The sequence below is a fragment of the Saccopteryx leptura genome, chromosome 1 (genome assembly GCF_036850995.1).
Source record: "Saccopteryx leptura isolate mSacLep1 chromosome 1, mSacLep1_pri_phased_curated, whole genome shotgun sequence".
In the NCBI taxonomy this organism is placed as follows: Eukaryota; Metazoa; Chordata; class Mammalia; order Chiroptera; family Emballonuridae; genus Saccopteryx; species Saccopteryx leptura.
The window spans coordinates 210,372,870-210,444,958 of NC_089503.1; the positions used below are offsets into that span (position 1 = coordinate 210,372,870).

The window sequence follows — 72,089 nt, forward strand, 5'->3', positions numbered from 1 at the left end:
TAGGGTTCTGACTTGGTTTCATAAGACATTGTTTGTTCTCTGTCAAAACTGAGCTTTTCTACTTGCATTTGTGTTAAGACAACAGATTCCGGTTATGATGAGGATCAGGCCACCCACGTAGTTGGTGTGTGTTGGGAGGGCCCCGATCACTGGTGCAGGAGTCTTACGGGAAGAGGCTGTAGTCTTGCCTCTCCACCCTGTGCCCATGAGCCAGCAGCACGGGGTCCCCCAGGAGCCGGGTAGACAGCACAACCTCGGGTCCCACTCTGTCCCACCCAATCAGAATCCGCACTGTAATAAGACACCCAGGTGATCTGAGTGCTCAATAAAGTTAGAGAGGTAGTGACGCACAGCACTTGAATCTGCCAGGTGCAGAGGTCCAAAATGCAGCCACACGCTGCAATGGGGGCACGCCAAGGGGAGCATGGATTGACCAAGATGTTTGCCCCTTGGGGGCGTGCTTGTTATTGAGAGGTGACTGTGGTGGAGAAAACTTTTATTTCCAGAGGCTGCACTACACGGAGTGGAATGGAAGGATGGCAATGGTCCAGTTCTTCGCCTTGCTGTTCCCAGCCAAGCAAACCAATCCGGGCCGTGCGGGCTGTAAAAGACAAAGGCGCCTGAACCGCCCAGGCTCACTGCTACTGTCGCTCACAGGGTCTGGATCACAGCCAGACTGCATCCCTTTCTGAGCTTTTAAATACAGTGCAAGGGGAACCCGCCCCCCGCACACCTGAGAGAGGATGGGTGTGTATGGATAACCCTGGGACCCATCTAGTATCTGATGACAGGTGACACGAGGCTCTGGCAGAGCTCTGGCTGCACAATCCGCAGCAGTTGTCACCGGGAAGGCAGGGCAGCCTGCCAAAATGCAGACACGGGACCGACCAAAGGATAATTGCTGTAAGTTCCACACAGAGGGTACAGACAGAGATGTCAGCAAAGCTCGTCACAGGTTAGGCAGCAGCACACATAGGACTGCAGGTTAGAGTCCAACAATAAAGGGAAGATTGTTGAAAAGGCCGAATCGGTTCAAACCAGGTATGACAGGCCAGCAGGAAGACATGTCAGTCAAGGATGAGACTCCCACTCAGAGGTGCTTGTCACTTGTACATAACAGCTTCTCAAAACTAAATATACGGAAAAATTATAGCTAGATTTCCAGAGGTATGTTCTGACTGTAATTGAGGAAGAAGGGAGACTAATCAGTATTTGGTCAGCCCCTTCCTGGGGCTTTGCATGCATCTTGCAAAAGTTGACTGGGTTTGTGGGGGGCTGGAAGGCTGTCTAACCTAAAGATCAACAACCACCCCTAAGGAAGTTCTTGTTTGGGAATTTGGAGATCGCTGAAGTTCCTGAGATTGTATAAAAATTTTTACATATATTTTCTTTCCCCTGGGAAGAGAGACCATAGCTTTCAGCAGATTACCAAACTGATCCATAACCCCCAAAAGGTTGAGAATTACAGTCAGCTGAGCAAACTATGAAGGATGGAGGAACGAACATCTACTGAGCATTCTCTGGCAGGCTCTGTACTCGGTGACATCATTTAACCCTCCTAAAAACCCCAAGGTAAGGGGTGTTATCCCATTTTCCATTACAGAAAAGTAAGGTTAAAAGAGAAACCTTAGCCCTGACCTGTTGGCTCAGAGGTAGAGTGTTGGCCTGGCATGTGGAAGTCCCTGGTTCGATTCCCGGCCAGGGCACACAGGAGAAGTGCCCATATGCTTCTCCAGCCCTCCCCTTCTCCTTCCTCTCTGTCTCTCTCTTCCCCTCCCACAGCTAAGGCTCCATTGGAGCAAAGTTGGCCCGGGTGCTGAGGATGGCTGCATGGCCTCTGCCTCAGGTGCTAGAATGGCTGTGGCCACAATGCCCCAGATGGACAGAGTATCACCCCCTGGTGGGCATGCTGGGTGGATCCCGTTTGGGCGCATGCAGGAGTCTGTCTGCCTCCTCGCTTCTCACTTCAGAAAAAATACCAAAAGAGAGAGAGAGAGAGAGAGAGAGAGAGAGAGAGAGAAGCCTTACCAGTTAAACATACCTACAAGTTGTATCAGCAGGACTGTAACTCAGACTTACCTAAAATTCACACTTCTTCTATGATAGTATGCTTCCTGGGTGTTTATTGGAAGGCGGGGAGGGGTTAAGGTTTAGTGAAGGAAGGCACCATGGAAAACCAACATGACATTTTAGCTGGCTCTTGCAGAATGTGTTGAGTTTGGGCATCTAGAGGTAGAAAGGAAGGCTCTACAGGTGGAGGAGACAGGGTCAGAGACAGCAGAGTGAGAAGGGATACAACCCTCAGGGAAGATATCACCTTCCCTCCTACTGGCCAGGAGCTTCCTAAAGGCACAAAAGCTAGGCAACATGCACAAGACGACGTGCATCCAGGGGTTGTCCACATGCCAGGGCGAGCAAGGACAGCCACTCACATCAGAAACCTGACATAAAACCCAGGGGCTGTGAACACCCGGGATCAATTCAAATGAGTGGATTTTGTTTCTTTCTGTGTCTTGAGCCGAGGAGCAGGTCTACTGCGGGTCAGGAAGAAGCCATGAGCTTACCCAGGTCCGGTGCAGCCCAAACCGCCACAGGCAGCCTCTCTGGAAGTAAAAGATCATCCATTCAGTGTGCAAGCTTAATATATCTCCAGTCCCTCAAGATGCTCCCCTCTCAATATAAATAATATCCGCAGATTAAAACAGTCCGCGTACGCCACAGCACATTTAATCAGGCTTTCAGACACACATCGACTCGATGGCAAAATCCTGCCACCTTCTGAAATGGAAAAGCCACTCGACGAGGGGAATATCCACACGGACCCCCAGGTAATCGACTTGTGGCTTTAAATCCTGTGACTAACAGATGGCAAAGTCTTGTCCCCGTGTCCTTGCTCCCTGCTCCTCACCCTGGGGAGACACCCTGCACAGCCCTTTGGACTGGCACCAGCCACCACGCCATCTGCAGCTCCGATGTTATTTCAGCACTCAACATTTTTTACAAGGGAGCTGTTTCCCAAGCATTATGATTGCTGAAATAATAACTCCAGCCAAATCTTCTCATTGATTTGTAAATGAATTTAAGTGCATAACAGCCCAAACCTCTTCAGGCTCCCTGGGTGGGAGCTCTTGAGATTTTATTTCCCATAAATAGAAGGAATAAGAATATTAAAAGATAAAGATACGTGATATTCATCTTGTTTCAGCAGATCCTGGGGTTCTCGAGGGCAGAGAGAGGTGATCTGGCTGATTGATTTAATATTTATTGAGTCCTATCTTCATGGACCATAGAAATAAACCTATCAATGAACTGCATTACAGGAAAAGCACGTGGCTCTCTTTAGATAGGACCGGGCAGCGCCCCCTGATGCCTCCTTTCCTTTACACTGATTAATAACTTGAAAGACCTGCTCCTCTTCTGAAGAACATGCGAGTAAGAAATACTGCGTCCTACTCCATAAAACTGGAATAAAGGAGTCTCCCTCTCCAACGTGACTAGGAAAGGGAGGCGTTGCTGGCGGAAGGGGCAGGGGGACTCGTCACCCCTGAAACCAGCTCACATTCAAAGCACACAACCTCGAAAATCCTGCAGAATTATGAGATTTCATACTTTACTGTGGTTTCAACTGGAATGCCTGTGCTGCCTAAGGCAATCTTTAAATAAAAATATTAAAAGCACACCCAAAAAGCAGACACCTTCCTGATAGAATACCGACCGGGGCCGGGATGTGTGTTCCTATAAATGCATTCCTTGTGTGCCCACCAGGACAGCACCTAGATGTACAATCCTTGGACAGGGAAAATGACACAGAGGACAGGGTGACTGCGGCTTTACCCACATCGACAAACACCAGGACCACCTACAAGCACAGCCCGGAGCTCTGGGACAACTGAGAGACCCTTTGCCAGCTTGTTATCAATTCAGCGTGGCTGCTGTTTTGTAAACACATCTAATTTTGTTTTAAATTTTAATCCATAAAGTCATTACCTAGGACTCCAGGCTGCAGGAATGATGAACCAACTGCTTCTAAAGCCGATGACAGGAAGGTGCCAGGGTCTGTCCCCGGGCCCCTTCTTTGCTTCCCTATTCCTCTCTCGTCTCTTTCTTCTCAGTGGCATACTTACTTTCCTGTGCACATTCTCTTGCTCACACTGAAGATTTTCTACGGCTACCTGACTGTCCTCTCTGTCTCTTTGACCCTGTGCCACTCCCTGCTTCTGTCTCCGTCTCTCACTTACACACACACACACAATGAAGTCCTTCGCCTGTTTCTGACCCACTATTCTAATCACTGCCTCCTCTACCCTTCCAATATAATCTACTTCTCTACGTCTCCAACATAAACATGGCTCTTTAACAAAAAAGATCAGGCTGAGTGGGTCTGGGACAAAGAAACGGTCTTAAAGAGCTGATGGCAGGAACACAGTTGATTGACAGATGGACTGACCCACTGAGTGGGCTGCTGGCGTCTCATCTGTTGCCTTGCTTTGAGTATCCCTTCTCTTAGGTAATTAACTATAAGGAGAGAGGCTTTTTTACACACAACAGAGAGAACAAAAGGTGAATCTTTCAAAACATGGCACAGTATAAATTTTGGTTTATTTAATAAACTGTGTATCAGACTTGGTTCTAAGGAACTTAGGAATTTTAACCACCTGTTTATACTTTGTAACAACTCTGTGAGGGTGGTGTTGTGGGATCAAGACACAGAGAGGTCAAGCAGCTTATCCGAAGTCACACAACTGAAAGGTGACGGTCCGGATTTCCACGCAGGTAGTTTGTCTCCAGGGCCCACGCCTTTAAGCATTATACTCTGCTTCTTATTTGATTGACTGCACCTTTGTCTAATAGGAAAATTTGCATTCATTTTTTTAAAGCAACCCTTTCTACTATTAAAGCCAGGTTTTCTCTATCAGGGAAATAGATGAGTGATTTATGCTATTAGGTATTACCCTATTCAGTCAATATTTATCCTATTGTATAAACATTTATCCTATTCGTGCTCAAAATCATGTTATGCCCCCATTAACAATACACATGTTGACTAGGGAAGCTCTAGGCCAACCTCTCACCTGCCTGCACCCCCTTCCTTTTGCCAGTCCACAGACAGAACCACATACAATTCCTTTTCCAAAAAGCAGCTCCTTACAGAACCAGGCTAAGGACTTCGCCCTCCTGCTCAGTGAGGTTTATGTTTTTGTTTTTTTGTGTGTGTGACAGAGAGACAGAGGGGGGGACAGATAGGGACAGACAGAAAGGGAGATGGAAACATCAATTTTTTATTGGGACACCTTAGTTGTTCATTAATTGCTTTCTCATATGTGCTTTGACCGTGGGGCTACAGTAGACTGAATGACCTCTTGCTCAAGCCAGCGATCTTAGGCTCAAGCTGGTGAGCCTTGCTCAAACCAGATGAGCCCACGCTCAAGCCGGAGACCTCAGAGTTTCGAACCTGGGTCCTCTGCGTCCCAGTCAGACACTCTATCCACTGCGCCACCGCCTGGTCAGGCTCAGTGAGGTTTGATACAGCATTCCCAAGCAGCCCTGTACTGCTCTGCAGTCATCTACCTAACTTCCTTTGATTTTAAGTTCAAGCGGGCAATATAAGCCCTGGACAGTTGGGGAAAGCCAGGCGAGAAATCCCATTCTTTTCTGTAGTAAGAATAACAACCAGAGCACTCCTACATCGCTTTTGAAAAATAAAGCAAAAAAGGGATTAGATCCACTATTAGGGATGGCTTATATTAGGTTCTGTCCGACTAGCGTGTTGAGTAAATTTTCTTCCCAAGTACGCCCTAGTTTGAGATTTTTAAACCCAAGGGCCCCAGGATTTTTCCCTCTTTCAAAAATGGATGGTCTGGCCCTGCCCGGTTGGCTCAGTGGTAGAGCGTCAGCCTGGCGTGCAGAAGTCCTGGGTTCGATTCCCAGCCAAGGCACACAGGAGAAGCGCCCAACTGCTTCTCCACCCCTCCCCCTCTCCTTCCTCTCTGTCTCTCTCTTCCCCTCCCACAGCTGAGGCTCCATTGGAGCAAAGATGGCCCGGGCGCTGGGGATGGCTCCTTGGCCTCTGCCCCAGGCGCTAGAGTGGCTCTGGTCGCGGCAGAGCGACGCCCCGGAGGGGCAGAGCATCGCCCCCTGGTGGGCAGAGCGTCGCCCCCTGGTGGGCGTGCCGGGTGGATCCCGGTCGGGCGCATGCGGGAGTCTGTCTGACTGTCTCTCCCGGTTTCCAGCTTCAGAAAAATAAATAAATAAATAAATAAATAAATAAATAAATAAATAAAAAAAATAAAATGGATGGTCTGCCTTTCCTTGAAGGTGCAATTTAGAAAGACACAGCCTGTGAAACCAATTAACTAATTGGAAATCACTTAATAACTGTGGCAGCACTTCGAATTTCTGGCATTGGCTCACAGCAGTCAAGAGAAATCGCTTTCCAATATTATGATAAGGTAAGCTGTGGAGGTCACAGGGGGCGCCGGAGGCTGCGGCAACAACCAGCAGCTCTAACGTGCCCACCAAAACAATGGAGATACCACCACGTGGCTTCCGGTGATGGCAAAGCAAACACAACACAAAAATCCAAAGACGGATGGAGAGCTGCTGGGAATAAACATACAGCCAGAGCTCCTTGCTATGATTTTGGAGAGCTCACTATCTTTACATAGACGTCATGCTATTGAAATTGCTCTCACGGACAGAGCCAGCCCCACGCAGAAGGGAAGGAGAAGGGAAAAATAAATACTCACCCTAGAATAACCATCCAATTCATTGTTTTAGTATGAATAGAGTTAGTGTTTGCATTAGGAAAATAATCGAGTTAATTGCTCAAGAGTTAACAGAGACAGAGAAAATAAATTACCCCAAAAAGTATTTATCCATTGGCCACTTATTTGTTTCACGGTAGTGAATTCTCTCAGCATATTCCTAAATGGCAAAATTGATGAGAACCAAAATCATCACTGTAGAGAATATAAGCCATCCCTAATAGTGGATCTAATCCCTTCTCTGCTTTATTTTTCAAAAGTGATGTAGGCGGGCAAGAGCATCGTGCCTACCAGACAGAAAGAGGGGTGAGGGGCTAGTTAAGGGTAAATGTATGGTGATTGGGGAGACTGGACTTGGTTGGTGAACACACAATGCATTACACAGATGATGTACTAGAGAATTATACACGTGAAACCTAAGTAATTTCATTAACCCATATTATCCCAATAAATGTAATAAAATTAAAAAAACCCTACTCTAATGAAAGGAAAAAAAAAGAGGTGTAGCGATATGCATAGGCCCAGGAGATTTACAATTGCTTCCAGGTGGACAACTTATTTCTTATTTCTCCTGGGCCTCAGAATTATTTTGTGGAAATAGCAATTCTTTTCACTTTTCTTTGCCAAGTTAGTGTATTCAGTTGTACAATGGCCTGAGGCCCATAAGAAGGAATAGGTATTCAAATCACGGTTGAATTCTGCAAACTTGCAAACATACAGCCAGGTCACTATACATTTTTCCAGCAATGCCCAACTATCCCTTCTTCCTCCCCATTGGTACACAGGGAGTTTGAGCAGCTAAGGCTCTTCCTGGAGATATTTGCTCTTGTATTCCTGCACAAAAGAGATTCTTTGCACACGCCTGTCACTCCACTGCCTGCAGCAGGCCTTCCCTGGTCCCCAGCTTTATTAATTCAGTAACCATGAGCAATGCAGATGCCTCCACTGGGTACCACCTCCCATGCTTGCTTTGTACCCGCCATTACCCAAAGGGTGGAAGGTGTGTTCCCTCCTGGCATCAGTGTAAATACAGACAAGCACCGTTCACACAGATTGCTACGACAGGCATTAGACCATCAGCCACAGGAACACGTCGGCCCCTGCCTCAGATATTAGGTGCTCATTCAAAGGGATGTGCCTTTGTAGAACCACATCCCTGGAAACTCTGTACACACAAAACACACCCACAGCCAGGAGGGCAACATGAGAACTGTAATCAACCGATGATTCTTCCGTGAACACAATGCTTTCTCCTGAGCAGAGGAAAATGTTCAACTTACTGCCTTTCTCAGGATTTGATTCCTAATCTGCATTCTAGAAAGTGGCATCCTAGAATCAAGATTATATCAAGACAACAGGGCTGATAAAGTCATTTTCAACACCAAGAGAGTTCATCAATAAACAAACTGGAACACTGAATGTAATGATATTCTGGGGGAGCAGACACATCAAGAATTTCCTGGGTGTGAGTGGGACTACCTCACGGACTGAGAGGGAAACATTTTCATCTTCTTCATAAAAGAAAAATTCCCAAAAATCAAAGGAGAAAAAATAGTGCAAATATGTCTTTTCAGATCGATTCAGGACGTTTTCCAGGGTGCCGCACCCGAAGAAAAACATGCAATTCAATGGGGAGCGTTCTGAAGCCTACCTGTCCTACTTACAACCCACTGCGCGCTGACCCAAGGGTGACGCTACTCCTACAGAGACAGGCTGACTGCCAACTTGCACAGCCTCCTTTGCAAAGCTCGGCACTCTGGAGCTTAAATGTCCCTGCTTAACAAATGGTGAGCAATTTAGTCCATTGCACAAAGACAAGACCAAGGCCAAAGTCTAACAATAGCTCCCCTTACTCTGAGTCCTTGAATCAGTGAATGTTATTACGAACAGCAAACATACTTCTGTCAGGTTGTTACTTTTCCCCTCTGCTGTCTTCTGTGGCTTCACCTATAAGCTCACAGTTTGTAGTGAGATTGGACAATTACTGAGCCAGAATTGAATAATTAATGAACAGTCACTGTATATGTTTGGGGAAACTGTGACCCAATCATTGAACAGATAGCTGAATCACTAAACTAAATGACTTGTTCCACTCATTACCTGATCAGCATTTGTTTAGAGGTTCCTAGATGGGTGCCCTATCAAAATTCTAATCAGTTCTATTTAAATTACATTTTTTGCACTGCATTGTTATAAACGCTAATTTATGCCTAGAGTGGAACAGCTTTATTTCTTACCTCCTGAAGAAACGAATGAATAAAACTGTACTTCTGCAGAGCGGAAAAGATTCTGAAGGGTTCAGTGACTACTGGATTTTGCACTTGCCAGAACACATCCTGAAGCTCGGAGCAGAAGCTCTAGGAGACAAGGATACTGAAATCCTCCCACAACAAAGCCATCCGCTGAAGAGGCAGAAGATTGTCCCAGCAGCAACAGCAGCTGCCACTGGGGACTTCCCGCCAGTGGGGACAGGAGCAGCTTTCCAGACGAGTAAGGGAGGGAAGGGAAAATGCTTACAGCTTGAGAATGATGACCCAAAGGGTCTTAAAGGCAAAAGGTGATTGCAGAATCCCTGGGAAACTTTCCTGCATCAAGAGAAGTTTCTCCAAGCCTGGTACCACATCTGCTCTGGCCAGCAATGGTGCCCAACTCCACTAGTTTGTCGGAGGTGAGAGCGTGACCGTGTCATTGGGAACTCCCCATTCCCTGTCACAATTGGTTCAGTCTCCAACCTTAGGACCAAAGTGCCTCCCTAAGCAATGAGCGCTGCTCCACCCAAGAGGAGACAGAAGTGGTTTTGCTCTCTGGTGTGCACGTGAAGCCTGGCCACTTCCAGCACAGGGGTGACACAGTCCCCCCCCCCCCCCCCGTCATGTGAGATCTAGAAGGCCTCAGAAGAGAAAGAAGATTGGCAGTGGTTTTCTAGAAAGAGCTAGGAATCTTCTCACAAGCCCACAAAAGCCTTACCTGTCCACACTTGACACAATACAACGTTCCCACCCATCCCAGGACTGCTGTCCTTGGAAGACAGTGAGCCTGCCATTATCCTGCTCGCCATGGGAGGCATCAAATTCAGAATTCATTGCTAGAAATTGTTTTATTCCCCCAGCTTGTAGAAGTTCTTTACAAGCTGAGAAATTGCCTTGAGAGGACTGAATTTCCAAGTGCAAGTCAGCAGCTGCTGGGGAGGCTGCGCTCCCCCCATCACCAGTCCCTTGTGGAGAGGGGCGGAGGGAGGCCGGTCAGCCTGGCTCAGGGCTGCGTGGCCCCGGGCAGCGGGAGCCCAGGTTCACACAGCATTTAACCTCTTTTAAGTAGCGCGGTGTGGCGGAGGCTGAAAACACGGCTGGAACATTTTCTTGCTTATTATCACCTTGAGAACCTGTTCTTGTAGCTCAGGAAGGAGTGTCAGGAAGAAGGGGGCCCAGGGAGCAGCCCCGGGAGGGGAGGGGCAGGTCACATGGCCCAATGCGAGAACAACTGCAGCTTTCTTGTTGTCGGAGTGCAACTGGGGAAAGGTGGCAGTCGTTTGCTCGCCAAATACTTCTTTTATATAGAAACAGTAGTTCCCAGATTGCACAGCCAATCACTTCCGGGGAAAGGGAAGAAAAGAATGGCTTTCATTCTTTTCTCTGAATTCATTAGTTTCAATGCAGAATTTCTTGTATGAAGTACCTAAGTAATGGCAGCGTTCCTGCAAGATCTAAGGGCGAGGAAGAAGGAGTGGGGACAGGAGAAGCAGGCAGAGTCAGGAGCAGCTGCTTGCGCTAGGGTCCTGGCGGGGGACAAGATGGCCACCTGGGACAGAAAGGCTTCTGCCAGCCCCTCCCCACACCTTCCCATAACGGGGCTAAAGAAACACGCCTCCCTGCTCAGGACTAAAACCAATCCGAGAGAAATTGAATCATACAGTGATGTTTCTCTACCTTGTTTAAGTGATAAGAATAATTGATTCTAATACAAAATCATCCTCCTTTAAAGTTTTGGACCATGTTTGTATCAAACACCTCACTGCCATTCCCACCCGCAGACGATTCTCAGACCCACCCACCACCCTCCTGCCCAAGACCCTTACATCCCATGGTATTTCTGGCCAAATCCTTGTATCACTTACATTTGAGTTGTAGGGTTTCAAGTTTCTAATCTGCAAAAGAAAATTAAGTCACTGGAGGAATATGTACTGTCTACTGTATTTATTACCAAATGTTCAGAGATGGTGGTGGTGGGTCCCTGTTGTGATTATCTTACTATTTTCATTACAGGAATTTAACTAGATGGCCACAATTTTCCCAACTCTATCCAAAATAAATGGTATGGGAGTTGCAGAGAATAGTAGTTACTGTTGACGCCAGGCCAATTATTTGGCTATTCATTTCCAAAGGTGATGCTCTCAAGCAAAATTTTGCTCATATTAGAAACATGAGACAAGATATCAAATGAGAAGACATATTTCATCTGCAAAGTGATTCATATCTTTAATACGTCAGTTTAGTCTCCATCCATGTCAGTTACAAAAATATTGAACCAAGCCAAAGGTAAAGACCTCATTCCAGATTAAAGTCAGTAATTATTCAACATTACATAGATCTTACTGTTCAAACTTTCTAGTAATTACTTAAAAGAGGAACTAGCAGGGTACTTTTCTTAAACTTGAACATGCCACAAAGCTGGGAGAGAGAGTTAATATTTTGGTTTCTGCATGATTCAGAAGTTTTGGCCAGGCTAGAACAATGGCAGAAAGTTAATACAAGATAGCACAAAAATAAATGTAGCCCTGCTCTTAAGTTCAAAAAACTCTGTTAGGTGAATTGCACTTTCTCAGCACTCATGTGACAAATCAGTGAGGTCCTTATTCGCCATAAAATTAGTATAAACCAGTGTGGTACGACTGCCCAAAATACTAATTCAATTCGTAGACATCCAGTCTGAAACAGGAGAGGTAAGAGTTTTGTCATATAGTGGTCAGACATCACTTTTCTCAGATAGAAAAGTTATTATGATCTCAAATTCACAAACTACATGAATTTGAACCAGTCATGTGATTTGAGCCCTGGAGTTCTCCATCTGAAAGTGGGAATAATAAGATCTGACATATTCTCCGAAAATTGTTGTAAAATCAAATGAGACTATTTCCATAAAAGTATTTTTAAAATTATACAGTATCATTGCACTGGACCTCTGTTGTTACCCAACACCTATCTGCCTCTAACTGATCTATGCAATCCAACTCTCCTCTGGGAGCCCTCCCACCCCCACTCTTAGCCGTGCCATGGGGCCCAACTGGCTAAGGCCACAGAAATTGGTTCAGGAGTGGGCACCTAACCCAATCAGGGCCAGGAGACACGAGGAGACAATGCTATGGCTTTTGAAAAAAGACAGCTCTCACTCCTTCACTGCGTTAGAAAGTAAGCCTGGGGGTAACACCCTACTACCTAGGAAGGCAGAAATGAAAGAGACAAGAAACTAATAACCTCATTAGATACCAGACCCCAGATGGAGCCGGCACTCCCCTGCACTGCACCGTGTTTTACGTTTTTCAAGTCAATTGGAGCAAGGTGTCTCTGTCACATGCAACGGGATTAGTCCTGCAACTGTATATTTGTTTTAGCGTCTCAGGAAATTCCAAGGTATGCAAATAATAAATGGGAGCGTTTTCAAATGAAGATGTGTATATACAGAGAGATACACATGTCCTTCTTGACTATGCCTTGGATTCTAAGGCATTACATTAAAATTTTCTAAAGAGCACTTTTCAGCATTGTGCCTTTGGAAAAGCCATGTTTGCAGCCTACCCCATCTTGTCTCTCTCATCTTCCTGCTGAGCTAATGGCCAGATCTCCAGCTAAAACAGCAGTACCCATCTCTGATTAATGGAACCTTTCTCCCCACCTTTCTTAATGGCTTCTTCGCATTGTGATTTCAATCAGAATATCGCAAGGCATCCCTCCCAGTGTCTCTCCAGGACCACTTCTATTGCCAGTCTTTATACACTTCTCCTCCACAAGAGAAAAGCCAAAAAAAGAAAAAAAAAGTCTCCACACTCCAAGGCTGAAATCAATGTGGAATGTGAAGACTCTATAGCACTTTCTAGCTAGAGAGGGGCTGTAGCCATCAGCTAGCCCAGGGGTCAGCAATAGCCTAAATCCGGCCCACCTGTTTTTTCTTAACAAGTGTTCTTGTAAATAAAACTTGACATTAACACAGCCACATCTGTGTGTTACAGATTGTCTACCGCTGCTCTCATGCAACAATAGCCGTATCACGTGGTTCAAAAACCTAAAATATTTACATCTGGCCCTTGATAAAGAAAAAAAAGTTTGCAAATTTCTAATCCAGTGCAATTATTTAGTTTTTAAAAGGAAGCTTGGGTCCAGAAAGGCTAGCTAATAGCAGACAGGAGGCCAAACCCAAATTTGTTCCATGGGGAGGTGTTTTTATGTTCCACTCTTATCCACCTACTGAATTAGAGGTGGCTCGTAGGCGAGAATTGTGACTCATGCTTCTGTGGTTTCCCGAACCAGGCAGGCGGAATACTAGCATCACCATCGAAACTAGCTCAATAAATGCAAAGGGACTGAAGAAATAAGGAACCTCTTCAGAGACATCTCACCTACATACATCATCTCGTCTCCTGCCTCCAAATATTTGTAGCCACATACCAATCTTTCTCCCACTAAACAGCAAGCTATGATCTGTGACATCATCTCTAAAATGACGTAACAGTATCCACGTCCCTGAGCTGTGAGGGTCAGATGGAATAAAGTGTGTAAGACACATAGCACAGTGCCTGGTTCATACCAAACACAGAGTAGCTGTTTATTATCATTATAATTTATATTATTATTATTATATTATGGAGGCATCCTGAGCTATAACTAGGTATTGGGGGTACATGTAATTACTGAACTGGGGATTTCTCTAGATCCTTCCACAAGCAATGGGGAAAACACAAGAAGATAGGGTTCCAACACTCAATTTCCGCAAACAATTAAATTCACATTCAGTTGCTATCACCCAAGGGAGTCAGAACAGGAGCAGAAGAAATATCCTTCCAAATCCCAGCAGTAGCTGTAGCACTAGAGGGAGAGGAAGAAGACTCACTTGCTGGAGCTAAGGCGTTACAAATGTCAGCACATAGTAAACTAAGGAAAAATGCTATCAATTAGCATCCATCTAGTGTGTATCCAATTGTGGCCAAAGACATTTGTCCCTGATTGTCCCTACAATGGGAATGGTCCCACCTGCTACCAGGGGCTCCCCTCCAGCCACAGAGGCCTCCTAAGCCTTCCGTCTTTAGATGTCTTTAGATTTTATGGCCATAACATAAGGGCATACCACACACATTGCGTGAAAGACTTTTAACTAGGAGCAAAGTATTTTTGCCACTCATTCCATCCTTTTGCCCAACAAGGATGCCTACAGCGTTATTCCATATTTTGATAGCACCGACAATGGACATCAGAAGGGAAAAATAAACCTACAACCCTGTGCCAATGGCAACCTCACCTCATCAATAAATGCCCCTTAGAACCTAACAGGGACATATAACACAATGTGGTCTATCCTCTCTCCTGCCCAGTTTCATTTTGGATGCCAGTGACAGGGAGGAGTAGAATTCTGCCAGGGTTGCTTGGCCCATACTGGGAGTCCAACTCCTTAGGTGGCCCGCTGTGGGGTGCTAAACTCAGCTGCTTGTGCCTTGGCAACCAGAAAAAGGTGACTGGGGCTAATAACCAGTAAACAACCACATTCAGGGCCTTTCCCAGCCCAGACCCCATCCCTCTGGCCGCCTTCTGGGTGTGTTCTTTCTCTACATAAGCACTCAAACCGGGTGGTGGGCCTGTGGTTTCAAAGAATCTCTTAATAGCGCGTATACCCAGAACTGCCTCATTATCCCCACCAAGCGAGGACACTTCATGTCGAGAGTGGCTATGGTTTTCAGCCAGCACCAAATGTCTCTCCTTCTGCCTTTTTGTCTTTCCGATCAATCAGGACACGTGAAACTCCCAAATGAAGAGTAAACACGCAGCCCAGGTTCCTTTCGTCTCCTAACATATGTCATGAAGGGGCGGGGAGGGGGGGAGCGCAGAGGGAGGGGAGAAAAATAATCCCAAGTCCCAGCTTCAGTCAGCCAAGCGTTGGCTGCAGCTTGAACCTTCCACTGAAAGGAACGCTGTGAGGACCAGAGTGGGGCGGGGGCCGGCTGCGCGGGAGCTGATAGGACCGACTGCGCTGCATACCTGAGTCCGGAGTCATTCTCTCTCCTGCCCGCGCGTCTGTATTTATATATAATGAGATCATTACCAGGCAGCTATTCCAATTTGATTCAGGCTTCAATATTTCTTGAAGAAGAAAAAAAATAGCATACAAAAGGTTTTGTGATGCCAACTCAATCAGACGTGCCGTTGATGGAGAATTATTCAAGTGCAAGCCAGAACAGGGAAAATAAATAATTTCAGAGAGGCTGCTGTCAAAGCCGAGTTCTCCTGTGATGATGTTTCCAGTGAATGTGCAGAAGTGTCCAGGGGTGAGGGTGGGAAATCACAACGGGTGGAAGAGAGGGCTGTGCCTGGGATTAAAAATGGGGCCTGTTCCCACCTGGTCATTCAGGCAGGTAGGGTAGGGCCTCCTGCCCAGACTGGGCTCCCACTGCTCTCAGTGGGTAATGAGAGCTGGGCAGCAGTCATGGGTTAGAATTTAACCCTTTGGTGGGTATTATTTTGGGGGGGATTGAACTCAAGGGGTAAGGCAGGTAGGCAAGTCACTACCCTTCCCCTTTAATAACAAGTAGTTTCACATTATAGAAGGGACTTTCTCACCATCCCTGTTGCCTCTGCAAGATAACAAATATGGCAGAGTTTTTTTTCCCTTTGTCCCCATTTATACAAAATGGATAGAATTTCAGTGTCCCTGTTAATCAAGTATTCTGGCTAAGGTTCAATAAACTGTACTCTCTCTGGGTTTTGTTTTTTGTTTTTTTTTTGTTTTGTTTTGTTGTTTTTTTGCAAATTAGAAAATCAAATGAAAGAAATTGAATACTGAAACTGAACAAAAAGGAATCGCTCTTTGAAAAACCAGATGGCACCTCAGGATTATCCCAAGCCTTGGGTGACAATTATAAAAGTTGTTCATCACTGGCCAGCACATTTAGAAATTCACTCAGCTCAGATCTGTGGTTTTCCTGAGATCACAAACCCAAGGAGAGCGTCCTCTTAGCTACAGCTCTCAGTCCTGCACTCCAGGTGGGGACAGCATTTGGAGCAGCAGTGAAGACTCGTCACCACAATAAAAGCAAAACTAGAGGAGTCTGGTCTTTTCGGTGGTGATTGTAAAGCACCCCTTTCTCTTCCACTAGCATTTCCCAACCAGCTAAACCAAAATAACATTGGAGGAAAATTTACAAAACATACATGTGCCCCCTCAGTCCCCAAAGGTGACTGGAACATAGAGCTGGTAGATTTTTTATTATTTGTATTGTCCTACATTAAAGATATATTTTTTGTAATAGTTTATAGTCCTGGTAAAATTGTTAAGGTCGCTTTATAGATCCTAGTCTTGGAATTTACTCCACATTTAGAAATCAGTTCTTAAGAGAAAGGGAGGGAAAGAGGGAGGGAGGGAAGATAGTGATCGCATGTCTCCATGAAATATAGCTAGCTTTGCCATAATCTATATTGTGTAGGCAAAGAATTACTTACTTAAAAATAGTCCTAAAAATTATGGAACTTAAACAGGAAAATGGAAACGATTTTCTCTCCCTACCTAAATCCACCATAGTAATCATTTTAAGATTAACTATTGAGAAGAATCAGCCCAAGTTAGAATTATTAAATCTCTATCTCTCGTTCCCTATTGTGTGTTTGCGGGCTGGGGGGGGGGGGGGGAGAATGTGCTCACGCGCACGTGTACAGAGAGGTTTTTCATTTACTATTAACATGGACTGTCCAGAGGAGAGTGAGTCGTGGTCCTCCACCTGCCCCCCTCGTCTCTATCTACCCTATGGTCTTCCCTCACGGCCTTAAGAGAAGCATCCTCAGCTTAGCCTCCGCTGGTCTCCCTTCTGTCATCAACGATGCGCATGCGCCTCTTCTGCAGAGCTTTCTCCCAGGCTGGGTATCAGGAGGTGAGGGTGTCCCCACCTCCACTCTTCCAGGTGATGTCACGACCTGGCAAGAGTGCTAGAAGCATCATTTCTTCTCATGCTATCTTTCCATGACTCGGCCTTGCTACTGACTGCCTGCAAATATTGCTTTATTGTAATCCTTTCTTCAACAGCCAAGTCCATTACCTCGCCGTCCATTCTCTCCTTGAATACCTAAAATACAGCTTTTACGTCTTCCACACCGCTGAAATTCCTCTTCAGGATCAGCCAGTCCAACCTTTTTTTTTTTTTTTTTTTTTTTTTGCCAAATCAAATATCATAGATTACATTAACTCTTCATCCTTTGGATGTTTTGGATACAGCTGGCATGGCTGAGGAGATTCTTACATTTTCACTGACCTCACACATTGTCTCCCATCCTCTGCCTCAACGTCGTCTGGTCCTACCCTCTGCCATGGGGCACTGACCTTCATTCATAGACGGGCAAACAGCTATGCGTGTAACAGCTTCAAAGGGAAGACGCTGCTCTCCAACCCCACCCCCACCACCATACTGAGAGCAGCCCTCCACACGCCTAATATGAGACTGAAGAATCATTACTTTGGGTTAAAAAAATAATAAAAATAAAAAATAAATAAATAAATAAATAAAACTATTTCACAGACTCTTGTTTAAAGAGTAAATGCCTTATTCACTTACATGTGGACTCTAAAGAACAAAATAAATGAACCAACAAAAGAGAAAGAGACTCATAGATACAGAGAATAGACTAATGGTTGCCAGATTGGAGGGGGGGGTTGGGGGACAGGATGAAAAAGGTGAGAGGTACAAATTGGCAGCTACAAAATAGTCACAGGGATGTAAAGTACCACAGAGGGAATATAGTCAATAATTTTGTTGTAACTATGTATGGCATCAGGTGGGTACTAGAATTATCAATAGGATGACTTTATAAATTATCTAAATATCTAACCACTATTCTGTACACCTGAATCTTATAAAAATCAATGTTGAATTTCAAGTGTACCTAAAAAATTTTTTAATAAATGCCATTAAAAGCTTTTACATTAATTCAACATCTACTAATACAAAATTAATGGATAATTAAACGTTAGCTCCGAAATCAGAAAGTAGCACACTGAAGAAATGGAATATAAAGTGAGTTTATTTTGAAGGAAAGTCAACTCTATTATCTTGATAGAATAAAATAAGATCCCGCCCAAGAAAATAAATATACTTTAATACCTATAGAAACACTGTTTGCTTAATTAAAACAATATAAACATTTCCTCAATTGGCAGCTGGCAGGATAGTAGCCTCCTAAGTCTCCAGAACATTGATTAAAGATGACAGATTCAATGATCCCCCAGAGAGTCAAAGGTCTACAGGAAAGAGGATTCTGGGAAAGTTAATTGTCAATCTCTGGCTATGAAGGTTCTAAAGTAGAGTGATGATTTATTGTCAGAAATACGAGAGTGGACTTTCCTTTTCTACTAAATGCTGTGGTGCTCTTTCACTGCCCTTCCCTGGTTCTAACCAGAGAATATTGGTCATGGGTTTCTGCTCAGACCACAAGGACCTGATCCTTCTTCCCATAAATAGCTTTACCTAGACATGTGCTCTGTGGAGAACACTGAGCCCTGTATCTGTTGATGAAGTCTTGGAGTCTCACACTAACAATAAGCTCACTGCCACTGAGACTACTGTTGTCAATCATCATAAAGCAACTGAGTGTCCATTTATCAGCATTCACTCCTTAATTTTTATGGCTGCCCAAAAGACTTCTTTCTTTTCCACAGTCTGAACCTAGATCAGTGGGTAGGTAGCAAATAAACTGTCTCAATACATGTACCTAACAGTGACTTATTCAGTGAAAAAAGAAAGCTGTCCTCTTTACCTCTATCAACAGGATGGCTTCTTCCAGAAGCCATAGAGCAGAATGTCTCCATCAGGCATTGGAAAACGACGACCCACAGGCTAACTGTGGTCCATTGTCTGTTTTTGTAAATAAAGTTTTATTGGAGCACCACCAAATTCCTTCATTTACAATTATCTATAGCTGCTTTCCTGCTACAATGGCAGAGTTGAGGAGTTACAAGGAGATCTTATGGCCAGCAAAGCCTAACTTAAATCTTTGACACTTTATGGAAAAAGTCGAACCTTGGCCTTGTATCCTCCATGGCAAAATTTAAAATAATTGTACTTATGGACAATGTTGATCAAACTTTTCAACATGCAATGCACTATTAAACACATTACATGAATTAATATCATGACACTTCCACAATAGCTCTATAAAGTAATTTTTTCCCCATTTTAAAAGTGAGGGACCCAAAGCTTACAGAGCTAGGCAGGTCCCAGGACTAGGAAGTGGGGGAGACTGGATTTGAAGCCTGTCATTCAGATGCCAGTGCCCACTTTCTTGTCCAGTAAACAATATTTCCTCTAAGAGAGTAAAGATAAGAACTACCATTTGCCAAGATTTACTATACACCAGCCTTTACAGAAATTGTCTCTAAAGTTTACCACAGCTTACATTTGTACTTTCCAAAAATCAGGGAACAGTTTGGTTAAATATTTTACCCAAGAGGCACTGGCCAGTTGGCTCAGCGGTAGAGCATTGGCCTGGCGTGTGGGGGACCCGGGTTCGATTCCCAGCCAGGGCACATAGGAGAAGCGCCCATTTGCTTCTCCACCCCCCCCTCCTTCTTCTCTGTCTCTCTCTTCCCCTCCCACAGCCAAGGCTCCACTGGAGCAAACATGGCCCAGGCGCTGGGGATGGCTCCTTGGCCTCTGCCCCAGGCGCTAGAGTGGCTCTGGTCGCAGCAGAGCGACGCCCCAGAGGGGCAGAGCATCGCCCCCTGGTGGGCGTGCCAGGTGGATCCCGGTCGGCGCATGCGGGAGTCTGTCTGACTGTCTCTCCCCGTTTCCAGCTTCAGAAAAATACAAAAAAAAAAAAAAAAATTTTACCCAAGAACAGACAGCTACGGACCCTGGCCGGTTGGCTCAGCAGTAGAGCGTTGGCCCGGCATGTGGAAGTTCCGGGTTTAATTCCCGGCCAGGGCACACAGGAGAAGCACCCATCTGCTTCTCCACCCTTCTCCCTCTCCTTTCTCTCTATCTCTCTCTTCCCCTTCCACAGCCAAGGCTCCATGGGAGCAAAGTTGGCCCGGGCACTGAGGATGGCTCCATGGCCTCCACCTCAGGTGCTAGAATGGCTCTGGTTGCTCTGGTTGTAGCGGAGCAACACCCCAGATGGGCTGAGCATCACCAGCTGGTGGGCATGCTGGGTGGATCCCAGTCAGGTGTATGCAGGAGTCTGTCTGCTGCCATGCCCCTTGCTTCTCACTAAGGAAAAATACAAAAAAAAAAAAAAAAAAAAGAACAGACACTATGAGCAGAGGATCCTGTGTTCAAACTCAGATAACTTAGCTCTTTCATTACATATGTCACCTCCCGGCTTTATAAAGACAGCACTTAAGAGACAATATAATAAGCATTAGAAATAATAACTTTGCATCGCATGAAAGGAGAAATGGTTAGCATGCCCCTCGACAAGGATGGAAGAGGCCCTCCATCGGGCCCTACAGCACGCAGACGGGTGAGGCATGCCACCTAATTCGAGGCTTCGGACCTTCGTTTGTAAACCCTAAGAGTTCTTACCACAAGGAAGAAACTGTTCTTCCTTTTTTCTTCTCTTCTTTCTTTTCTTTATGTTATATCTATATGAGATGATGGATGTTAGCTGGACCTACGGCAATAATTATTTCACAACATACGTAAGTTAAACCATCATGCTATACTCCTTAAACTTACACAGTGATGTATGTCAATTATTTCTCAATAAAACTGGACCTGTGGTGGTGCAGTGGATAAAGAGTCGACCAGGATCACTGAGGTCGCCAGTTTGAAACCCTGGGCTTACCTGGTCCGGGCACATATGGGAGTTGATGCCTCCTGCTCCTCCTCCTTCTCTCCCTCTCTTTCTCCTCTCTAAAAATGACAATAAAATCTTTTTTAAAAAGCTGGAAAAAATTTTTCTCCCTAACTTTTCATTCTGTCTAGAAAAACTGTGAGTCACCACACTCAGGAACTAGCCCTCAGTCGTGACCTGTGTGGCACTGGGTACACCATTTCACCCTTGCAGACCTCAGTGTCTCTCTTGGCAAAAGGAGGGAGGAGTTTCAGTTGGAAGCTCTCTGAGATATTCCAGCACAGATACTCTCCACACCTTCCTCTCTACCCCTCAGAGGTACCGTATTTCCCCAGGTATAAGACGCATCGTTTCCCAAGAAATTTGGGGTCTAAAAACTGGGTGCGTCTTATACGGTGGTTGTGGCATTTCCAATGCCATAGATGGAACTGAGGCAATATATGAACGCAATGATTCATCATCAGACACAGATGAGGACAAGCTAATGGGTGGGAGTTTAGACAGTGATGATGAGTTGTATGAATTTTATGATGAATAAAAATCGACTTCACTAATTTTATGTCATACATTTTTTCAAATTTTGGGCCACAAAATTAAGGTGTGTCTTATACATGGGAGTGTCTTATACATGAGTGCATCTTATACATGGGGAAATACGGTCTATGTGGCCATTTTTGCTGATATACTGATGAGTATACATGTGGTCCTGGTAATAACTCTCAGAAAGAACCAGTCAAGTTTCTGATCTAAAACTCCTCCCATGGGATAATCTCTCATGAGGGACCCTTAACTGCCTTCCATTCAAGAGACTGAACCCAAGTCAACTCCTCCAGCCGTTTATCATTACAGGATGGCCCCTGAAAATCAGCGCTCCCCTGAGAACACCAAGAGGACCAGAGGCTCCTTCTTCATGCTGTTGTCTCCGATTTGGCGGTATGTTGGCTAATTTATTAAATAGCCAGTAAGATCTCATTTCTGAGGCCCAGGTGGGTTAAACGCAGTCAAAGGTACAGGAGACGGTTGTGTGATTCAGTGGAGGTGATTGGTTTTTTCATCATAACATTTTCAATCACTAGCACCCATTTGGTAAATTAAAATAGTGAGGTTTATGGCTGTTCATGGAAGGTAGGGCTTTTCCCAGCGAGCTGTTTTCTCAACGTCTTATTTCTAATCCTATTATCTTTCTCTATAAAGGATCAAACTTTAAGGACCACTGAAATCACCGTGTAGATGCCTTCATCGGGTGAAAAATGGCCGAGTTCTAAAACCCGCTTCTCAGATGGTGTCTCTTCTCATTCTGGCCCCTTCACTTTGACTGATGGGCAAAAGTGATGTAAGGAAGTACTTCTATCGAGTTTGCTTCTTTAAGTGACTTGGTTTAAAAAAAAATGGCCATCTTGCCAGTGATCCCTTTAAGCCTTTTTAATTACAAAATTCTCTTTTATGGTGTTGCTGACCTAGCCTTAGCAGACTTCATTTCAGAAATGTGCTGAAGTGGGTCCCAGCACTGACAACTAAGGCTGAGAAATGTTTCAAGTATCACGACTCTACATTTTTCTCCTGTCTGTAAGTTGAGGGATTCATCCTGCGTGAATCATGCCTGCCCCTTGTTTATGCATGAAGAAGACGTTTCAGACATTGTGACAGGGCATAGACACCAGCCCTGCCTGGAAAAATAAGACCCAGACCCCAAATCAGGGTGAGGACACAGACTGTCCCTGGTGCCAACTAATTCCCCAAATGCAAATAAAGATACGATGCATAGCAAGCTCTCCAGCTTTCCTCTTGGACCCTAGCCTTTTTAGCAAGGCAAAAATGTCACATATAATGAATCCTAAAATTAACAGCACATTTCATTTTCCAGTTGATCAGATCAGCTGAGAATGAGGTCAGTCTTCTACCCCCTCAAGATAAGAGGCTATCATTGTTTGAGTCCATTTACAACACCACTGACATTGGGCTTCAGAAAATATCTGATAACTTAGAAGCTCAGCATATGGATCAAAAAGAAACCTACGATAAATCATTCTGCCTCATCCCCTAACTTTTGATAGGGCCACGCCTAAAACATCCTGTCTCTGTATCACTTAAAAATACGTCCTTGCTAAGCTTCACTTATTCATTTACTAGATAACCAGTTACTGGGCACCTGCTATTTACAAGACACTATTCTAGGCAATGGGCATATTCTGAACACAACAGGCAAAGCTCGTATTATAATCGATCTTATATTCTAGTAGAGGAGGCAGAGAATAAACAAACAAGAAAAAAAACCACATGGTAGCAGTTAGTGCCATTTCAAAAACAAAACAGGATAATATGTCTAATCCAGAAGGTCTAGACCACTGGAGTTTGAATAGCCAAGAAAGATTCTCCGAACTGACACTGACGTTGAAAACAGAATAAAAATGCTGATGCCCTGCGCAGACCTTGCTTATGGGAAGTACATTCCAGGCACAGGACATACCATCTTCAGAGGTCCTATGATGGAAGGAAAGGTGACGTTTTCAAGGCGTGGCAAGAGCAGGGGGAGAGAAAGGAAGAGAGATACGCGATAGGTCAGAGCGGTGGTCAGAGGCCAGATCTCGTAAGGCTCTGAAGACACAGTTGGAGAACTTCGTGTTGGCCTACTAATTATGGGCAGCTATTAGAAGTTTGTAATAATGGGGGCTTTGTGACCTAGTTGCTTTGTAAAAAGACTATTCTCACTGGTGTGCAGAGAATTGTTTTCAGGAGACGAAAATGAAAGCAGAGAGGCCACTTAGGGGGCGATGGTGGTGGTCCTCCACCACGATGATGAAGGTTGTCCCTGGGGGTAATGAGTAACAATGGAGGAGAAGTTGAAGTTTGGAGAAATGTTTTGGAGCTAGAATTGCAGGATTTGCTGATGGATCAGATGTGGGAAAGGAGGAAATCGAAACCAAAAATGACTATCCTGTTTTGGGCAAGCTCATTCATATTGAACCTGTTCACTTCTTTGGCATCTGAGATGGTGACGTGCCTTTATTTACACTTGAGGGATTAGTTGGCTCTGGGGACAGTCCATGTGCTCACCCTGATTTGGGGTCTGGCGATGGGTCAGCCAGCCAGAAGCATGACTGATTTCACTGTAAACGTGAAATGCACCAGGGAAAAACGGTAGAATTTATCAACAACCATCAGAGAAAGCATCACTGTTCTGACTCTCCTACTGAGCATCTGGGTTACTTGCACGGCACATAAGAGTAGTATTCTCAACATAAGCAGAAAGGGTGCGTTTCCTCATTATGTCCCTGTAGCTGGGAGGCACAGGAAATAGAGAGTGGGCTGAGGGCTCTGTGCTTTGTTAAAGTGAAGGGACAATCAGCATCAGGGACATTAGCCATGGTAGCACACAGGATTGCTCAACGATGTATGAAAAGGAAAACCAGTCATCTGAATTGAATTTTCAGCTGGAGCCTAAGAGGCCAAATTTAATCATCCACCTAAAATTATCACAGTCAATACTTCCCTATTCTTGCAAAAAAAGAAACAGACTGATTCTTTATTTTTCAGTCAAGCAGGTGGCCTTCAGGCAGCTGACCAGCTGGCTGAAATCTAAATACCTTCGCCAAGACAAAAGCCAGCAACGTGATTGATTATCTTCACATTGCAGGAGAAGAGACCCTCCCACAGCCAATCAGCATGCAGAACCGCTATTGGGTTCTCGCTGAACAAAACTGGACTTAGAGCTAAAGAACAAAGGTGCCCAAACCCAAGGCCCCCATTGGCTGGGACTCCATCTACCAGCTTGATCCCACTCACTGCATTGATCTGTAACAGGGTTCCATTAAGTTTCTTATGTGTGAAGCCCTGCCTTTCTTTTCCAGACTCTGACTAGGTAACTGCGTCAGAGTTGGTCTAGGCTGACCCCTGGGGAAAAGGCTCTGCCTCCAAATATCTTGGATGAACAGACTTCTAAGACGTTCACAGGTTCCTCCCAACTGCCTTCTGCTTCCTCTCGGGGTGAAAACATGCCCTGTGTACATCCCACAGATAAGATCCTGTCTGATGAAGGTTTGTCGTCTTGCATCCCAAGCACCTTGAGAGCGGGAAGCAGGATGGTCCACCGAGGGCATCAAATCTGAATTCTTTGCACTGGGGACAACCAGGTGAGGGGAGGGCCGGGCCAAGCTGCTCCCGTGAGTGGCACTCTGAAATCTCAGTGGGCTTCTGGCCTCTGTGCTGAAACTCTCCTGACCTCAGTCTCTTCTGACCTCAAATCCAGGAGGAACTAAAAACGGAGATGAACAGAGACTCGTCTCCATAAGCAGATGAACAAAGGTTTCATACTCCATTTGCTCCTTGGAACCTCCCCAGCCTACAGTACCTCAAATCTCTTGTTGGTAAGATGGAGAGAGGAGCCATGAAATAAAACACTAGACAGAGACACGTAAGCAGGGGAGTTAACCTTCTCCTGACTGGAAATGCACTCAAGGGTCAGAATGACTCCTTCGGAAGCATCATAATACAACCATGTCCTTTGTTTCTAAGAAAAGTCAAAGGATGTTGTTTATTCTTCCAGAATCTTCTCTTTTTTTTCTTCCTGGTGTTTGCCAGCGTCATGGTTTACAATGTTTGCTACCAGCCTTGGTATTTGAGCTCAAGAAAAAGGCCCTTGTAGAAAGAATTTGTCACAGAGGCCCAAGAAGTCAAGCATCCAGGACCCTAAAATCTCCCACCACAAAAATCCTTCCTCCCCCAGCTCAAAAAAAAGGGAAGGTGATTTTGCTCCTGCACACTGAACGTCAAACTTTCCTTATTGACAGACAGAGACAGAATATTGATGTCAGAGATGTTAGAGAGAGACTTTCAGAGAAAAGCTGAACTTCGAAGGGTGCCCCTGACGGTGAGGATTGTAAGAGAAGCTGGGTGAGTTACAGGCACCACCTCCCTCCAGCCAGAAATATGTGCCTGGTTAGTAATGGCAAGAATACCAGCGATGGAGCCCCAGGGGTTAAACAGGGAAGCCAGGTGATGGCTTGTCCCCTCTCCCTACCAGACTAGCGAAGTCGAGGCCCCACGGTGGCCCTGCCCTCAGGCGGAAGCACAAATATCATACATCTCACGGGAAATGGAACAGAGGGGCAGAGGAGGCCTGCTGTTTCCTGAGACCCCAGAGGAATCTCCGGGCCCTGAGGCCAGCACCCCTGCCCCACCCCCGCACAATGACACACCACGGCTGATAGACTCGTGGACATTTTTAATGGGTCTCCCCCCCACCCCAGAGTGATCAAAGTTCAGTTAGGGTTCTACCCACAGGAAAGGAAAAGGAGAGAAAAAGCTTTCTGTGGTTCTTTTCCTCATTAATGGTATTCTTTATATTCAGTGGGTTTAAAAAAGAAGGTAAAGAGAAAGAGGGAGGGAGGGAGGGAAGGAGGGAGGGAGGGAGGGAGGGATGGAGGGAGGGAGGGAGGGAGACATGTCAGAGGACACTTTTAAAATAAAACAAGTGGCAGTGAGCGTGCTGATATGGCACTGGCCACAGCGCCCACCCTGAACACCGCACAGAGGGTGAGGGAATCAGCTCTAGAGGGGTCGCCCCATAGCAGCTGGGGGTGGGGGAGATTTAGCACTCAGAACTGCTTCCCTAAAATGCCATTTTTCTCCTCCTCCCGAGAGACTCTGAGGTTGAGCTATGCTAACAATTTGGAAGGATGTCCTAAATATGTTAAGTGAAAAATGCAAGATGCAAAACAGTCCATTTAGTAAGATCCCATAGCCATAATGATGTGTCATCTTTGCACATCATTAAATAAATGCCTAGAATAATATGGAAAAATATGCAATACATGTAAACAGCAGTTTTCTCTAAGGGCCGGTGTTCAGGAGAGCTTTCACTCTTTAATTATACATATGGGGATATTTCAGATTACTGATCAGCATGTCCTCCCCCTAACTAGACTCACAAAACTCTTTACTGGTACCCTGGCATGAGTCACACATACAACAGAACAAGAAAAATGTTGCCAATACTTGACTTTTAAGGAAAAATAAAAAGCAAAACAAATGGTTTCATTTTCTGCCCCAAATCTAAGGCAGGAAATTCTGCCCTACACAAACAGAGCAAAGGCCTAAGGCTGAGCAAGACTGGGAGAAAAGCACCCATGGAGTAGAGAGAAGACGTGGAGGGAGCACTGTCAGGGACAGGGGAGGGGAGGCCGGAAGCTCCAGAGGAAAGTCTGGCCAACTCCAAGGAGCTGCAGGAAGCTATGAGCAACTGACTGATCTTCTCTTTGCTCCATGATGAGAACCAGCCATGATCCAGGTGGTGTGTCACCCTGCAATTTCCACCCCCAGCCCAGCACTGCCCCCTACCTGCCTCCATACTCACCTCCAGAGCAAAGCCCCCAGTATTGAGTCCAACAACAGCAGACATTCATGAGCCGCCATCTTGCCCCAGATCAGTGAGATGTGAGCACTAGAGAGTGATCACAGGGTGGAGATTAAGCCTTGCTCCGGACCAAGACAGCACAAGTTTGAAATCACTGAGCCAGACGGCACTGGAAACAGCCCCCCCACACCGTTATATGCACATTTTATAATGTATCCAGGTTCCGCTACATACATGTGCTACTTCTATGAGGGTGAACGTGTTTTGGAAGAACTCAGTATGACTCAACATTCACTATCACATCTAAACTCAACACTGCCAAAAAATAATAATAATAAAAATAATAAATAAAATAAACTCAACACTGGCTCTTAGGACCTTCCCTCCATCAACTTTCTGGCGAGGCCAGCTCAAGCTCCTGTCACAGGTCTAAGGAAGCCTGTCCCCCATGACAGGGACACAGCACGCATGTGCTCCACCGTGCATGTGCACACACACCTTGTGGAAGCCCTTCCCCTTTCCATTTGCTCACAGGCTCTCTGCCCAGAATGCCTTCTTCCAACCTGCTCACCCCTTTGTTATTACATGCCGACTGAATTTCTCTCGGGCTTGATCTTCAGGTACTTGATCTGCCTTTGTTTGTCCTGAACAACTTGAATTGGGGATCTCTCCTTGGTCATGATAACTCTAACTACACACCATCGCACACAATTTACCCACAATGTGATACAGGGTGGATATTAACTGCTCACTCCCAAAGATTATCACTCACCAAGAATCCTAGAATCTAAATATTATCTCCCAAAAGGACATTTTCAGTCTGGAAAGAGTCTTTTAATATCACCTGGTAGTCGCTGTCATAAGACTCTGTTATCAGATTAGCAGAGAATGGCGATGCTAATGAGTGACACTGGCCCAGAATTTTATCATTGACAGAGATCTCTTTACATATGGCTTTCACTTACAGCAGGGGTCCCCAAACTACAGGCCAGCGGGCTGCATGCGGCCCCCTGAGGCCATTTATCCGACCCTGCTGCACTTCTGGAAGGGGCACCTCTTTCATTGGTGGTCGGTGAGAGGAGCATAGTTCCCATTGAAATACTGGTCAGTTTGTTGATTTAAATTTACTTGTTCTTTATTTTAAATATTGTATTTGTTCCCTTTTTGTTTTTTTATTTTAAAATAAGATATGTGCAGTGTGCATAGGGATTTGTTCATAGTTTTTTTTATAGTCCGGCCCTCCAACAGTCTGAGGGACAGTGAACTGGCCCCCTGTGTAAAAAGTTTGGGGACCCCTGACTTACAGAATCTCATTCAGTCCTCAAGAAATGGGTTATTAAAATGAGACTCTTTCTGCCTCCATTTCAACTGCGGGGCCAAAAAAAAAAAATTGGTATCCGATATCATTGACACAGACCTCTCTCAACAGATTTACAGAGGTGATCCCAGATCCATCCCCAAACTCTTGGTGCCTCTATTGTGATAAAAAATACAAAAACAAGGCAGAGAGGAGAAAGAATATATACTTGGGAGGTGTTTTGATGAGAATTCTGATAAAGAGATATCTCCAGAGAGAGCTTGCCCGCTCTGAGCCTGTGGACCAAGAAAGCAGGGTGCTGCCCCACAGCAGCATGGGGACATCTGGGGACCAGGGTGACAGTGTTCCCTGCAGCTGCATCCTTACCTTCCGACTAGAGTAACTCCCGGAAGGAAGATGGCTGACTGGGAAAATGGAGGAGACCCACACGGCGCTCAGTTTGCCTGCTGGGTCTGAAGGCCCCCAGAATGTCTGTGGGAAGAGAGTTCGGCTGGAGGAGGGGTACAGGCCAGTCTGGTCTCCCTCCCCCCTGGGTCAGCAGCCTCAGCAGCTGGGGAGGAGGTAGAAGTCTCTGGCCCTGCTAGCCACATCCTAGCTTCTGTGGCCGGTGTTGGGTGGCAGATGATACATCCCCCAACCTTGACCTGTGGTTCCACACCATCGAGGAGGGATGCAGCCTGAGAAGACAGACCCGCTGAAACCAGAGACCACGATTTATCTCATCCTGAAAGGAGAGAGAGAGACCTATCTCCTTGCCTGGAGAAGGAGGGGAGGGTCGAGGGAGGGAGGGGATCACAAGGAAGAAGTCTTTTGAAGTATCAGAGAGAAACTCAAAGCCTGAAAGACGTCTATCTGCTTCCTATATTATTCTATTTCTGGAAATAAAGTTTGACACAAAAGCATGCAAATACCGTGTCGATGGGAAAAGAAACACTTCTCTCACCTCACTGAGAGGGTCTGCTTAGTGTATCTCAGGGTCTAACTATGAGCATGTGCCTAATCGTGCACATTTATAGAAGGTCGTCCCTTTTACAAGTGGCCACGCAGGCCTGAACCAAAAAAGGGGGTGATGATTTAGCTTTACGGAAACCAGTAAAACACCATCCCACTCTGGAAGACAATAATAATGACAGGGTCAACACCTCTTACTTCTGACACTCATTAATAAAAATAACATACCAGTTGGCCCTGGCCGGTTGGCTCAGCGGTAGAGCGTCGGCCTGGCGTGCGGGGGGACCCGGGTTCGATTCCCGGCCAGGGCACATAGGAGAAGCGCCCATTTGCTTCTCCACCCCCCCCCCTTCCTCTCTGTCTCTCTCTTCCCTTCCCGCAGCCGGGGCTCCATTGGAGCGGGGATGGCCCGGGCGCTGGGGATGGCTCCTTGGCCTCTGCCCCAGGCACTAGAGTGGCTCTGGTCGCGGCAGAGCGATGCCCCGGAGGGGCAGAGCATCGCCCCCTGGTGGGCAGAGCGTTGCCCCTGGTGGGCGTGCCGGGTGGATCCCGGTCCGGCACATGCGGGAGTCTGTCTGGCTGTCTCTCCCCGTTTCCGGCTTCGGAAAAAATAAAAAAATAAAAATAACATACCAGTTAAAAACAACTGTGCCAACTTCAACATCGAGACTCTGGCTTTGATGTCTTTGAATGGCAGAGAGGATCAGTCCCCATTTTGATAATGAGGGTGATTTTTGTCCTGCTTTTCTATTGGTCATTTTGCAAGGTCTCTGGGTAATATAAGTATCTGCCTCTGGAAGGCTCCACCCAATATAAGCAGATTTCAGAATGGGACGCCTATGAAAATGTAGAAATCAACACGTTCCCTCCCTGCCGGGCCCACAGCCAAATCTTCGTGGCCCTCTTTCCCTCAAGCAAGCAGACTGAGAACCCACTATGTGCCAGACCCGATGCCAGGTGCCGGGCAGACAAGAGTGAAAGCACCCACAGGGCATCTGTCCTCCAGATCCAGTTCCAAGATGTTGGTTTGAAGAATGAGCTGGAAATCTATGACAGGTAGAGGTTTCAAAGGAATTGTATAAGGTTTAGGTGTGTGTGTGTGTGTGTGGCTTTGTTGCTTTGGTTTTACACAACCTCACATTTTACACAGGGCAATCAACACAAAAAGAGTTCACCTGTAAGATACCAAACAGGGCATCATAATGAGGACATCCCAGCCCCATTGGCATGTGGTACTGCCAAGAAAAGGACCGATACAAAGACTAATTGTGAGGCGAGTGGATGTAGCACACTGAGTTTTCATATAGATTCTGCTGCTGATTCTCTCATTTGGTGATTTTTTTTTTTAATGTTGGTGATTCCTCCTCCCCAGGTGGCATGGGAGGTTGTGGGAAGGGGGGCAGTCAGGGCAACACAGACCTGTGCTTCTGTCCCACCAATATTTTATTCTTAAACTCACTCTCAAATAGATAAATACTTTTTAAATGGAAGAACGTCTTCATCTCTGCTTTTTCCTGAACTTTCCTTCTGAAAATGAAAAGGATTTTCTGGAAGCGTGTCTCTCTAACCTGAGGATTCTGTTTCAGCGGATCAATGCGCAACATTTTGACAAGTCAAATGTTCCTTTTTTTTTTTAGAAGAAAAATAACCCTCTCTATCCAAGCTGCCAAGATTGTGGCTTATGTGTTCTCAGTCCCTCCAGCTATCAATCTGCATTTCACCGCAGACATGGCCCAGATGTCTTGGTCAGCGCACATTAAAGGCTTAGTTTGCTGCTTCTTAGAGAAGAGATTTAACATTAGCACATGCTAGATGTTAAGGAACATCCTTCTCCATCAAAAGTGAAATTTTATTTCTCAGGGAGGAAAAAAATATATAACACGTAGCACAAGGATGCATTATGAACCTGTTATTGCATGTAGGATTTATGATCAAGGTCTCTCTTCTACAAGGATTCTTCAGCTATGGGCAGAATTACAGATGTAGGCGGCCCCCAAAGATGTTTCGCAGACCTTTGGCTCCATCTACTGGTTGTGTCCTGCCGGTCTGGCAAATGCTTTCCCCTCAGAGCGCGAGGAAAATGAGAGGTTCTGGCTGGGAAAGCTCCAGACAGAGCTTATGCTCTGAAGAGGCTTAGCAGAGGACGATGGCGTTGGCCAGCACGGGAGCTTCTGTGCCTCCGAACGCCATGCTGGGTCATGACACTGTCCCAGAGAGTCACCGGATCTCATGGCATTTTGAAAGGAGCCATTTTTTCCAACCAACCTGTAAAATATTTCTGCTGCCTCTGCTTAGTCGCCTGCTGGCAGCAGTGTCTGGAATGCACAGAGTGTGGATGCGTGTGTGGATGCGCGCGCGCGTGCATGTGTGCACATGGGGGGGGGGGGCGGGGGGAGCAGCCTGGAAACGCTCAGGGCCTGTGCTGAACTCCACCATGCCAACTGGCATCATGAAGGAACATATGCAAAATTGCACTCGACATGGCCTCTAAATTTAGATAAGCTGTCAATATCCTCCACCAAAGGAGCTTTCTTGCTCCAATCCATGCTCTGGTTTAGAGGCTTAAGGACAGGAGCCAAGTGCAGCCCGTGCGGCAGCACCAGCAGTTACTGTGCTGTCCAGAAGGATGACAAACATCAGCTGACACTACTGACGGAGCACGATAGAGATCCCATTCGCCTCGCTGGGCTTAGAAACCAGGGTTTGGTCTCCTCCCCCTCTCCCACCCGCACCTGCCATCAGAGGCGTGGGGACCCGGTCCCGAGAGCCCCCTTCCCTTCTTGCTCTCTCCACACACACACACCCCCAGAAGCCATTGCTTGGCCAATGCGTTTTTAAAGGAAAGGACAACAGAGGTTGGGCAGAGGTGGAAACCCAGATTCCACACCTTCCATCACGTTCCTGCAGGGGAGAGGGTGGCGGGACAGCGGAAGCCGTCACCGGCACTGTGGGGCTCCAGGCAGCTGGAACAAGAAGCTTGAGTGGCCCATCTGCCTTGCAGATGTTCCCAAGAACAGATCAGGGGACCCAGGGTCCAAGGATGATCTCAGGGTAAAAGTGAGCACCTCCACTCATGCCAATCCCTAGCAGAGCACAAATCCAGTCATCATTGCTCTGTTTTCTCCTGCCCTATCTATTCTATTGCCCTATTTTAAAATTATTCCTGCTCATCGGTAGGGAATTGAAAAGTGAGTAGGACATAAGATTCACTTTTTGGATCCCTTTGTCTATTTAATCCCCAAGCAGAATGAGCGTCTTACCATCCAATAGATATCAGTTACCTCATTAACCCCTTTCCGGGTATAAAGAGGCCTATGAACAGTACCTACCCCATCGGGTCTTTGGGAGAACTAAGTGTGTCAATGCATGTAAAACGCTGTAAGCTCTCAATAAATGACAACGATGGTTCATAAATCCCAGCCAGTCAAAGTGAGCCCCCGGTCAGGGTTCTAAAGATAGACTTTTTGCTCTTCAAAACTTGTTTCCATAGGTGGCGTGACTAAGTCGGTTTTCAGAAATGCCGTCTTCCCAAGACCTCAAGCTCCTTGAGGAAGTGAGAGGCATTAGGAGATCATCCCGAGGATGTGCAGTCTCCAATTCCCTCCACACCTCAGGGGACCAAGAAAATCTGAATGGGAAGAGGCAGACTCAATCCCTGCCAACAGCCCTTGGGGACGCCTCCCTGAAGATCACATGCAAAAGTCTCCAGGACCCGAGAGAGAAGAGGGGGCCTTGCTGTCAGCAGCTGTGATCCACGGTCTTGGAATTTCTGAAAACCCTTAGGAAGCATTATAGATGTACGTGTCAACTTTCAGGGCAGACCTAGAATTTTAATTCAGTGAACCCTTCTGAACAGTCCACTCAGGAGAATGATTGACATGCCACGGGTGGGGGGGGGATGCTTCATTATTCATTCTAACTGGGAAGACAAGTAATCTCAGTGTGACAAGACAAAAATGAGAAGAGGCAGACAGAGAGGGAAGTGCAATGAAGAGACAAAAAGGCAGATGGATAGAGGGATGGACCAACGGACAGATTGACAGATGTGTACATACATCTATATATACTTAGAGCTGCGCACGCGCGCACACACACACACACACACACACACACACACACAGGTCTTCAGGCTACTGAGGAGGAAGGGAGAATTGGAGACACACTCAAACAACCTTTTTTTATGTTCCTCACCTGAGGAACATAATGGCATCCGAGACCCCAGCCTGTACATCATCCCTTAAAAAGCTCATTGAGAAGTTTGGTCATGATCCTGTCCTTATCCCAAAGCTCCTGGGAAACCCTGCATTAACTCACAATTGCCGCACCTGCTCATTCACTCCCGGGAAAATGTCAAGATCTTTTTCCTTTTGTGGAGCAGAGGTGGAGTGAAGGCACTTTCCTTTTTCGGAAATGTTTTCATGGTGTCCCCCCCACACACACTTTCTTCTACAATCCCAGATTTTCTTTTCGATGGTGATGGGAAGCACAGAGGCCTTCGGCTCAGCCTGCAGATTGCTCGAAAACCCTTCACGTCCCACAGAAACGAGAGAGGCATCGGCAACACTGTGCAAATGTGGAAGGAGTGCTTTCACAGCATCGGGCCGTTGTCAAAGGAGAGACATTAGTCCACCCTCTTCAGCTCAAAGATGAGGGCCGTGAGGGACTTAGAGTCTAAGCTCTGACTCCTCCATGCCTCACTTTCTCACCTGGGAAGCAGAAGAGTGACAGCACTAAATGAACAACAAGCTTGATATTCAAGCAGGGCTGTGACAGAGCAGGTGTCACCTCTTTCAGAAGCCCCGAGCCTGGGCTGCCTTCTTCAGACTGCGGAGCAGAAGCAAATCTACCCGGGGCAGCCCCGGCCCCACCCCACCCCATCCCAGGCCTCCTTCACCCCAGATTCCCGAGAGGTAAATTCAGTTAGAGGGCCCGACGAGTCTCAGGTGGCCTAGGCGATGACAACTCTGTCATTTACTCCAACGACATCAAGCCCACACCTGTGGTGGGGAATTTCCAGGGCAGATGTTTGGGAAACAGCTTTGCCAACACGGTCAGAAAGTGCATGTGAGGAGATTATCTTCTGGTCCCTTGGTGGGTATCATGTCTTTTATTGTCTCTGTAGCTTCAAGTATTTTCTTTCGAAAAGATGCAGTTTTAAAAGACTGCTCATTGGAGGGGAGCTGGGAGAAGACAGAGGGGCATAACACAGGAGGGGCCCCCGGGGCTGGAGGGCTCGGCACCCCGCTGCTGCTCCAGGGGGACCGCGGGCCCGAGACCCTCTGAATGGACAGAGCAGGAACTTGGGCTGGGGACGAAGTCCTGGAGTTGCGAGGAGGGAGACTGTGCAACGCACAGGACACCTGTCAAGCAAGATCTCTCCGGGCAGCCAGGCCATGTTGCAAGGGAAGGCCCGTGGATGTGACGTGGTAGGAAAAGACCCTGACACCAGGCCCTCATAGAACTGGCCTGCGGCGGGGCACCAGCCAACAAAACAGCGGAGAAAGCAGGTTCCGGAGGGAGCGGGGCATCGCGGCCAGGGGCGGGGCTCGACGAGGGACGCCGAAGGAGCCTCGGGTGCCACTTTAGGGGACACCAGGCTCCCCCAGTGAGAAAGGAGGACAGCCGTTATCTGGACGACAGCCTGTGAGGTGGGTGGGGGGTCTGGAAACCGACAGGCAGAGGGCCCGCCAGGCTCGAGGAGTGCCTCCAGGGGAGAATCAAGGGGAGACTAGGACTGGACCCTGGGGGCGACAGCACAGAGCTCTCAGCTGGGCTGTACCTGCAGCTAGTTTGGTTCCGATTCACCTTGGTCTTAGAGGGAGACCCGGGGGGGGGGGGCCTTCAGAAGCCGCCCTACCCTGAGACGGTACACAGGAGTAAAGGCACACGGGTCCTGAAGGCTACCTGGCCTTTTGCTCGTGTCAGAAGCCACAGAGGGCTGTCTCTGGCTAAGGGAAAAGGAGTCGGTGAGTGTTTTCCCCGGGCTTGTCAGTGACCACAGGGGCATGGAGTGTGATCCAAACCGCAAGGTAGAGTGGCCCCCACCGCGCTCTGCACTCTGTGCGTCTGCTCTCTGGGCACTCCCCTCAGGCATGACGAGAGAGGAGCACACAACCTGCACAGAACAACTCCCAACAGCCAGCTCAGGGAAGCCAGGGACCAACAAAGAAGTCCCATGCCGAGCAAGGTCAGCGATGGGGGCTTGAAGGACCCACCAGCCTTACCAGTCCAAGCAGGTGAGAGGCAACATCCAGCTTCATTGGACCTGGGCCGCTAACACTGGCCAGGTGGAATAATAAATGCGTCCAGGAGCCCCTCAGAGAGCTGGCCCACACAACGTGAGAGAGACCGCACAGAGTGGCGGGCCGTGACTCACTGCCACAGGGATGAAGTGAGGTGGCTGGGACCTTCGCCAGCTCTCTGGGGCTGCGGCTTCTCTCCTGCGCCTTACCCTGGGGGCGGCGGGGGGAGTGGCCCTGGGGCCCTGGGGCCAGATGCTCTTGCTGCTGCAGGAAAGGGGAAATCTAGAGAAAGAACCTTGTCCTCTACAACCAGACTGACTGGAAAGGGGAAACAGGCCCCCAGCCCCCAGGAATGAATAAAGAATATCTTCCATCCAGGGGAATCACAGCCTCTACAGAAGGGACTCTCCATGCTTTCATGGCTCCCTTCCACCTGCATCTTCTCCCCAGAGTCCAACGTTCCAGAATATCAGGGGGTCACAGGAGACACCAGAGAAGAAGGCATGTGGGGAAAATGGGGAAAACAGCTTTAACAGCTCTGGTTCCCCAGGGAACCTCCAGCAGACCCTGCCCACAAGCATTGCTGTCTCCCACCGCAGCTCGCACCCCTCCGACATCAGGTAGGAATTTACCACCAAGGCGGAGTTCTTGCAGTTCTGAGAGGCTCAGCCTGGCCAGGACGCTGTTAGACCCAGACACCCTGGACAGTTCCTGGAAAGTCTTCCCTGGTTGGCCTTGCCTGTCACTCTCTGTCTGGGCTGTCCCTTTGGTAAACATCCTTTGTGTGTTGTTCAGATGGCAAATCATTGCTGCATGAAAGCAGTTCACTCGTGACCTGATTTCTCACACTACACATCACAGCAACCAAAATCCCTGCCTGAAGTGAAAACAGGATACAAGATAGAGCCAAGAGTCCAAATAATCATGCTGTGTTCTGAGCCCCAATGAGCAGAGAAGTCAGACAACGAGCTCGCCTGGGCTCGGCCTCCCCCTTAAAAGAAGGAAGCTTAAAAAGCAACAGAGTGCCAATGAGAGGTCGGGTTAATACGGGTTAATAAACTTACTGAAAACGAGAGCAGCCTCTGCAGCTTGTCCCAGGCGTGCCTCCCTGTTTCCATTGGTGAGATGCTAGCAAAATCCCTACAGGTAATGAGTTCTCATGAATCCAAACCGGGCTTCAATGCACCGAGAAAGAAAGAGTCGCTCCCAGAACAAATCTGCTCGCAAATTCTCTCATAAGGTGAGGACTCTGTCTTTAATTCATGGTTGAGGAAAATCTGGATTCTTCCGGTCATAGTTGCTCAAGGAGAGGGTCAGATGTACAAGTACAAATTCAGGTGGGTTCTGCTCCACTGCCAAGGTGAATTGCCACCCCGTCCCCTCCAGGAAAGCCAGGATTCTAAGCCTCCACCTCACCACTTTTGCAAGCACCAACCTGCCCCGCCCAAGAGGGGCTCCCCGGGAAATTTCTAGAACTGGCTCCCAGAGTGGGCCACAGGAGGGCTGCTGAGTCAGGAGATTGCCAAGGCTGACCCAATCGTACAATGCACCTAGTTACAGGGGGGGGGGCATTTTTAGTGAGCAAAATAACAAAAGTTGATTTTGACATTTTTTAACAAGAGAACGAACTCAAAATACTTAATGGGATTTAGGGCATATAGGGAGAGCAGAGGAAAGGGACTCTGGAGAGAAAACTAGAGAGAGAGGAAGAAGAGAAGGAAGATCAAAATAAAAGAAATCAGAGTCGAAAAAAAAATTTAATATTAGGGAGAGAGAAGGAAGGCTATAAGGAGAAAGAAGCCCGGGCAGACAGGGTCCAAAAACTAAGAAAATCTCCTTCCTCTCTGGGCCTATGAATTAAAAGATGCCCTTGGACTACTAACACCGGGTGTTGCAGTGTTTTCCAGTTTTCAAACAACCTTCCTTTTTGATTCTCACATCATAATGAACATGCTGTTTTGCATTTGAGTGAGCACAGGCTGCTTGTCTGCTGCCCAGTAAGCTGCAGCTCCTCGCGCAGCGCCTGGCCTGAGGCCTGCCCCCTCTTCCTGTGGTCCTCCTGAAACACCAGTGGACACACGGGGCACCCTGAAGTCCTCATCTGCTGCTTTCTCTGTGTGTGGGCAAAGAAGTCACTCCAACCCGTTTGTACCACATCATACTCATCATCAGCCTTGGTCAGCTCTGGCTGCCATGACAAAATACCACACACTGGGTGGCTGACACAGCAGACATCTGTTTCTCACACTTCCAGAAGTGCAGAAATCCAAGCTCAAGGAGCTGGAAGATTCGGTGTCCAGGGAGACCTGGCTTCCCTATGTGAGCTCACAAGGTCTACCCTCCATCCTCTGGGCGTGATCATGGAGCGAGCTCTTCCTCTTCTTAGAAGGGCACTAATCTCATCATAGGGCTCTACCCTCGTGACCTCATTTAAACCCAAATACCTCCCAAAGGCCCCACCTCCAAACACCAACACGTTGGGGACTGGAGCTTCAACATATGATTAGGAGGGGGATAGGGGCTCCTGCACAATTCGTTCAGTAATGTAACCCGGGCCGCAGAACCCAGGGTCTGTCAGAAGCTTCCCCTCATAAGGCATGAGGCTTGGCATGGGTGGAGGCCACCAGCAGATGCAGACGTGGGAAGGGTAGGGGGAGAGAGGAGGCAGAGCAGAGGGGCTCCGGGAGGCCCCCTCCTACCTCTGGCTGCCCCAAACAGAACCACAACAGTGGAGAGTTTATCCTGGATCCTCCCACCTCTCTGTTGGAAGCCTCCTTTCCTTGCATAGCACTCCCTATCCTTGGCGAAATCCCAGGGCCCCCAGCCTGCCCGGCTCTGCTGGCCCCTGTGGGGTGTTTTCTCCCTCTATGGACCAAGTGTGTGTCCTTCGAGGCTCACAGGCTGAGATCCCCACTGTGACACTGCTTGGACATGGGGCCTTTGGGAAGTGACTGGGTAATGCCGACAGAGCCATCACGGTAGGACTTGTGTCATAAAAGAGACATGACCCTGGCCAGTTGGCTCAGTGGTAGAGTGTCAGCCTGGCATGTGGGAGTCCCAGGTTTGATTCCCAGTCAGGGCACACAGGAGAAGCGCCCATCTGCTTCTCCACCCTTCCCCCTCTCCTTTCTCTCTGTCTCTCTCTTCCCCTCTCGCAGCTGAGGCTTCACTGGAGCAAAGTTGGCCTGGGCGCTGAGGATGGCTCTATGGCCTCTGCCTCAGGTGCTAGAATGGCTCTGGTTGCAACAGAGCGGCGCCCCAGATGGGCGGAGCATCGCCCCCTGGTGGGCATGCCGGGTGGATCACGGTCAGGCGCATGCGGGAGTCTGACTGCCTCCCGTGTCCAACTTCAGAAAAATACAAAAAAAAAAAAAGAGAGAGAGACATGAGAGCTTGCTTCCCCGCCCCCCCCCCCCACTCCTTCCACCGCCTGCCACATGAGAAAACCAGAAAGACAGTCCTCACGAGGACGGGACCTTGCTGACACAGTGACCTGGGACTTCCCAGCCTCCAGAACCGAGAGAAATAAGTTTGCTGTTTAAGCCCCTCGGTCCATGGTGTTCTGGATGCCACAGCCCGAGCCGACTAAGACATGCCCCCACTAGGAAACGAACATCTCTGCTCATTCAGCACACGAGTCCTTATGCCACCACCGGCCCCAGCACATGCACACGCACACACGCACACAAGGTGTGCCGGCACATGTTCACCAGTGCATCCTCTCAAGTAAAAAAAGCCCTGACTTGCAGAATTTTCCGTTTCAGTGGTGTGAATACTATGGCCGCGGCTTATTTCAAATGACAAACACGACCTCACTGACCAGGGAGTTGGGAAGAGTCACATGATGGTCATGATGTAGCATTTCCGCCCCCACCGATACAAGCAGGATGGAAACAGCCTCCGGGCATTAATCATCATAAAATAATTAGGAAATGATGAGTTGTGAGTATTGATTACCTTTGTTTCTAATATAAGTTATTGAATTAGAACTTCATATAATTGAACCCTTAATAATGACGGCTGTATTTAACATTCCAGCTGACACATTTCCAGACAAGGTAAACATGGGCTCTCCCAAGCCTGCCCGGACTGCCTGTATCGAACACCCACTCCCCCTCCTCCCCCACCCCAGGCATTGCTTCAGGTTTGCTAAGGTGACTGCTAATTAGAGGCATTTGTTATGTGACCCAAAAGAAATATACAATGAACGGATTTCAGGGTAACCTTGCAGCTCTATGAAGTAGGTGTTTCTTGGCCTCCTCGGATCCTACATGTTTTCACTAGAAACCGCACCACCAGATAGATCATTGTGAAATCTGTGCCCTGTTGGGGGCTGTGCCTTTTGGTGGCGGCTGCCCCTACACTTATGTCAGCTAGAACACATACGCACAAACACAACATCGGGATAAAAAGTGAAAAATCCAGTCACTCACTTACCGTGGCTACACCATGCCAAAAGCCTGTCGTAACTAAAATGTTTTTCTCCCTGAAACTGACCAGGTCCCTGGGCGTGGTACGGAGAAGCCCATGTTCCTCAGAAGGGCCAGGCACGTGCCACTGATCAAGCTCTTTCTGCAGAAGGCCCCACAGCCCTGACATTGTTTCTGCGGGAGGCCCCACAGCGCTGACGTTCTTTCTGCAGAAGGCTCACACAGCCGTGACGTGAGGGAGCGCAGGCTGCCAGCCGGGCTCCAGTGCCCTTGACTGGAGGGGGCCGCCCTCTACTCCCTGTGCACAGTATGCGAAGCAAGGACCACGGAGCGTGCAAATCCTCTCATCAAAGAGGCATTGACTTTTAATTTTACAAATGTGGCTCTTTTCCATAAGGAACAGAGAGAATTCATTAGTAATCAGACTCCGGAGGCTTGTTCCACCTGCCTGTTTCTTTCTTCTGGCTATCATATAATTACACCCTGGATTTCTGATTACAGAAACTTTCCCTCTCAACTTCAATACATTTTCCAGGCTCTCCTTCTCCAACCTGCCTGAAAAGAAAAAGAGAGAGAGAGAGAGAGAGAGAGAGAGAGATGGGGAACAGGAAATTGGCAAAGATAAGGACGTGAGTAGGTCCCTCCCTTCCTAGATTGTGCCTCATCTGTAGATAAAAGCCATGTATGGAAACGCCGTGCTTGGAGAGCATCCCCATGCTGTTGAGCAATAATAGTACTAACGTAAAGGAAGCTGCTTTAAAATGGAGTTGGAGCTGCCATCCCAGGTGAACCGCCTGGTGTGTCTTCTTCTCACACCTGCGGGATGCTTAACTGAGTCAAAATAACCTTCGGACTGGGCCTTATGCAGCTCGGAACCCCAAAGCACAAGACCGCGGGTACAGTGACCACCAGGCTGATGACTACAGGACAAAAAATTTAAAATGTTGTTTGAAATCAGTGGCACTATGCTAGCGTTTCTGTGCCAACGAAAATGCCTTCTTTCCACGGATGTGACTGTTCCCCTTTCCTTTGTTATAAATTCCTCTTGCCTTTGTCTCTTAATTGGAACACTATTTGTGCTTCTGTCTGAATCAGTGCTTCCCAAATAGCTATTCTTCTTCTTCTTTTTTCTTTTTTATCTCAAATAAATGCTTGCGGCCTCTCGCGGTGGCCTCTTATTTTTAGGTTATCAATCCCTAGAAAACAATTCCAATGTGTGCCCTCCTTGCAAGGGGGCAGAAGCAATCTGCACACCACCCTCACACGCAGATGAAAGAGGCAGTGAAAAAGAGCTCGTTTAAATCGTGCAACACTGCACAGACCAGCTGTGCCACGTCTGCCAGCTGGGTAGATGACCTCAGCTGTCCCAACCTGTTCCAGCCAAGTAGATGACCTCACCTGTCCCAGCCCAGCCCCAGCCTTGTCATACTACCTGCTGAAAGGCACAGAGAAGGAAATGATGCGAATACGCAGCCTTTATACTCGTCCCCTCCCCTAAATACCTGCTCTGCTCTCACAGAAGCAAGGCCATTCCCAAAGCCCTCTATACGAGCATGTCCCCAGCACGTGTGGTTCAGCAAGCAGTTGCACAAGGAGGGACATGGGGGTGTGACCCAAGGAAGGGGCTGCAAATTCAAGGAGGGGATGACTCCTGTCTGCCCGTGACAGGTGCACAGCTACGCTCCTTGGAAGAACCACAACGTCTGAGCTGTGGCCGTGTCCCTCCCCTATTCCTACGCTTTTCACTTCTTCCTCCCCAAAAGAAAATTCCTCCCTTGCGTGTGTGTGGTCCGTCTCCAGTGATGGACAATAGGTTGGAAAAGGCGAGAAAAGAAACTGCTGAAATTACTATTCACTCCTGGCTGCGGACTGCTCTGTGAGCTCTGGAATACATGCTCTGCATTCAGCGACCAAGGCCCCGTCCCATGTGTTTTCCCAGTTCAATCAACTGTGCTAAGAACTGTCACAATAGCCCTTGACGCTGAGAAAATAAAATTTAGGGCGGAATGGAAAGCCTGACTCGCATCGTAATTCTTCTCTGCACCTGGCTGGGTTTTTTCCCTCTCTCACTGAATTTCCCCACCGCCCCTCGCTGGCAATGTTTGCAAACCTGTTCATCCACCTTCACGACAGAGGGAAAGAAATGGGTTATTTTTCCAGTTTGGATAATTGCTTCTGAAACATTGTCACAACCTTCCCGATGAGTATATTTCTTTCACGTCAGACACCCGTGACGTCGCGCGGCACCAGTTACGCTTTTCTTAGGGTTCTAGTCTGCCGGGATCCTTTGGAGTTCTGTCTTGTTTGGGTTTTTTTGTTTTGCTTTGTTTTGCTTTTTACAAGAGGACAAAGCAAAAACAAAGCAGATAAGTCACCATGATAACTTATGACAACAAAATCAACATCCGAGTCGAATGCCAATAGCAGGAGTCAGGCCATAGGGAGTGGACGCGTCTCGTGCCAAGAAAAGAAAGGCCCGGAAAGTTATTTAAAACTGATCGAAGCCCTGTAGGAGTCACAATCCCATCATGGTTTCCCATTGGAAAGGCAGTTTTCAGAAGCCCCAATTAACCTTAATTGAATTCTGCCTTCATAATAGCTGGAATTTTAATTGACTGGGAAGGTGATCATAAATCTCTGTTCTCAGGGCAGTGTAGCCATCGGTACATCCCCGGATGGCGATGCAGCCTTGTCGTGCACGGGCCTTAAGGTCCTGCCGGTGAGGCTGATCTATTTAGCTCATAAAACTAACATTCAAAAGGGAAAGCCCCTCACTGTCGGAGCCGGCCTGAAGGTGGCTCTCGTACCCAAGTCGAGAGACAAGAAAGCGTTCAATGAACCCAGGTTCACGTCTGCTTCCCTACAACATGAACTGACTCACCAGCGCCCCCTTCCAAAGAAAAAAAAATTATGCTCCCAATCGTTTAGACTCAGGCGTAGTATCGTCCATGTTTTCTCTTTCAGAAAAAAATCAACCATCGGTTCACTCCTGTTTTATTAAAACTGCCAAGACCTGGAAACAACGTGAGACCCTTAGAAATTGCCTGAATGTGGCTATTTCACCCAAAGGTTCAAACACGCATTGGGACACTCATTCAAAATGACCTTGGTGCCTTTTCAAGGACCCCAAAGTCATACCCAAAAGCGAGGGGAAAAGCCTGAGCAACCCTGGCCGGTTGGCTCAGTGGTAGAGCGTCGGCCTGGCGTGCAGAAGTCCCGGGTTCGATTCCCAGCCAGGGCACACAGGAGAAGCGCCCATCTGCTTCTCCACCCCTCCCCCTCTCCTTCCTCTCTGTCTCTCTCTTCCCCTCCCACAGCGAGGCTCCATTGGAGCAAAGATGGCCCGGGCACTGGGGATGGCTCCTTGGCCTCTGCCCCAGGCGCTAGAGTGGTTCTGTTGGCAACAGAGCGACACCCCAGAGGGGCAGTGCATCGCCCCCTGGTGGGCAGAGCGTCGCCCCTGGTGGGCGTGCCGGGTGGATCCCGGTCAGGCACATGCGAGAGTCTGTCTGACTGTCTCTCCCCGTTTCCAGCTTCAGAAAAATAAAAAAAAATTTTAAAAAGCCTGAGCATCTGTTTGTTGACGAGAACAATAAAATTCTCCTGGTAGATTCTGAGCTCTCTATTACCCACCGAACACACAGGCTCAGGGTGAAAGACCATAGCTCTAGTCAAACTGACGGGCCAACTCAATCCAACCATCAGATGGCTTGACTTTCGTCTCACTAAACTGAATGGATGTTTGAATTGACTAAGGTCCTCAGTTATTTCAATGTCATCTAAAAAAGTTCAGATGTGATTTGACACTGTAAGAGAACCCGGGCCCCTTACATAAGTTCCTCTTACTCCTCCTCAGGTCACCCACATAGTCTGATCCCTCTTCCACAGTCAGAAGAACAGGATATTTTTCCTATGTAATGGTTTCCCTGCTTTTTTTTTTTTTTTTTTGTATTTTTCTGAAGCTGGAAACGGGGAGAGACAGTCAGACAGACTCCCGCATGCGCCCGACCGGGATCCACCCGGCACGCCCACCAGGGGCGACGCTATGCCCACCAGGGGGCGATGCTCTGCCCCTCCGGGGCGTCGCTCTGCCGCGACCAGAGCCACTCTAGCGCCTGGGGCAGAGGCCAAGGAGCCATCCCCAGCGCCCGGGCCATGTTTGCTCCAATGGAGCCTTGACTGCGGGAGGGGAAGAGAGAGACAGAGAGGAAGGAGGGGGTGGGGGTGGAGAAGCAAATGGGCACTTCTCCTATGTGCCCTGGCCGGGAATCGAACCCGGGACTTCTGCACACCAGGCCGACGCTCTACCGCTGAGCCAACCAGCCAGGGCGGTTTCCCTGCTTTTATGTTTTTCATTCAAACCTTTACTAAAACTGCCATTAAACAGAGATCTTTTTTTTTTTAAGTGAGAGTATGGGAGGCAGAAAGGCAGACTCCCACATGTGCCCTGACCCAGATCCACTTGGCAAGCCCCTGCTGGGCAATGCTCTGCCCACCTGGGGCCATTGATCCTTTGCTCAGCAACTGAACTATTTTTAGCGCCTGAGGTGGAGCCCATGGAGCCATCCTCAGTACGCAGGACCAACTCGCTCAAGCCAATCAAGCCATGGCTGTGGGAGGAGAAGACAGAGAGAGAGAAGGGAGGTGGGAGGAGTAAAAAAGCAGATGATCACTTCTCCTGTGTGCCCTGACTGGGAATTGAAACTGGGACATCCACACACCGGGCTAACCCTCTGCCACTAAGCCAACCAGCCAATACTGAACAGAGATCATTTAAACCTTAAAAAATCATCGATGGAAAAAGAGAACGTTCTGTATCCTTGCCAGGTGGGGAAATGAGTGAAAAGGTGAATTTAAGAGTCCTGGTTAGGCATCAGGAAAATTAGTCACTCTTTTACAGACTCTCAAATCTCCTCTCAGGACAACTATTACTATCCATTTCCGTCAGGGATTATTGAGTTGCCCAGTGGTGAAATTGGTCAGAAATGAACCATGGAAACTAATGCTCTGCAAAGTCAGACAAAGGACAGGGTCATTTCTTCAAGTTCTAATTCACTTTCAAACTCATAAAGAATCTGGGAAGTAATAAACCAAACTGAAACTTCCTCCCCTCGCCCTGCACAGATTTCCCTGAAACTCAACAACTTGAAAGGAAAGCAAAGAGCTGTTGTAAACATTCTCTTTAAGAATTTTACCAATCCTCTCCTATCTTTTTTTACCTAGCTCAGTGCTCTCTCCCTCTCTCTCTCCTCCCTCTCTCTGTTCCCTACACACACACACACACACACACACACACACACACACACACATTATGAACTCTTCTCATCCAAACCACACTTTTTAGGAATGACACTGACTAAAACAAAAAAGGAGACAGAACTGTTAAGGAAATCTAGACTCCAATTAATTTTGCCCCCTGCTTGCTATGTTAACTTTTCAAGACTTCTTGGTAAATGGGAATAAGAATGTCAATGATTAATGAAAGTTAAAGAAGACACTTGCGGAACAGGACTCTCATTATAGTAATTCCCTCAATATTCCTTATTCAGAATGAAAATATCAAAAGGAACAGAGGGGGTTACATAAATAAATAAATAAATCTGGCATCTATACAGCATAAGTATGGGAGGCTGGACTACCCAGTACAGTTGTTCCTTGGTATCTAAGGCAGATTGGTTCGAGGACCCCACCCCCCTCAGGTACCATAATCTTTAGATGCTCAAGTCCCTTAAATAAAATTGCATAGTATTTGCATATAACCTAGGCACATCCTCCCACACACTTTAATCATCTCTAGATTACTTAGAATACTTACTACTATGTAAATAGTTGTTACACTGTATTGTTTAGGGAATAATGACAAGAAGTCTGTACATGTTCAACATACACACAAGCATTGTGGGCCTAACTACATTGCAGACATTGGCAACAATGTAACCTTTTCTCTTTTTTTTTCAAATACTTTTCATCCTCAGTTGGTTGAATTCTTGAATACGGAACCCAGAGATACAGAAGGCCAACTATACACCTTTATTTGTTCACCAGTTGGTCTGTTTCAGGAAATGTTTTCAATCGCCTGTAATTGGAACTTCAGAGTCAGTCTTTACTGTTTAGGCCAGGGGTCTCAAACTCGCGGCAATTTTGTGCGGCCCGCAGACTAATCCACGAAGTTCAAAAAATTTGGCCAATGTCCCCAACATGTGATCAGGGAAGTACCTGCATCATAACTGTCCCGGGTCCTTATTGTCAATATAGATTCCTGGCTCTCACCCCAGACTTACAGAGTCACGGCGCTGAAAATAAAGCCCAAGAGTATTCATTTCACAGTCAATTCAGGTTATACTTATGCTCACTAAAGACTGGGCATCACTAATGTAGGCAACAATAATTATCGCTTATGGGGAATTTTCTTACCAAGATAAGTCAAGGTCCAGTTGTTTAAAAATTGGACTCAGGAGAAGTATTTTTCCCAGATCTATCAATGGTTGAAAAAGTTAGACTTCTTATTTTGCTCTGTTTTTAAAATATGAAGAAATGAATATGAATCTTCCAGGACTGGAAAGTCAAGTGTTTGCAGAGGGAGTAATGGAATAACTCGTCAAGTCCCTTGCGTGGGTATAAAGGTAGAAAAGCCACAGCTAATGACATTGGCCAGGCATCTGCCAAGTGTAGCTTTTGCTACACAAAAAACCACTCCCAATTTCAGTGACTTGAAATAACAATCATCGATTTTCTCACGATTCTGATGGTTGGGTGGGTGATTTTTTGTTTTTGAGTTGGCTCAGGTGAGGCAGGGTAGCCTCACTCACCTGTCTGGACACTTAGCTAGTACTGGCTTGTCTCTGCTCCCAGAGTGTCCCTCGTCAGCCTAACTGGGGCTTCCTTCCACAGTGGCCACACCAGGACAGCACGCAGAGGTATGCAACGCCACTCACAGAGCAAGCATACAACTTGGCGTGACATCACTTCAGTCAGTTGTATGTGCTCAAGGACAGTTCGAAATCAAAGGATGGGCAAACAAACTCTACCTCTTTAAGGAGGGAGATGCAGAGAACCTGTGACCATTTGCGATTATACATCAGGGTTTACAGGCAGAGACACAGGGAGGGTTTGGAGCATTGGAGGGGCTGCAAATAGGCTCCAAGTGGATGCTAGTCTTGTGCCCCTCACACACTCGGCAATGACTCCCCTCCTGTTCACATCCTTTTCAATCCACCTCCCTCTCCTTTTCTGTTGTCCATTCTCCTTTTCAAAAGCAATGAAACTCTTTATGGCACGAGTTTTATCAGAATTGGAGAATGTGGTAATGGTAACACTCTTCTCCAAGTTGTCCGGCCTCAAAATGTGTCAGTCCACTTTGACTTGTCCTTCTCCCTCTCCCCTCAGAGTTGGTCACTGCTTATCGCTGTGGGTATAATCCTGCAATGCTATTCTGTCCCCAGAGCATGTACCCTGCTCTTGCTACCAGTCATCCTTCTTGGGCTCTCATTACTCCTTCATTGATTAGGTTGAGACCTTGGGTTTTGTGCCTCTCTTTCCTCATCTGTAAAATGGGGACTTACCTGGGAGCATTGTTACAAGGATTAAAGGAGGTATTTGGCCTGAAGTGTTGAGCAGAGTTCAGCACATTAGCGAATGTTCACTGAGCGTAACCTGTTACAGTCACCCAACCACAACTCATCCAGACGGTCTCTCCAGTTCCAACAACACCAGTGAGTCCCCGAAAGCTTGTGAAAACAAATCCCCAAGCTGGCGTTCCCCGTCTGAAGTCATACCTGCCCGTCTTTCTTCATCTTTCCCTCAAATTTCCCTGTTCTTTTGATGAAGACCCTCACACCCTTTTCCACCTTGGTCACACTCACCCTTCAAGACATGCGCCCACCGGCCCTCGGCAACCACCTGCCTGCCCAGGCGCTGTGCTGGTGTCCTCCAACACTCAACCAGCTCAGAGTCCCAGTCCTGGGAAGTTCACTGTCCCCTCAAAAGACCCCTCTTCTATGACACTATTCTTCATAGAAGAATTCTTCTACAACTCCACCTCCCATCACCCTTCCCTCCTTTGAACATGCTGGATAATGGATCTGCACTTCACTCATGACAGTTAGACTAAGCCTTGTATTGCAGTTCTGACTAATCTCACCCACTGGATTGCAAACTCGCAGGACCGTATCTTGTCATCTAACTTCCACAACTATCTTTCACCCGGTGTCACACACATAATGGAACCTCAATAACCTTTTCTAAATTAAGAGAGAGGACTAATGCCTGCCTTATCAGCATACTGGACCCTGTATCAGGCTGTAAGGATTATATCCTGACACATAATTTATCTGATATAATAATGCACCATATCACTGTGCTCTGTTGTCCTGGTATCAACACAATTCACTGCCTCCACCTCTCCTCATATATTTTTGAAGACTGTATAAGAACAAGCGGTTCTCCAAGTTCTCATTCACCCTTGATTTTTTTTGTGTGTGTCCTTTTTCACTGTACCTGTAGGTGAACTATCATCTCTGACTGATGGTATTTTAAATATACCCACTGGCATTTACATTTATCAGATGGCATTTTAAATTGATCTAATTTATTTAATTTAGTCAGATTTAATTAAACATCATCTCTACCTGATGTTATTGAAATTAACCTGATGATATTTTAAATTTATCACAGTCCAGAAGTTAATCAGAATCAATAAAATTGGTTTAGGGCGGTGGTTCTCAGAGTGTGGTCCCTGTACCAGGAACAGTGTCAGAATCCGTTGGGGAGTGATGAGAAGTGCAGGTTCTCAGCCTCCAACCCGAACCTCCCGGCTCAACACCTCAGGGGCAGTCCCAGCCCACTGCGTTCTACCACATTTCAGATGATTCTCATGGATGCTAATGTCTGAGAACCACTGGCGAAGCGGCAGAGAGGAATCGTTCCCGGGCAAATAAACGGATACTGCAGATGGCAGACAAAAAACAAATTTTGAACGGAAATATACTGTTCCTGGGGATAGATGGTTTGCAGAGATTTGCAAAAGACCGGCAGAGATAGCAGATGAGTGTGGTGGCTGAGACCCAGTTTCTATGATTGGCCCAGGTACAAGATGCGCATCTGTTCACTCTGGAACTAAGGGGTCAGGGATTGCGTCTTAACGCCGGGGGTTATTTTTAAAGCTAGGCTTTTGCTTCACAGGTGGAAGTGAAAAAACCTAAAAGATTGAGAATATGCTTCAAAGAATGCAGTACAGAAAAGGTCTTAGAATATGGGTTTCCTTCACAAAGAGGTGTCTGAAATACAAGGGAGGAGCAGAAGGACAGGCCGCACCACAGCTCACAGCCTGGGGAGCCAGCCAGCCTCACCTGCAGGCATTTAACATGCAAAGGGGCGGCAAGGTGGCCCAGGGCCCCGCCTGGTCTCCCAGAGGTGGCCGCTGGTGGCACACAGGCTCTCGCACACTCTCACGTGAGCAGAATGACCTCCACAACCCTGAGGGCCACGCAGCTTCAATCCCGTTTTGCTACATAGCGATTTCTTACCTTCATTAGGTCCAGTGACGGATTTCCTACCACTAGGACCATGTGCCTTAGTCTGCATCTGAGGACTCATTGCCAGGTCAAGTGATGCAAAATCTGTGACTTGTGCAAAACAGACAGTATGGGCACATAAAGGTTTGATATTCATTCTATACAGATTGATGGTGGCTAAGTTCCTTAATCAAAGGATTTTCAGTGATTTCTTGGAGAATCAAATTAGCTGCAGAGATTTAACTCTTTTTTTTTTTTTTTTTTTTTTTTTTTTTTTGAGATGTGCAGAAATACAGAGAGAAAAGCTAAAGCAGGACAAGGTGTCAGAAACTTCCATAGAGTCAATAATTTTGCACATAATACGTAAACTTTTAAAAATCAGGGTGTAAGAGCAAAGGGCTGACAGGATACAGCTGAAAGTCAAAGTGGAGCTAAAAGAAGTAGCTACAGAAAATTATGATCAGAAAGCATCGCGGAGAAAGTAAACTGCATTCTGCATCTCATGTCAGACTAACAGCACCAGTCACTACAGAAAGGGACGTTCATCAGCAAACAGCTTGACATAACTTCGGACTCCACAGTCTCAGGAATCTTTTTCAACTTCATTGAGGTGCAATTGATGGATGAAATTGTAATGTAGTTAAAGTATACAATATGATGATTTACTAAATATATATATAGCCCTGGCCAGTTTGCTCAGAGGTAAAAGATTGTCAGCCTGGCGTATGGAAGTCCAGGGTTCGATCCCCAGTTGGGGCACACAGGAGAAGCGCCCATCTGCTTCTCCATCTGCTTCCCCCTCTCCTTCCTCTCTGTCTCTCCCTTCCCCTCCCACAGCTAAGGCTCCATTGGAGCAAAGCTGGGCTGGGCGCTGAGGATGGCTCCATGGCCTTCACCTCAGGCTCTAGAATGGCTCTAGCCTCAGCGGAGCAACACCCTGGACGGGCAGAGCATTGCCCCCTGGTGGGCATGCTGGGTGGATCCCGTTCGGGCACATGTGGGAATCTGTCTGACTGCCTTCCTGCTTCTAACTTCGGAAAAATACAAAAGAAATCAAAAAACTAAAAAATAAAATAAAATAAATATATACACAGTCCCTGTAATTTTAGAAGCAATTGACTTTATAACAGTGGTTTTCCAATGCCGGCCCACCAGAAATTTCATGCCAGTCCACAACTCGGAGGTTGAAGACCACTACTCTCCTTCCTAGTCCCACCTCCATCAGGACCTAAAACCAAGAATTAACTAGCACATACATTTTGATGAGAAGAATCTCTTATCCTTGACAAAGCTGAGAAGAACTATCAGTACACTGAAGAACAGCATGAAATTCTTCCTAAGATTCTCAGCCATCCCTGCTCACCTTTCAGATCCAAAGTGATTTATGCAGCACACAAATATTCACTGAGCTCCTAATAAGTTCCAGATGCCGCACTAGAGACTGGGAAGCTGTTCAAGGAATTTGCAGTCAAGTGCAGCAGGGCCAGCCTTCCACAGAACCACTGAGGTGCTTGTGCAAGTACTGGTTGCCAGCCCCTGCCTCAGACCTGAATCAGAAACCCGGGGATGGAGCCTTAGATCCATGGGTCTGGGAGGCCACCCTGCACACGGCCTCTGACCGTCTGGGTTAACAGGGAAAGATTATTTCTCCTCCTGCAGATGAGGTCGGCTTTGTCTTCCGGCCAGTGACTGCTTCCAGGGAAGAAAGGCCAAGTGCACCATGGCTTCCAGCAAATGCCCCTTCACTCTGGCCTTACGCAAAGACACCCGGATTGCGGCAAAGGCAAACAAGCTACTTTCTAAGATAGGTTTAGGCTGCTCGGGCTGTCGCTAAGACTCTGGGACCTCCAGGAGGGAGGTCTCAGCAGGAGTGGTCCTGGCTGCTATAACTTGACCTGGGCTGTGCTTGGTGTGTGTGCTGGAGTCGTGGAGAGGCTCCAGTGACTCAGCAAAATAAGAAATGGGAAGGGAAGATTAGGGGGCTTCAACATGAGAACTTGGTTCTAATTTTACATTCTTTGGACTTGAATACATCTGGACTTGGAACTTTCTTTTTTTTTTTTTTTTTTTTATATAATTTTATTTTTTTAATGGGGTGACATCAATAAATCAGGATACATATATTCAAAGATAACAAGTCCAGGTTATCTTGTCGTTCAATTATGTTGCATACCCACCACCCAAAGTCAGATTGTCCTCTGTCACCTTCCATCTTGTTTTCTTTGTGCCCCTCCCCACCCCCTATCCCTCTCCCATTCCCCCCTCCCCCCCGTAACCACCACACTCTTATAAATGTCTCTTAGTTTCACTATTATGTCCCACCTACGTATGGAATAATACAGTTCCTGTTTTTTTCTGATTTACTTATTTCGCTTCGTATCATGTTATCAAGATCCCACCATTTTGCTATAAATGTTCCGATGTCATCATTTCTTATGGCTGAGTAGTATTCCATAGTGTATATGTGCCACATCTTCTTTATCCAGTCATCTATTGATGGGCTTTTTGGTTGTTTCCATTGGACTTGGAACTTTCAAGGAGATTTAATAGCTGAACTTTAATTTCTCCCCAGGAATTTGATCATGGGAGAGGCTCTCTATTCAACTTTGATGTAGCTCTATACTGTTGGCATTTTATTATCAGATCTTGGCATCATCTAATCTCCTTATTAGTTTCTCCAATATGCTATGCTGCACAATAGGGCTGGAGAGAAAAGGGTGATATTTCTTGGGTCCTCTGCATCCTCAACAGCCTTGCAGTATAATCAGGGTCTCCAAGCAGCAGACACTTGCTCAGGGTGTGTCAGTGCGTGTTCATACTAGGTCCCCCCGGGTATTCCATTCGTCCGGTTTAAATGCTGCTAGAAGACATGGAGGGAGGTTGGGACTAGAAAACATAGTAATGCCGAGGTTCTGTGACACCGAACCGCAAGGCCCAGAAGCAACATAAGCAGCATGTGGAAAGCAAGGTTTCAAAGACTTCTGGATTCCTGTTTTCAGGGCAAGACTCCCGGATGGGACCAGGACCCGGAGAGTCCAATCAATGGTCTAAAGCCAGTGGTTCTCACAATGTGGGACCCAGAACAGCAACATCAGCACCGCCTGGAAAGTTTTCTGTCATTTCTCTGTCTAGTCAAGTCGTTGGTAGGATTCCAGAAAAACTCCCTCTGTGCCAATGTGCCAACATTGTGACACAAAGATACAAAGCTGGAGGTCACACAAACATGGGAATGTATCCAAAGGCCAGAAAGCCCTGCAATCTATCATTCAAACCAGGTGAGTTAGCCTAAAAGGCCGGGTTCCAAATCAGACTCGCAAATCAGAGACGTGAAGCAAAATCCAGCTATACTAGCGATTTTAAGCATATAAGCAATCAGGAGGCAGAGGCAAAGCAGGGTGGTGTCTGGGATGTCCTCTGTGATGGCCCGGGTCAGCCCGACCCACATCAAACACACACCTGCTGACCCATCCTGACCATATAGGGGGTCTCTCGGTGAGATTTATGCATCACCTCACACAGCAGGGAGTTCTTAGGTTATAAAATGTCCCCATTTTATGCTCAGATAGCTGTATAGGTAATATAATCATCCGCAGGAATCATGCCTTATAAGTCTACAGCATGTAGGTTTGTTGTCCACAGTAATTCTAAACCAGGGACATCCAACTGAGAACATTCCATAGCTAAGGACTCGGCTGTCTAATGTCATTAGTCGGTCTACCAGGAGGTCCCGTTTCCAGCGTGTTTACAGGGAGAGGAAACCAGGCCACCTCCTTTCTAGATTAGAAGCATTCCCTCAGGAATCAGAGGAGAAACGGATCGCAGGTGAGCCGCTTTTAACTCCTTCCTCTCCACCAGGACACTTCTGAAAGGGAAATGGAAGACCCTCTGAATTAAACCACGACCACAGGTGGAAGGTGGGGCTGGCCCAGATAAACCAGAAATGCACTGTCACCCTATCGATGGCACCCAACCCTGGAGATTTGACATGTAAGGAACCAGAAGCTCATCTGTGGGAAGTGATTTTAATCCTCAGACATGTAAAACTGTAACTGGAAGATTCAGTTCTCACTGAAGCCTAATCAAAACAAAAATTCTTTTCTGTCAGGAATATACTCAATAATGCATGATATACATTTATAAATGCACTAGATTTTTTTATGAAAACTGTGCAAAATAGAATTTTTATAACTCCTTTATCATAAGCTAAAATCCTATAGTTGTATTAACTGAGTTTGTCTCTGTGTGACATCACATAATTTCTGTATTTTCACCTCTAATAAAATAAAATAAAAGGTTTGATAAATTATGCTAAGGGAAAGACTGAATTGTCTTTCTATTCTCCCTATAGAAATTGATATTACAAAATCATTGTCATGTAAAGAGGCCATCAAAGACTGCTACTTTAAAAAAGTAAGCAAAATATATATATGTAATAAAAGTATCCTAGAAAATAAAGTCATAAAAATAGTATGATATTTTCTGAATTTTGTTTTGTTTCTGATATTTTCAGTATTTTGAGATGCTATATGGTGAGGTAGGAAAAAAGAAAGGTCAGGGAGTCAGATAGACTCGGTTTGAATCCCGGCCCTCCCATTCACTAATTAGGTGACTCTGAATGAGCACTTTACCTCTGGTGCCTCAGTTTCCTCATCTGTAAAATGGGGAGAATAAGAAAGGCCTGTGTCATGGGATAGCAAGAAGATTAAATAAGTTACACACCTAAAACACCTAGAATTTGCCTGGCCTGTGGTGGCGCAGTGGATAAAGCATCAACCTGAAATGCTGAGGTCACCGGTTCAAAACCCTGGCTTGCCTTGTCAAGGCACATACAACCAGCAATCAATGAACAGCTAGAGTGAAGCAACTACGAGTTGATACTCCTCGCTCCACACACCCCACTCTGTAAAATCGATAAATAAAATCTTTAAAAAAAAAAACACCCAGACTTTGAGTTGTTGCCTAATAAGCACTCCATTGCTGTTTACAATTAAAGTGAGCAAGCTTCTTAACCTTTCTGAACCTCCATCTTTACCCTTATGAAACAAAAATACAAGGATAATAGCCATCTTACAGAAATGCAAGGATTAAAGTCACTGGCATAACTTCTATTATGAATCTACCTTTGCCACCCAGCTTAGTGTATCCCAAGGTTCTCTTTACCAAGCCACAGTCACAGAGCTCCAGGGAAAAGCAACCTGGTCTCATCTCTCCAGGCAGAAGAGAACAGAAGCTCCATATCCACACATGCTGCAGATGGCTTTTCCAGTCTACCTGAATCATTATCAGCTAGAAGCAGCGGTCATTGGGACTTGGACGTGAGCTGCAAAGTATAGAATTGTGACAACAATTCCAGTGCCATGCGGACTTTTCCTGGATGTGGACTTTTCCTGGACTCCTGCTCCTTGTGACAGCTTCTAACAGACTGAACTGGGGTTGGGTGGCATTTTTCAGGGATTTGGCATGGTGTTGGGGCCAACTTAGACTTGGTGAACATGTTAAGGACACTACTCTTTTATAGATTCTTGCTGTATTGGCCAAGAGTTTGCTTAAAGGCTTTAATCACTGTAAAAAAAAAAAAAAGTAAAAAATAAATAAAAATAGAAGACTAGATAAAGAAGAGGTGGCACATATACACCATGGTATACTATTCAGCCATAAGAAATGATGACATCGGATCACTTACAACAAAATGGTGGGACCTTGATAACATTATATGGAGTGAAATAAGTAAATCAGAAAAAAGCAAGAACTGCAGGATTCCATACATTGGTGGGACATAAAAACGAGACTAAGAGACATGGACAAGAGTGTGGTGGTTACGGGGGGCGGGGGGAGGGAAGGAGGGAGAGGGGGAGGGGGAGGGGTGGGGTACAAAGAAAACTAGATAGAAGGTGATGGAGGACAATCTCTCTTTGGGTGATGGGTATGCAACAGACTTGAATGACAAGATAACCTGGACATGTTTTCTTTGAATATATGTACCCTGATTTATTGATGTCACCCCATTAAAATAAAAATTTATTTATAAAAAATAAAATAAAATAAAGTCACTGGCATTTAGCGTCTATATGTTAGAATTACTGGTCTTCCCACCACAGGCCTCAGCGCCCAGTGAGTACCTCCCCTCAGCTTTCTCAACGAAGGATTCCATCCAATGGGAGGAGTTCTGTCAAGCCCTGGATGTGGCCCCTGACTCCTGGACCCACCCTGTCACCCTTCACCCTCCCATGCCCTGTGACCCATGCCCAGCAGCCTCAGGTTAGACTCGGTTAGACTAGGGTGTCAGGATTACCTTACACTCTGTTCAGAATAAGAGCCCCTAACTAGCCTGAGGGCAACAGCATTTCTGCCTTTTTACAATTTGTCTCCCGGTGTTCCTTTCTCCCCTCTCCCTTTTTCAAGTTCGCAGTGTTTGTTTTATCACACTCTGTCTGGGGGTGAGAAATGAGTTGTTAATTGGAATGCCTGGGATCTCCACACATCTAGAAATTAAACGATGCACTTGAGCCCCAACAAGAAATGGGTATTGATTCCACCTTAACTGTCAGGGATGTTCTCTGACTTCCAACAGCCCTGCGTCCCCTTCCCCACAGGCAGAAAACAGCGTATGTTACATAATGTGGCCTGACTTAACCTAATGGAACCGCTTGAAGCCTTTGTTTAAAAAGCAAAAGCACTCCACCAATGCCCCAGAAGGAGGTCATCTCAAAGTTGTACTTGGAGGAAACTACGAAGAACTTGGTGCTTACGCTCAGCTTAGACCTCGGACTGACATCAGGCCAAAGACACGGAACTTTACTAAGGAGATTCCGAATTTAGAAGCAAAGACACAAAATCTCCAACTGAAGAAGGAGGGTGGGGTGGATGGCCATCAGCTCTGTGCCCCCCTGGTCAGTGCCACATGTGTCCCTAAAAAGAATACGGCCAGCTCTGTACCCATCTTTAAGACCCTGGCCCAGGCAAAGTTTTCGTTTTTGTTTTCATTTTTAATGAGACAGACCCTGACAGAACAACAGTTCTCAGGGAGGGAAAATCTTCAATATTACTCCAACCCATTTCAAGGCATCGTCATGTTAAATGATTTAACCCAACGAGAAAGAGCCGTGTTTCCCACAGACTGCTACAGGTCGGGGCAGCACATTCCGCACACAGGCAGGCCTGTGATGACGTCTGGTTGCTCCTGGCCTCGGCGCTCAGCCCCTCCCGCGACTTCTCAGGGCGCTTCTCAGCCTAGATTGGGTCTCTCTGACTGCCGACCTTGGCATCCACGCGCACCTGAGGACGGACATCTGACAGACCCAAGCGCTCACACATTCAGGGAAGGGCACTCAAAAGCCTGCTACAAAAATAGACTTGAATATCATACTTGAAAAAATATATAATTTAAATGAGTGTACGTGTGAGTGTATGTGTCTGTATGTCTGTATGTGCATGTATATTATATGCATGTACCCAGAGCCAGGAATAAGCTTGAATATTAACTGACCCGTGTTGTTTAGGTAACTTGTATGTGCAAGTCTTATATATTGTATCCTTCTCTCTCTTTCCTCACTCCTTCCCTTCCTTCCTTTCTTCATTTTGTCTAGTTCAGGTCAGACTCTCCAGGACACTCTCTGTGCTCGCAAGGAGTGATGGAAACTCCTGAACAGCCTTGGAATCTGCTCCTGTCTAAGCTCTCCCACAACTTTAAGACATCCAGCTCCACAACACTTCACAAAGCAGGACTGTTGATTCTAACTGCAACCCCAGGAGAAATCTCAAACCTGCCCTAAATCCTGGAATATTACCTGAGATCTCAACAAGTCATAGACAGAGACCCCTTTATTGAGGATCTGACCCCCGGAGTGGGGTTAACTGCTACGGAAAACACCTGATGTCCTCGTGGAAAGGAGGCGGCTTCCCCAGCTGTCACCCTGCAGACTGCACGGCTCTGTCGCCAGATCCTCCAGCTGCTTCAAAGCAGATAGAAATCTGGGTTTCTATAAATGACTATAATGAAGTTGACTCATTGCTAGGAGCAAAGTATAGAATGGTCTTTAGAATCAAACAGACTTGGGTTTGATTCTTGGCTCCGCCACTCACCAGCTCTGTGACCTTGAGTCCAATAGCCTCTCTTAGCCTTCATTTCCTACCTGTACAATGGGGAGAATTCCATCCAACTCATCCAGTGGTCGAGAAGATGAATGAGATGAGATTGCAAAGGCCAGCTGGTCCCTGGCTGTGTAAGTTTCAGATCAGTAGTGCCAATCAACATTCAAGGCTACTCTGAAGACCTGGGCTTGGAGCTATTTTTACGGCAAAGCACTACCCAAGCAGTTAGTATCCCCCCTCCGAAGGTCAGCTTTCTTTGGCAGAAGTGAACAACCAGAGGCCTCTGCTACCTCCTTCTTGAGCTCTCTCCCGGGAAGGGCTCCCTGCTGTGGGGCAGGTCAGCCCTCCCTTTGTGGTTGGTCACTGTCTGGGACTCCTGCACGGACTGCAGATGGCGGCTGCTACTTCTCTAAAGGAGCCAGCAGCGAGGAACGGGCGGGCGGGCGGGCAGCATTCCCTTTCATGGTGCCATCTCTTTCTTCTCTGCATCCCTCAACCTAAGGCCAACACGGAGGTGGAGCAGGTCTCCCTGAAAGGCTGGGGAATTCAGAGGGCGTTACATGTTGGAAGAGAGCACTCTCTGTGCTGAAAAGGTGTTTCCCTGCCCTCTAGAGAAAAGGGACCCAGACGGGTACTTGTCCCCAAGGAGAGCACAGCCTACTCCTGACCTTGCTCCACTGTCCTTAGATCTCTCAAAAGCACATCTTTCTTTTCACCTCTGCTGCAGAGACAATGCCATGTGTGTTCACCAGCTGGTTTCACTTTTCTCCTCCTGGGCACGCAGGCAAACTTGCAGTTAACATTGGGGGCTTTGATTGGGTTCTGGACAACAGAATGTGATTGCAAGTGACGTTCTAGCCCTGGTCAGGAACTCCCCACACAAGAATCTCCACTCCATCTCTTCTCCTGCTGGGGCATTTGTGGAGGCCGTGCCTGTCTGATGGCATTGCTACATGAGAGAGGGCTGCCAACCCTCCATGAGACAGAGCCTGTGCTAGGAGCAGGATGAACCTTTCCAGAGGGCAGCCGCCCAGAGCCTAGGCCTTATGTGTTAGTGCAGCTGAGTGGTAATTACCCACAGAAACACATCTCGGACTAAGACTCTTTATCTACCCTGCAAGGAACCCCACCCTCAGAACCTACCTCCTCTCTTTCATCTTACCAAATCTGGGTCCCTCGTCTCAACCCGTGCCCCAGAAGGAGAAGTCAGACCCTAGCCAATCCATCAGCGGTGACTTTGACACTCGAGCTCCACAGAAGAGTCCAGCAAGACCGTCTCAGACCAGGAGTCACAAGCTCCTGTGTCTAGAGTGGTCACACAGGTCATGCCAATGGGTGACAGGAGCTGGGCACAGAACTCGGGCACACTGGGCAAGGCACGCCTCGTGGAAAGAGGCGGCTTCCCCAGCTGTCACCCTGCAGACTGCATGGCTCTGTTGCTAGATCCTCCAGCTGCTTCAAAGCAGATAGAAATCTTGGTTTCTATATAAACCTCCAAAGTTTCATAATTTGGGCACTACTTCAAATTAAAAACAAATCCTTTGCACGCCAAGCAAGACCGAGCTGCCCACTCTGTCCGCCCGGGCTACATCACACATCCATCGTGCATCCCCTCCTCCGCACCCATGTGACTTGTCTAACCCCTGCCCGAGTTGTCAAGGCTGCCTCTCTCACAGGGAGGCTAAGGTCCCACAGAACCAGGCTGGGCAGGACCTTCCCTTCAGCACCATGCTCCCCCGCCCCCAAAGTCCACCTATACCCCTCCAGCCAGCTGAAATCCAGCCTATCGGTTAAGTCACACAAATACAGATGGTCCCCTACTCAAGATGGTGCGACCTGTGATTGTTTGACTTTACAATGGTGTGAAAGCTATCCTCCTTCAGTAGAAACCGCACTTGGAATCTGGCATTCTGGCCTTTTTGCAGGCTAGCGATAATCAGAACAAGACCCTCTCGTGGTGCTGGACAGCAGCGGCGGGCTCAGCATCCAGTCCTCAGGCGGTCAGAGGGGAACACAGCCCACGCTCCAGGGGACTGTGTTGGCTACAGCACCCTCACTTACACCAAGGCTGGTCTCCGGCTCTACAACAACCGTATGCAAGTCCTCTGTGAACCTCTTCGCCAGGAACTGCCCTGCTCTGTTCTCTCTGGAAACGGAGAGAGGAGGACCATTAGATGGTGGCTTCACCCCGGCCCACCTCTCTCCTCCAGGGTCCTGCGAGCAACAACCTACAAATTTGAAATAACAAGTCTTAGAACTATTTGAGTGTGCATGTGCCTATGCTACAATTTTTCTGAGAACGAGGCTCGCCAGCTTTTAGAAGGATCAAATAGAATGCGAAAACCACCTCCCTTTATGGGTCAAAAGCTTTAAGAATATCAAATATTCCTTACCAAAGAAAAGCATTTGCAAGCAAATGGATCAGAAGATTTCTTCCGTGATTATCTCTTTCAGAAATGAAGCAGTTTGAAACCAGAGAAAATGGATGTTGCCCCAGGAGTAAGGGGGGAAATCCCACTGCTTTAAGAGTGTAAAGAAAGTGGTACCTGAGACTCTCAGAAATAGAGGTGCAATAACGTTCTCCTGCTGCACAAGGGAGCTCCAAGCACAAGAGAGGCTGCATTTCAATGCATGAAGCTCTTTCAAAGCACAGATATCGGGAAAACAGAGCAAGACATGGGCGCAGTCTAAACCCAACTGTATTTCTGTATTTGTTCACACCTACCCCCTGCCGGGCTGTTTGACTTAACCTGGCAAGGGGGGGGGGAGGGCTCCTGCATCCCATTTTTTAACCTCTTAGTCCCGTTTCCCCAGCAACATTATGGCTAATGTCGGACACAGTAAATGGACCTCTTATTAAAGTTGCAGCCAACAGAGAAGTTTTAATCGTCTTTGCCGTTTCATACTAAATGTGTGCTTAGAGCGCTGTGAGATGTATTCATTCGGGAAGGAAAATGTCCAGCCACCTGTTCCAAATGCCATAGGCTGCTCCCACGGGAATGGGCAGGACCGCGGGTCCCGCCCATCACATGGCGTCTGCCCCACGCGCCCGTGTCCAGGAAGATGTATTTAGTCGTATTGGAAGAAAGAAAGGAGAACGGGATGTGAGATAAGCCGACCAGTTGGGCTCGGCGAGCTTCAGAAGTCAGCAGGCTATTTTGAGAGTCCAGGTCACCGGAGAGTGAGGAGCCCACAGAGGTTGTCAGGGAGGCACTGAAGCCCCAGGTTATTGTCAGGGTAATGAGCTGGCCTGGCTGGCCTGGTTATCTGCGGCATCAAGGGGCCGGGAAGTATACCGGAGCGCCGATGGTGCAGTCCGCGTGTCCCTCGTGAGGGCCTGAGGGTACAAGGGCTGAGCATCAGTGTCCAGCAGATAACAACAAAAGCCATTATCTCTCTCCAGGCCGGGCTGCCAAGTGCAGGGCCAGGAGAGCCTGGTGTTTGCAGTTTCCATAGCAGCGCTGTTTTGTTCTAGCTGGCCAAGTACAGGAGAGGACCAGATAAACATTGCAGGAAATGACTCGAACAAACCCGGTATTGAACCCAGGGATCTCACAGCAGATTCTGCCCTTTGCGGGTCAGCAGCGCCGGTGACAAAGGATGCTTCACAAGAGATGCCTGGAACCTCCCGGCTCCGGCTCCCGCAGGTAGCGTCAGGCCTGAACGTGGTGGTGATCCCAGCCTGCAGCTCTAGGTTGCTCCACTCTGCGTCCCAGCAGCTGGGAAAGCACACAGTACCCTCTCAGGGGTCGGGAACCTTTTTGGCTGAGAGAGCCATGAACGCCACGTATTTTAAAATGTAATTCCGTGAGAGCCATACAACGACCCGTGTACGTTAGGCATTACCCAATAAAAATTTGGTGTTGTCCCGGAGGCTTGTGATACCTGAGAATGTTTTATATTTTTAACGTTATTATTATTTTTATTAAAGATTTGTCTGCGAGCCAGATGCAGCCATCAAAAGAGCCACATCTGGCTCACGAGCCATAGGTTCCTGACCCCTGCTCCAGATCCTGCGCAAAATGCACAGGCAGAGTAAGGGACAGAAGTGAGGTGCTGCTGTTGGCTACCCACACAGCCAGGCCCAGCCACAGCAGAGGGGTCTCTGAAGTCCAGTCCCTGAATCGGAGCGCCTGTGTGTTACGCGCTGCCTCCACCCTTCTTGCACCAGAGAGGCTCCAGGAGGGCATGGGGAGGTTAATACATTGTGTGGATCCACAACTTGCTGTACCTGCAGCGACTGTAGGCCACTCAGTATGACAGGAAGGGGGAGCCTGGCCTGTGGGGGCGCAGTGGATAAAACACTGACCTGGAACGCTGAGGTTGCCAGTTCGAAACCCCAGGCTTGGCTGGTCAAGGCACATATGGGGGTTGATGTTTCTTGCTCCTCCCCCCTTCTCTCTCTCTCTCTCTCTCTCTCTCTCTCTCTCCTCTCTAAAATAAATAAATAAAATCTTTAAAATATATAAAAGAAAAAAAGTGTTTTAAAAAAAAAAAAAGACAGGAAAGGGGAGGGAACTGGCCCCCAGTGTGTCAGTCTACCTGGCTGCACTTTCTGTTTTCATCTACTGACTGGATGGAAACTGACCAGCTATCTCCAGCACTGAGGAAGGACTGCAATTTCTTGGTACTATAACATCAAAGCACTTGGCAGCATTTTTATTATTAAATAAATTCCTCTGATTGAAAGATTTTTAGCCCTGACCAGGTAGCTCAGTTGGTCAGAGTGTCATCCCAATACACCAGGGTCGCAGGTTTGATCCCCAGTCAGGGCACATACAAGAATCAATCACTGAATGCATAAATAAGTGGAACAACAAATCAATGTTTCTCTCTCTCTCTCTCTTTCTCTCTCTCTCAAAAAAAAAGTCAGTAAATAATTCAAAAATTCTTAATTACTTTTATGCCTTCCTCTCACTGCCATCGACACCGTCTCAGTCTGACAAGTAGGAAAAAGCACAGGTCCCATTAGGTTCCATCTCTGCAAAAGGTCATCAATGATAGACTAAAGGTGACAGGTCATGAGCTCCGAATCCTATCTCCCTAGTCTGGTGACAGAGCTTGTTCCCTGAGGACAAATACATAGAAGGCTGAATGCGAGAGAACTGGCCGCCTGCACCCTCCCTGCTCTGCATTGTGGGCACTATAATGTTACTTCTCTCGTGAATGGATTCAGACAGATGCATCCTTGTGTAACCTAAAGTCGGTCCCTGCCTGACATCTGTGCCTTTCGCCTTCAGCTTAATGGTCTTAAAAGTTTTTCATGCCTAACCTGTGGTGGTGCAGTGGATAAAGCGTCGACCTGGAATGTTGAGGTCACCAGTTTGAAACCCTGGGCTTGCCTGGTCAAGGCACATATGAAAATTGATGCTTCCTGCTCCTCCCCCTGCCCATCTCTCTCTCTCTCTTTCTCTCTCTCTCTCTCTTTTTCTCCACTCCCTGCTTCCCTAAAATGAATGAATTTTAAAAATTAATTTTAAAAAAGTTTTATGTGGAGACCTCAAGATGGTAGCGGAGTAGGCAGACGCACAGACTCCCAGCTCACATCACCGAACTGGATTATAAACTAATTTATGAACAATCAGTGTGAAAAACCAAATCTGGACTACAAAAACAGCTTTCAAAAATCAAGGAGCAAAGAAGAAGCCACAACAAACCTGGTAGGGAGCACCTGAATCTCCCCTGCTTACAGGCTGGGCTCTCACTTCAAGGAAAAGAGCAGTAAACACTGCTAACAGCCACTTGCCTGGCAACCAGGGAACGAGGTGTGTTGAAAGGGCCCGCTTGTCTTCCAAAAAGAAAGGAGAAAGAGAGAGACGGATAGTGAGGGGGAGAGGAATATAGGTGATGACATAAAAAGCTGACTCATTCAGTGCTGGAGACAGCCATAACTGGGGGAGGGGCTGATCCTTCCACAAAGCAAAATACAAAAGTACTTCCAGGTCACAGAGATACAGCCATCTCTCCAGCTCCAATCAGCGCAACAAGTTCCAGCTGAAAACAAGAAGTGGGGAGGAGGGGCAGTAACTCAGGTCTCCATGGAGATCTGAGATACACCTCCCCCTACTGAAGCTGAGAAAGCAACCCACCCCCAGAGAGATTAACTGGCAGAAGAGGACTTCAGAGCCTCAGGTCACACCCATTGCATTCCTGGATACAGTTTCAAATAAGCTCCCTGCTGAGATCAGCAAACAAGAGAATTACCTGTTAAGAAAACAAAAAAAATCAAGACTTCAAAGCAGCCCGAATCCTAAAGTGGATTACAAATAATAGCTGATGCCAACCCAAGAAGACTTAGAAACAACACAAGTAAAAACTAGAGGCAGACAACACCAAGCCTAGACTCAACCAGCTCTACAAAGAAAACACCCAGACACCCAGGCACTATAAGAAGACAAAGAAGTGCAATCCAAATGAAACCACAAGAGAGACCTTCAGGAGATGAACTGAGTGATATGGAAATAATCAAACTTCCGGATATGGAGTTTAAAATAATGATTATAAGGATGCTTAGGGATCTTAGAACAACAATGGATGGTCATCACGAACACCTAAATAAAGAAATAGCAAGTATAAAAAAGGATGTTGAAATATTAAAAAAGAATCAGTCGGAGATGACAAATACAATATCAGAAATGAAGACCACAATGGAAGGAATTAAAAACAGGATGGATGGAGCTGAGGATCGAATCAGTGAGTTGGAGGACAACTGGAATGAAGGCATGAAAGCAGAGAAGAAAAAAGAAAAGAGACTCAAAAAGTCTGAGGAAACTCTTAGAGAGCTCTGTGACAACATAAAGAGAAATAACATCCGTATCATAGGGGTTCCTGAAGAAGAAGAGAAAGAACAAGGAATAGAGGCTTTATTCAATCATATCATAGCTAAAAACTTCCCTAAATAGGACAGGACGTCAGAGTAATGGCGGGGTAGGAAGCAATACCGATAAATCTCCCCCAAAACTCAACAAGATTTTCAACCAGAAACAGAAAAACCTTTCCTTGGAGCCTCCAGATGTTTCGCAATACACCCGAAGGTATGGTCGAGCGAAAAATTGGCTAAATATATAACCAAACCCCAAAGGAAATAGGGAGTAAGAAATGCTCTGCCTTCCTCACTAACCTAAACAGGGCGGCTTTCTCTGGGATCCGTGAATATAGAAACTGAGGCGGGCAAAGGGGGTGAATAGATCCAGGCCGCGGCACAAATGGCCAAACCAGGCTGTGACACGGATATCCAAGCCAAGGAAAAACTGATCCTGTGGCAACCTGGGCAATATAAGCTAACACTAGCGCCAAACCCAAACAAAGAAAGACAAGCGGGGCAGCCATTTTACCTGATCTCCTGGTAGGTGCACGCAGATACTGGGCGAGAGATTTCTTCCTAAGCCCCGGGAGTGGGTGCCTGTGTTACCCCACAGAGAGGCAGAGTCAGAGGCCTTTCTGTGGGCCAAAAACAGAATCTCTGGGCAGCCCCAGTGCTCTGGGAAAGCCGCGCACAGGAGGGAGTGAGAACTAATTCCAACGGTGGAACTTTTACGTGCTGGTAGGGGATTCACTCAGAGGGAAACGCGGCCGGCCTCATATCCTGGTCTGCGCGCGCAGATAGTGAGCGAGAGATTCCTCCGAGTGCCTCGGCAGTGCGTGCCCGTGTTATCGCACAGAGGGGCAGAGTCAGGGGCCTTTGTGTGGGCCAAGGCGGAATCTCGGGCCGCCCCAGCGCCTTGCAAAAGCCACGCACAGGACAGAACGAGAGCCAATTCCAATGCTGCAACTTTTCCCTGCGGTTGGGGGTTTCACTCAGAGCGTGAGACTGCTGGCCGGATATCCTGGTCTGCGCGCGCAGATAGTGAGAGAGAGTTTCCTCCAAGCGCCCCGGAAGTGGGGGCCCGCCTGTGTTATCGGACAGAGTGGCAGAGCCAGAGGTCTTTGAGTGGGCGGAAACCCCGGCTGATTATGCTAGCAGCTCTGACTGACTGAGCCTTACCCAGAGCCCTGTGCTGAGTGGAAATAGAGTGAGGAGTTGCCAGCTCTTTGAGCCCCTTACTATCCAAGCAGAGGCAGCAGCAACCCCATAGTTGGATTATCAGGCTACTAATTGAGGAAGGAAAGACTAGGAGAAAGGCTCCAGGAACACGGACTCTCTCACTGTCGGAGCCTATAAATGCTAATGAGCCTCGACTGCCAACGAGACTAAAGCACAATACATGACATTGCCATAGAGACTTATCAACTACAAACCTCTACCTGAGCGTGCCAAAGGGGCAGAACCCGGGATACAGAGTCACCAACCAGGAAGAGGGAGAGAAAAGAAAAAGCAAGAAGATAACCTCTCAAAATCAAGAATAATCTGCAGACTTTATAACCTATCCCATTTTATTATATTTGTTCGTTTGTTTCTCTTATCTTCATTCTTGATATTTTTTTTTCCTCCTCCAATTTGGCCGATTAACTCTCTGCCGGTCTTACTCTCTCCTCTCCTTGAACTTCACTACCCATAAGTGTTACATCTCCCATTATCTTTTCTCTCCTCTTCCTTTCTCTCTATGGGGGTTGCACTCCAAAACCCTTAACTCTCTCTCTCTCTCTCTCTCTCTCTCCTCTTTTTTCTTTTTTCTTCTTTTAGTGGTTCCCTCTTTTTTTCTCTCTATCTCTTTCTTTTCTCCCTCTATATTAGTTTCTTCCTTTCTCCTTTACATCTCCTCTCATTCAAACCTCAATAACAAACAAATTCTCTTATCTGGGACTCAAACTTATGTTTGTGGCATTTTGGGGGGTTTATACTTCAACTTTTTAACTCACTACCAGTGCTCCCATCCCTGGCTCTCCATTTTATCTAGTTCTTGTTCCACTAAATACAATAGTAATTTTTTAATTTGTCCCCCCCATTTTTCTGTTTTCCTCTTATTCCTCTCATCATAACTCTTAGTCAACCAACACCTAAAAGCAAATCATTTTATTCTTGACCCAAATTTTTTCCTTATTTGCTTTTTGTGGGTCCATACCCCCTAATTTTTTCTTTTTTTTTTTTCTATTTTTGCCCCTTTATTACTTTTCCCCAATTCAGGCCCTCCATTATGGGCATTGTTTGTTATAATTCACAGTTCACCACAAGATTTTCTCAAGAAAGAGGGGAGAGGAGAGGAGAGGAAAAAAGGAGGGGGGGAATAATTTCCTTTTTTTTTTAATTTTTATTTTATTTTATTTTTCTTTATTTCATTATTAATTTTTTTAAAAAAAACAACTCTTAGATTTTTTATTTTTTTAACTTTTTATTCTTTATTAAATCTCATTAATACTATCAACAAAACCACCCGCAGATGCCATTAAGGAAGAGAAAATCGAATATCATGGATACAAAAGAAAGAGAAGTAACACAGCTAGATGAGGAAAAATCTATGGAGAAAAAATTTAATATATTGGAAACCTTGGAGCTAAATGACAGAGAATTCAAGATAGAAATCCTAAAAATCCTCTGAGATATACAAGAAAACACAGAAAGGCAATTTAGGGAGCTCAGAAAACAACTCAATGAACACAAAGAATATATGTCCAAGGAAATTAAAACTATAAAAACAAATCAAACATAAATGAAAAACTCAATTCACAAGCTGAAAAACGAAGTAACAAGCTTAGCTAATAGAACAGGTCAGATAGAAGAGAGGATTAGTGAAATAGAAGACAAGCAACTTGAGGCACAACAGAGAGAGGAAGAAAGAAACTCAAAAATTTAAAAAAATGAGATACCCCTACAAGAATTATCTGACTCCATCAAAAAGAATAACATAAGAATAATAGGTATATCAGAGGGAGAAGAGAGAGAAAATGGAATGGAGAACATACTCAAACAAATAATAGATGAGAAATTCCCAAGCCTGTGGAAAGAACTAAAGCCTCAAGTTCAAGAAGCAAACAGAACTCCGAGTTTTCTTAACCCCAACAAACCTACTGCAAGGCATATCATAATGAAATTGACACAAACCAATAGCAAAGAAAAAATTCTCAAGGCAGCCAGGGAAAAGAAGAATACAACATATAAAGAAAGGCCCATTAGATTATCATCAGATTTCTCAGCAAAAACTCTACAAGCTAGAAGAGAGTGGACCCCAATATTTAAAGTCCTGAAAGAGAGGAACTTTCAGCCAGGAATACTATACCCATCAAAGCTATCCTTCAAATATGAAGGAGAAATAAAAACATTCACAGATACAGAAAAGATGAGGGAATTTATCATCAGAAAACCCCCACTCCAGGAATTACTAAAGGGGGTTCTCCAATCAGATACAAAGAACAAAAAAAAACAGAGCCACAAGTAAAAGCTCCAAGAACACAATAAAACCAAATTTAAACTGTGACAACAACAAAAAGAAAGGGGGGGAGAAGATGGAGATTAACAGTAGCAAAGGACGATGGAGTGCAAAAGTACTCACAAAATAGTTCGCTACAATGAACAGGGTAGGGACCCTTTTCATTACTCAAAGGTAACCACCATTGAAAAAACCACCACAGAAGCACATGAGATAAAAAAGATAGCAACAGAGGAAAGATGTATGAAATACAACCAAATAAAAACAAAAGATAGAAAAACTAAAGAGAAGGATCAAACAAGACAAAAAACTAACAGAAAGCAAGATATAAAATGGCAATAGGGAACTCACAAGTGTCAATAATTACACTAAATGTAAACAGATTAAACTCACCAATAAAAAGGCACAGAGTAGCAGAATGGATTAATAAAGAAAATCCAACTGTATGCTGCCTACAGGAAACTCATCTAAGTAACAAGGATAAAAACAAATTCAAAGTGAAAGGCTGGAAAACAATACTCCAAGCAAATAAGATCCAAAAACAAGTGGCGTAGCAATACTTATATCTGATAATGCTGACTACAAGACAGCAAAAGTACTCAGAAACAAAAATGGCCATTTCATAATGGCTAAGGGGATACTGAATCAAGAAGACATAACAATTATTAATATATATGCACCAAACCAAGGAGCACCAAAATATATAAGACAGCTACTTATTTTTTTTTAATAAATTTTTATTAATGGTAATGGGATGACATTAATAAATCAGGGTACATATATTCAAAGAAAACATTTCTAGGTTATTTTGTCAATAAATTATGTTGCATACCCCTCACCCAAAGTCAGATTGTCCTCCGCCACCCTCTATCTAGTTCTCTGTGCCCCTCCCCCTCCCCCTAACTCTCTCCCTCCCTCCCTCCCATGTCCTCCCTCCCCCCACCCCTGGTAACCACCACACTCTTGTCCATGTCTCTTAGTCTCGTTTTTATGTTCCACCAATGTATGGAATCATATAGTTCTTGTTTTTTTCTGATTTACTTATTTCACTCCGTATAATGTTATCAAGTTCCCACCATTTTGCTGTAAATGATCTGATGTCATCATTTCTTATGGCTGAGTAGTATTCCATAGTGTATATGTGCCACATCTTCTTTATCCAGTCTTCTATTGAAGGGCTTTTTGGTTGTTTCCATGTCTTGGCCACTGTGAACAGTGCTGCAATGAACATGGGGCTACATGTGTATTCACGTATCAATGTTTCTGAGGTTTTGGGGTATATACCCAGTAGAGGGATTGCTGGGTCATAAGGAAGTTCTATTTGCAGTTTTTTGAGGAACCACCATACTTTCCTCCATAATGGTTGTACTACTTTACAGTCCCACCAACAGTGAATGAGGGTTCCTTTTTCTCCACAGCCTCTCCAACATTTGCTATTACCCGTCTTGTTGATAATAGCTAATCTCACTGGGGTGAGGTGGTATATCTCATTGTAGTTTTGATTTGCATTTCTCTAATAACTAATGAATCTGAGCATCTTTTCATATATTTGTTGGCCATTTGTATCTCTTCCTGGGAGAAGTGTCTGTTCATGGCTTCTTCCCATTTTTTTATTGGATTGTTTGTTTGTTTGTTGTTGAGTTTTATGAGTTCTTTGTAAATTTTGGATATTAGGCCCTTATCTGAGCTGTTGTTTGAAAATATCATTTCCCATTTAGTTGGCTGTCTGTTTATTTTGATATCAGTTTCTCTTGCTGAGCAAAAACTTTTTATTCTGATGTAGTCCCATTCATTTATCTTTGCCTTCACTTCTCTTGCCATTGGAGTCAAGTTCATAAAATGTTCTTTAAAACCCAGGTCCATGATTTTAGTACCTCTGTCTTCTTCTATGTACTTTATTGTTTCAGGTCTTATATTTAGGTCTTTGATCCATTTTGAATTAATTTTAGTACACGGGGACAGGCTGTAGTCGAGTTTCATTCTTTTGCATGTGGCTTTCCAGTTTTCCCAACACCATTTGTTGAAGAGGCTTTCTTTCTCCATTGTGTGTTGTTAGTCCCTTTATCAAAGATTATTTGACCATATATATGTGGTTTTATTTCTGGGCTTTCTATTCTGTTCCATTGGTCTGAGTGTCTATTTTTCTGCCAATACCATGCTGTTTTGATTATCGTGGCCCTATAATATAGTTTAAAGTCAGGTATTGTAATGTCCCCAGCTTCATTCTTTTTCCTTAGGATTGTTTTGGCTATTCGGGGTCTTTTATAGTTCCATATAAAACTGATAAGACAGCTACTTATTGATCTTAAAACAAAAACTGACAAAAATACAATCATACTTAGAGACCTCAATACACCGCTGACGGCTCTAGATCGGTCATCCAAACAGAGAATCAACAAAGACATAGTGGCCTTAAACAAAACACTAGAGCACCTGGATATGATAGACATCTACAGGACATTTCATCCCAAAGTGACTGAGTATACATTTTTCTCCAGTGTACATGGATCATTCTCAAGAATTGACCATATGTTGGGCCACAAAAACAACATCAGCAAATTCAGAAAAATCGAAGTTGTACCAAGCATATTTTCTGATCATAAAGCCTTGAAACTAGAATTCAACTGCAAAAAAGAGGAAAAAAATCCCACAAAAATGTGGAAACTAAACAACATACTTTTAAAAAATGAATGGATCAAAGAAGAAATGAGTGCAGAGATCAAAAGATATATACAGACTAATGAAAATGACATTACGACATATCAGAATCCATGGGATGCAGCAAAAGCAGTGATAAGAGGGAAGTTCATATCACTTCAGGCATATATGAACAAACAAGAGAGAGCCCAAGTGAACCACTTAACTTCCCACCTTAAGGAACTAGAAAAAGAAGAACAAAGAAAACCCAAAACCAGCTGAAGAAAGGAGATAATAAAAATCAGAGCAGAAATAAATGAATTAGAGAACAGAAAAACTATAGAAAAAATTAATAGAACAAGGAGCTGGTTCTTTGAAAAGATCAACAAAATTGACAAACCCTTGACAAGACTTACCAAGGAAAAAAGAGAAAGAACTCATATAAACAAAATCCAAAATGAAAGAGGAGAAATCACCACGGACACTGTAGATATACAAAGAATTATTGTAGAATACTATGAAAAACTTTATGCCACTAAATTCAACAACCTAGAAGAAATGGATAAATTCCTAGAACAATACAACCTTCCTAGACTGAGTCAAGAAGAAGCAGAAAGCCTAAACAGACCTATTAGTAGAGAAGAAATAGAAAAAACCATTAAAAACCTCCCCAAAAATAAAAGTCCAGGCCCTGACGGTTATACCAGCGAATTTTATCAAACATTCAAAGAAGACTTGGTTCCTATTCTACTGAAAGTCTTCCAAAAAATTGAAGAAGAAGCAATACTTCCAAACACATTTTATGAGGCCAACATAACCCTTATACCAAAACCAGGCAAGGATGGCACAAAAAAAGAAAACTACAGACCAATATCTCTAATGAATACAGATGCTAAAATACTAAACAAAATACTAGCAAATCGAATACAACATATTAAAAAAACAATACATCATGATCAAGTGGGATTCATCCCAGAATCTCAAGGATGGTTCAACATACGTAAAACGGTTAACGTAATACACCATATCAACAAAACAAAGAACAAAAACCACATGATCTTATCAATAGACGCAGAAAAGGCTTTCGATAAAATACAGCACAATTTTATGTTTAAGACTCTCAACAAAATGGGTATAGAAGAAAAATATCTCAACATGATAAAGGCCATATATGATAAACCATCAGCTAACATCATATTAAATGGCACAAACCTGAAGGCTTTCCCCCTTAAATCAGGAACAAGACAGGGTTGTCCACTCTCTCCACTCTTATTTAATGTGGTACTAGAGGTTCTAGCCAGAGCAATCAGACAAGACAAAGAAATAAAAGGCATCCATATCGGAAAAGAAGAAGTAAAGGTATCACTTTTTGCAGATGATATGATCCTATACATCGAAAACCCCAAAGAATCCACAAAAAGACTACTAGAAACAATAAGCCAATACAGTAAG

The 72,089-nt window shown here is 46.1% G+C and overlaps 1 non-coding gene across 1 annotated transcript; it reads left to right on the forward strand.

Annotated features, from left to right (window-relative positions):
* Window positions 1-20,382: 20,382 nt before the first annotated feature.
* LOC136389962 (U6atac minor spliceosomal RNA) lies at window positions 20,383-20,512 on the forward strand. Its single transcript, XR_010748502.1, has one exon. It is a non-coding gene; the product is annotated as a U6atac minor spliceosomal RNA (small nuclear RNA).
* The last annotated feature ends 51,577 nt before the right edge of the window (window positions 20,513-72,089 follow it).